General features: G+C 45.4%; 2 protein-coding genes and 2 long non-coding RNA genes across 5 annotated transcripts in view; 3 read left to right on the plus strand and 1 right to left on the minus strand.

The window, feature by feature from the left end:
* The first annotated feature begins 14,618 nt into the window (after positions 1–14,618).
* Positions 14,619–33,582, plus strand: LOC121019372 (uncharacterized). Its single transcript, XR_005785555.1, has 3 exons — positions 14,619–14,718; positions 27,886–28,090; positions 33,478–33,582. It is a non-coding gene; the product is annotated as an uncharacterized LOC121019372 (long non-coding RNA).
* On the minus strand, positions 33,091–35,981 carry CHP2 (calcineurin like EF-hand protein 2). The gene is made up of 7 exons (XM_040458750.1): positions 35,788–35,981; positions 35,289–35,361; positions 35,111–35,191; positions 34,856–34,986; positions 34,609–34,670; positions 33,520–33,642; positions 33,091–33,322 (listed from the first exon to the last, which is right to left on the minus strand). Exons 1-7 carry the CDS (start codon positions 35,852–35,854, stop codon positions 33,269–33,271), a joined length of 591 nt encoding a protein of 196 aa, XP_040314684.1. The 5' UTR covers positions 35,855–35,981; the 3' UTR covers positions 33,091–33,268.
* Positions 35,982–36,071: 90 nt separating this feature from the next.
* On the plus strand, positions 36,072–58,357 carry LOC121019371 (uncharacterized). 2 transcript variants are annotated; one of them, XR_005785553.1, is made up of 4 exons: positions 36,072–36,192; positions 37,514–37,797; positions 56,986–57,135; positions 58,047–58,357. It is a non-coding gene; the product is annotated as an uncharacterized LOC121019371 (long non-coding RNA). The 2 variants fall into 2 exon arrangements; XR_005785554.1 differs by lacking the exons at positions 56,986–57,135; positions 58,047–58,357 and adding an exon at positions 38,875–39,503.
* Positions 58,358–62,314: 3,957 nt separating this feature from the next.
* ERN2 (endoplasmic reticulum to nucleus signaling 2) overlaps positions 62,315–71,123 on the plus strand; it is a 17,906-nt gene continuing 9,097 nt past the window's right edge. The window contains exons 1-8 of the mRNA XM_040458754.1: positions 62,315–62,500; positions 64,175–64,280; positions 64,655–64,688; positions 64,922–64,994; positions 68,457–68,529; positions 68,671–68,778; positions 69,076–69,177; positions 70,132–70,396. Of these exons, the coding sequence (XP_040314688.1) occupies positions 62,405–62,500; positions 64,175–64,280; positions 64,655–64,688; positions 64,922–64,994; positions 68,457–68,529; positions 68,671–68,778; positions 69,076–69,177; positions 70,132–70,396 (857 nt within the window). The 5' untranslated portion in view covers positions 62,315–62,404. The remainder of the gene's footprint in view (positions 62,501–64,174; positions 64,281–64,654; positions 64,689–64,921; positions 64,995–68,456; positions 68,530–68,670; positions 68,779–69,075; positions 69,178–70,131; positions 70,397–71,123) is intronic.

A 71,123-nucleotide genomic window follows, 5' to 3' on the forward strand; every position in this document is an offset into this window, starting at 1 on the left:
TCTGTCCCTAAACACTTGTATTGAGAGAAGATGAGGGACAGAATCCATTTTCCCAACCTTGGTTTTCCATCTTGATAAGCAGGCAACTGGCCAAGCAACCTTGATGTTCCCAACCATTTCAAGTCTAAATCTTCTCCTAACAAACTACTTCTGTAGTTCTTGTTACTTGAGGTCATAAATGTCTTTATTGTTGAGAGCTAAGGGGAACATCCTGTTCTTCTCTTGGTAGTTTTTCTAATTCTGAAGCGTTTTGGTCCCTCCTTCAACTCCTGCTACTTTTTCCCTTCTTCTTGCCTCTTGCCCGGAAATGGTTTTCCCAAGTGTAGTCCCTCTTAGCACCCTCAAATGGGAGATCTCGCTAGGGATAATTCCTAATTCTGTGTCCTTGGGGCCAGGGAGAACACAAATGCCTTGTCCCACTCCATGCTCCCTTTCCACCCTGCATTTCTGGCTCCCATCTGTTATTTTGAACACATTGCACTTTGTAAGTGCTCATTACCCAAAACTCAAGTTCCAGTTTCCTCCATTCTCCTTCAAGAATCATCTTCTGAGATATTGGAGTAGGGTCTTAAGACCTTATTAAAAGGATGGAAAGATAGACTGGTACCTACAGACTAAGAGAAAATATTTGTAAACCACATATCCAATAAAGGACTAGTATCCACAATATATAAAGAACTCTTACAACTCAATAGCAAAAAAAGCAAACAAACAAACAAACACCAATCCAATCAGAAAATGAGCAAAAGATATGGAGATATTTTATATGAAGAGAATATATAGATGGCAAATAAGCACATGAAAAGATGTTTAATATCATCAGCCATGAGGGAAATGCAAATTAAAATCACAGTGAGATATCACCTCACACCTGTGAGAAAGACTAAATAAAAAATAGTGACAACACCAAATGTTGGCAAGGATGTGAAGAAATATACATTGCTAATGAGAATGCAAAATGTTACAGCCATTCTGGAAACAGTTTGCTGTTTCTTTTTTTTGTTTTTAATTTTTTTTATTTTATTTTTTATTTTTTTTTTTTGAGAGAGAGAGACCAAGCATGAGCAGGAGAGGAGCAGAGAGAGAGGGAGACACAGAGTCCGAAGCAGGCTTCAGGCTCTGAGCTGTCAGCACAGAGCCCAACCTGGGGCTCGGACTCACGAACCATGAGATTATGACCTGAGCCAAGTCAGATGCTTAACCGACTGAGCCACCCAGGTGCCCTAACAGTTTGCAGTTTCTTAAGAAACTAAATATGCACCAGCTATATGACCCCAGCCATTGCACTTTTGGGCATTCATCCTAGAGAAATGACCATTTATGTTCACACAGAAATCTCCACACAAATGTTTACCATAGCTTTATTCATCTTAGTCAAAAACTGGAAACAACACAAATGTCTTTCACTAGATAAATGGCTAAATAGACTCTGGAACACCCATACCATGGAATACTATTCAGCAATAAAAAAGAATGAATTATTGATACAGGCAACAGTCTCCAAAAAATGATGCTGAGGGGTAAAAACAGCCAGGCCCCAAAGGTCACATACTACATGACTCCATTTATATAACATTCTTAAATTGATAAAATTATAGAAACAGAGAAGAGATTAGTTGTTGCTCAGAATTGAGGGGGAGTGGGGGAAGATGAGAGTAAAGTAGTTGTGGCTATAAAAAGGCAACGTGAAAGGTCTGTGTGGTGATGGGAATGTTTCTGTATCTTGACCATAGCTTTCAATATTGTGGTTGTGATATTATACAATAGTGTTGCAAGGAGCTGTAATTGGGAGAAACTCGATAAATAGTACTTGGGATCTCCCTAAATTTTTTCTTACAACTGCATATAGATCTACAAAATCTTAAAATAAAAAGCTTACTTTCTTTATGAAGGAGAATTACAACATGTAAAGGGGAAAAAATGACATTGTTAAATATTACTCACCTTATGGCTAATACTTGTGTACTACTTACTATGGGTGATGTACTGGCCATAGGTACTGCTAGGTACTTTACATTATAATTTTTTAATATCTATTTATTTTGAGAGAGAAAGCAGAGGAGGGGCAGAGATAGAGAGAGGGAGAAAGAATCCCAAGCAGGCTCTGTGCTGTCAGCACAGAGCTCAGTGTGGGGCTCGAACTCATGAACCGTGAGATCCTGACCTGAGCCGAAATCAAGAGTCAGACGCTTAACCATCTGAGCCACCCAGGCGCCCCTTTTATTTGTTTATTTTTAAGTAGGCTTCACACCCACCCAGCAAGGAGCACAACATGGAACTCGAACTCACAACCCTGAGATCAAGCCCTGAGCTGGGATCGAGAGTTGGACACAACTGACTGAGCCATCTAGGTACTTCAAATTATTAATTTCACTTTCTTTTTTTTAAATTTTTTTTTAATGTTTATTTATTTTTGAGACAGAGAGAGACAGAGCATGAACGGGGGAGGGGCAGAGACAGAGGGAGACACAGAATCGGAAGCAGGCTCCAGGCTCCGAGCCATCAGCCCAGAGCCCGACGCGGGGCTCGAACTCACGGACTGCAAGATCGTGACCTGAGCCGAAGTCAGACGCTTAACCGACTGAGCCACCCAGGCGCCCCTTAATTTCACTTTCTTAAATCCTATAAAGTAGTACTATTATGCTCTTTTTTTATAGGTTAGGACACTGGTGCTAAGCAATTTGCCCAAGGTGACATGGCTAGTAGGAGGTGGGTGTGGAATTAGAACACAGGCACTCTGATTCTACAGTCCTTGGTTTTAGTCACTATGCTGTGTGCAAAGCCAGGCCACTCACAGGGCCCTCTTCCTAGAGAAACACTCTAGTTTCCAGCCTTGCTATTCTGGCCTCAGCCTCTCCCTTCCTCAGTGCCTCCTTTCTTGGCCTCCAGGGTGTATGTCTCCATCTCTCTTTTTAGGGAATGTTCAGCATCAAGAAACAGAGCCTGCCAATTCATCTTACGTTAAACTCTGAGGAATTGTTATTATCTCCCATAATAAAATGAAGCAGCTTCAGAGGTGGTTGAGTCAGCAGCTCAATTATATCAGTGAAGCCCAGCTTCTTTTTGCTTTTCCGTTCTGCCATGCTTGACCTATCAGCCTCTTCATGGCCACAAGATGGCTGCCCAAGCACCAGGCAGCACTTTTACACAACAGTATCCAGAGACAGTGGAGGGGTTGTTTCTTCCCTCTTTTTCTCGTTTCGATTGACAAGAAAAACCTTTGCCAGAACCCCCAGCACACTCTCCACTTGTGTCTCCTTGGTCAGAATTTCTAAGGTCATGCATAAGCCAATCATTAAGCAAGGGGAACAAGAAAACAAGGTTGGTTTAGACCAACTATGCCACTTCTCAGGGGTAGAGACTACCTTCCCTGAAGAACATGACCACATGGAAGACAGAAGGTAACTAGAAGAAAAAAAAAGGGGGGGGGGGGAGAGGAAATGCTCACATGCTCATTGCCTAGCAAAACCGATGTTTGTCTCACACAACACACGGACATGGACCTCATCTTGGGATTCATCCTTGTCTTTTCACGAGCACAATCTCCTGAAGACCAGCCTTGCAGATCAGAAACGAGACCGTCTAGCTCAGCAGTTCTCAAACATTCATGTGCCCAAAGAGGAGAGTGCAAGAAAAGCAGCTCTATGGGAAGCTGGAACTTGATACTAAATCTGCTTCATTCTAACACCTGGGCTCTTCTTAACCACTGTGCTATTAAGCTCCTACTGTGTGCCAGGTATTGGACAATGCCTAGAGTGGGGGTCAAGCCTGAGAATTTTCCCTTTCCAGGGTCCACATGACTTGTTCCATCTCTCTCCAGTACAAGTTATACTCGGCTACCAGTTTCCATTCCTTCTAGGCAAAGGTCTGCTCTAGAAATTCTCATCGAGGGATCCTGGCCCCATTGTGTGTTTCCATTCTGTCCTCAACTCATCAAGATTCCTCACTTTCCATGAAAAAAAGGGTGTGTGTATGTGTGTGTGTGATAAACAGATTCTCTCCCAACTCCTTCCATGACCAGTTTTGTGTTCCAACCCACTTTGGACCACAGTTTTTCCATAGTGATGTCCTGACCTGAGAGTTTCTACTGTCCTTCCAGCTTTGACATCCTGAAACCTGGGAACACAGAAGGGCTGCAGGTGGGCATGAGAAAAAGAGGAGGAAAGGAGATTATAGCTAAGCTTGGGGAGCATTGCCTTTCTCTGGGGAGAAAGGTGGCTGATCATTGATGCTGCTGGATCTCATCAAACACGGGAGCTCTCTTAGAATGCTTATTTGAATCTAGGAAACTAATGAGCAGTTGCCAAAGCCACCTTTCTGCTAATGGTTGCACGTTGTATTCCAGCTAATGAGCCTTGATTGGCACCACATTCAAATGCAAATCTGGGTCTTTGTTTCTTACAAATACCTTTTTTTTTTTTTTTCTTTAAAATGCAAGCCCTGGGAGACTGGGAGTTTCAACTTGATTGCAAATCTAAAATGAGGCTTGGGGACTTTATTCCTTTAATTGCTACCCCAGATCTGCCTGCTCACCCTATTTTCCCAGAGTCATCAAAAATGTTCTTTTGGAGTAGACCTTGCATCTAAAAGAGAGAGTACGGGGCGCCTGGGTGGCTCAGTCGGTTAAGCGTCCGACTTCAGCCAGGTCGCGATCTCGCGGTCCGTGAGTTCGAGCCCCGCGTGGGGCTCTGGGCTGATGGCTCAGAGCCTGGAGCCTGTTTCCGATTCTGTGTCTCCCTCTCTCTCTGCCCCTCCCCCGTTCATGCTCTGTCTCTCTCTGTCCCAAAAATAAATTAAAAAACGTTGAAAAAAATTAAAAAAATAAAAATAAAATAAAAGAGAGAGTAGGCTCAAAACTGGATAGAAGTTGGTGCAGGTTCTAACCTAGTACGATCGGGGCATCTGGGTGGCTCAAGAGTTGGTTAAGTGTCCAACTCTTGATTTTGGCTCAGATCATGATCTCACAGTTTGTGGGTTCAAGCCCTGCATTGGTCTCCGAGGTGACAGTGCAGAACCTGCTTGGGATTCTCTCTCTCTCTCTGTCTCTCCCCTGCTCGTTCACCCGTGTACATGCGAGCGCGCCCTCTCTCTCTCTCTCTCTCTCTCAAAATAAATTAATAAACTTAAAAAAAAAAAAAAAACCTAGTAAGAGGCAGTAGCGTCTGCACCAGTATTGTGAAAAGATGCCCTCCCTTGTCCATCCTCTGTGAATCTCAAGACCTGACTATCTCGTACCTTCTGAGTCTGACAGTTTCTCATCCTACTCTTAATAGCCATTGTTAAAAAACAAAAATTCAACTGAAAAATCATGAACTGAGAAGCACCCAATCTAGCAGACAGAAAGGGGCTCTGAAGAGCTATATAGGCAAGAGACTGTATAGGCAGAAGGGAGCAGGAACCATGCAAAATGCAGATTGGTTATTGCAAGGTTACTTTCCTTCTAGGGGAGGGAAGAGGTCTGTCAGGTAGATGACCTATCTATCAAATGCTGCTCTGACAACTCCTGACTGGCTGGTTTAAGATTCCATTTCTGGGAGAGTCAAAACTGTATTTCAGAGAGGTCTTGGTGTGGTGATATGGGCTTAGCATACACGACTCCACTTTAGGTCTGTTGTCTTATCTTTAACACAATTGTGTCAACAAGTTACCTTACCATGCCTTGTTGAAAATGTACTTCAGAGAACAACTATTCCCCTGACTGTACTTCTCCTGAACAAAGAGGATCTAGCTCAGACACAGTGGGTGTTTAATGATTGCCTGTTGGGCTAATACATTTATGTGCAGCAAGATAGCCCATTTCTGCCACCGTCTTTTAGTCTTTCCATCTATTTCTGACATTCCCAAGATTAGTCCGAGGGTACAGCATCCAGTGCAATAGCTGACCTATGAGTCAGGTTCATGAGGATTATTTTCTTCAGAGATGGAGAGGTTGTTAAGCCCAGCTGACTAGATAGGCTCCCACCAGTCCCTATGGCTGAGTTGCCCCTGGCCGAGACTGCTGAAGTGAGCACCTCTCTCTCCTCTCCTGAGTTGTTGCACTGGGACACAGTGGCTCAGGTCTGAGTAAGGAGGCAGTACACATGGCATAGGACTTAAAGCATGGACTTTGCCACCCCTTGTCCTGGATTTGAGACTGAGCTCTGCCCAATAGCAGCTGTGTGACCAAGTTCCTTAGCTTCTCCAAGCATCTGTTTCTTCATTAGTAAAATGGGGGTGATAAGAGAATGCAGTGGGTTGTTTGCAAGATGGCTCCCATAATTCTCTTCCACTCCATATCCATAGCTTGAGCATGTCACTTCCATACATAATCTGGTTTTAGCCATGTGACTTGCTTTGACCAATGGGACATTAGCAAATGTGATACAGGCAGAGACTGAAGATGTATTTGCATATTAGGGCTTATTCTCTGGCTGCTGAGAACCTTCCCACTACTATGTTGAATAAGTATGGGCTAGCTGATGAGAAACATGTGGCAGTCACTCCAGTTGACTTTGGGCCAGTTGCCAGACATATGGGTCAAGCTATCCTAGATCAGCTCCAGCCAAGCCACCCCAAATCAGATAAACTCCCAGCTGTTAAAAAAACAAAAACAAAAAAACAGGGGCATCTGGGTGGCTCAGTTGGTTAAGCATCCAACTCCTAATCTTGGCTCAGGTCATGATCTCACAGTTCATGAGATCGAGCCCTGCACTGGGTTCTGTGCTGACAGTGCAAATCCTGTTGGGATTATCTCTCCTTCTATCTCTGTCCCATCCTCTCCTTCTCTCTCTGTCTCTCTCTCTCTGTCTCTCTCTCTCTCTCAAAATAAATAAATAAGCATTTTTTTAAAGACTCAAAAAAAACACCAAAATCAACTGAGTAAATGTCAACTGTATTGGCTTTATTCAGTGATTCGTGCATCAGCAGGTAGAAAAGAGTCCTGAATAGTTGTACAAAATAAAATAAAAGACTTACAGGCAGAAGGAACAAGGGCAAGAAAGTTATATGTACAAAAAATGGATTGGTTGTAGCAAAGTCACTTTCCTTTAGGGGAGGGCAGGAGTCTATCAGGCAGATTACCTAACTAGTGCTAACCAGGTAATTCCTAATTAACTGGTTTAAAATTCCACTTCTAGGGGGCGCCTGGGTGGGTCAGTCGGTTAAGCGGACGACTTCAGCTCAGGTCATGATCTCGTGGTACGTGAGGGCTGTGAGTTCGAGCCCCACGTCGGGCTCTGTGCTGATAGCTCAGAGCCTGGAGCCTGTTTCAGATTCTGTGTCTCCCTCTCTCTGACCCTCCCCTGTTCATGCTCTGTCTCTCTCTGTCTCAAAAATAAATAAATGTTTAAAAATAAATAAATAAATAAATAAATAAATAAATAAAATTCCACTTCTGGGAGAGCCAAAATGATAATTAAGTTTCAATTTGGTAATGTGGGACTTACCACAAGAGACACTGCATTTGGGGCCTGTTGTCTTATGTTTAATGCAGCAAAACCATAGAACTATAAGAACTAACAAATGTGTGTTACTTTAAGACATGACGTTTGGGGGAAGTCTGTTATGCAGCAAAAGCTGACTAATACACGTAGTCTTACTCCTAGGGATATGTGAGCCTAAAATGCATATGCATTTAAAGTGCTTCAACCAGTGCCTGACACATAATAAGCATGAAATCAATATTGGTTGCATCATCTGATCTGTGAAGGCAGGATACTTAAAAGCTCCTGGCGGCAATCTCCACTGTGATAGAGAGGGTGTGGGAGGAAAGTCTGCTTTATTTAGTCAACACATAGGGTCTGACCTGGTTCTCACCCACAGGGAGGCTTTTCCAGAGCCTGCAAAATTACCACCAATCACTGCTGATCTGCATGGATTGTGAGTACCTCATTCCAGTTCCATCTTGGTGAGTCACATCTACTGCAAAATCAGCCAGTGGGAAGGGGGCAGGCCCTTTTACTCTGATGCCACCAATGAAAACCTGCCACTGCCTATCCCTGACCCAATGAGAAACACCCCACTCGCCCACCCAGATGGTCTGATGAGCGCCCTTCCCCACTCACTAGTCAGCAGGTCTGGGGAAAATCTTGGCAGAATGGATTCACATTTGGAATATTCCTTCTCATGCCCAAATGTCAATGCCTCTGAGCCTCTGACTTGCACCCCGTTCCTATGTCCAAAGAGCACCTCATGTGTACTCACATACCAGTTTTCCACTGCAGTCTTGAAGCACAAAAGTTCCTTCTCTCTTTGGCCTCAGATTGAGGCACAGGACACCACATAAAGGAAGAACTGTCTGAGAGTGTCCCTTGTGAGACGGGTGTACTGGTATTGAGTACCAGCTCCCCAGATTCACAAAGCTTCCAGGAGAGGTGAACTCTGCACAGAACCAGCTACACCCCATCACTACACCATGGCAACCCTGTTTGTTTTCCCGACAATCAGCAGGGTTCTCATAAAAGCAGTTCTGCATATTCCTAAAGCCAAACACTGGAAATAACCCACACGTCCTTCAACAGTAGAGTGGGTTAAAAAAAAAAAAGGTGTGGTTGATTCACACAATGGAATGGAATGCCATAGAGTAGTGAAAATGCACAAACACTTCACATAATAACGTGTATGAATGTCACAAACATAAAGTTAAGTGAAAGACAGAGCTAGAACAAACAATCCTAAAATTTGTATGGAACCAGAAGAGACCCCGAATAGCCAAAGTAATGTTAAAAAAGAAAACCAAAGTTGGGGTGATCACAATTCCAGACTTCAAGATGTATTACAAAGCTGTAACCATCAAGACAGTATGGTACTGGCACAAGAACAGACACATAGATCAATGGAACAGAATAGAGAACCCCACAAACATATGGCCAACTAATCTTCAACAAAACAGGCAAGAGTATCCAATGGAAAAAAGACAGTCTCTTCAGCAAATGGTGTTGGGAAAACTGGACAGCAACATGCAGAAAAAGTATTTTCTTACACAAAAATAAATTCAAAATGGATGAAAGACTTAATGAAAGACAGGAACCTATCAAAATCCTTGAGGAGAAAGCAGGCAAAAACCTTTTTGACCTTGACCCCAGCAACTTTTTACCAGACATGTCTCCAGAGGCAAGGGAAACAAAAGCAAAAATGAATTACTGGGACCTCGTCAAGACAAAAAGCTTTTGCACAGCAAAGGAAACAACCAACAAAGTTAAAAGACAACCAATGGAATAGGAGAAGATATTTGCAAATGACATATTGGATAAAGGGTTAGTATCCACAATCTATAAACAACTTATCAAATCAACACCCAAAAAACAAATAATCCAGTGAAGAAATGGGCAAAAGACATGAATAGACATTTTTCCAAAGAAGACATCCACATGGCTAACAGACACATGAAAAGATGCTCAACACCACTCATCATCAGGGAAATACAAATCAAAACCACAATGAGACACCACCTCACACCTGTCAGAATGGCTCACATTAACAACTCAGGAAACAACATGTTGGAGAGGATGTGGAGAAATGGGAACCCTTTTGCACTGTTGGTGGGGATGCAAATTGGTGCAACCACTCTGGGGAACTGTATGGAGGTTCCTCAAAAAATTAAAAGTAGAACTACCCTACAACCCAGCAATTGCACTACAAGGTATTTATCCAAAAGATGCAAAAATGCTAATTCAAAAGGGCACATGCACCCCAGTATTTATAGTAGCACTATCAACAATAGCCAATTATGGACAGAGCCCAAATGTCCATTGACTGATGAATGGATAAAGAAGATGTCGTATGTATACACACGCACACACACACACACACACACACACACTACACACTACACACACACACAATGGAATATTACTCAAAGATCAAAAATGAGCTCTTGCCATTTGCAACAACATGGATGGAACTAGAATGTATTATGCTAAGCGAAATAGTCAGAAAAAGACAAGTATATGATTTCACTCGTGGAATTTAAGAAACAAAAGAGATGAACAGAGGGGAAGGGAAGGAAAAATAAGATAAAAACAAAAGGAGGTAAAACATAAGACACTTAAATACAGAGAACAAACTGAGGGTTGTTGGAGGGGAGGCGGGTTGGGGGATGGTCTAGATGGGTGATGGGCATTAAGGAGGGCACTTGCTGGGATGAGCACTGGTTGTTATTTATATGTAGGTGGTGAACCACTAAATTCCACTCCTGAAACCATTACTACATTATGTGTTAACTAACCTGGATTTAAATTAAAACATTAAATTAAATTTAACCATTAAAAAAAAGAATGCCAGAAATTAAAACAAAGGAAAACAACTATCCACTATATTACTACCATAACAAAGTATCTCTTTCCTTTATATTCTTTCTCAGCCCTTTATATAAATACAACCATAATTTATGCAGAGTTGTGACCACAGCATGGACACAATTTTATACTGGGCATTTCACATTATATGGTAAGCATGTCTATGATGCTGCATTTCTATGGTGCTGCAATTATGATTATAAATGCATGCAGTAAAAATTTTAGCAGCTTCTTATACAATTAAATCTTTACCGATCACAAAAAAAAAGGTTAAGTGAAAGAAAATGCTCCAAAAAAAAGTATTTTGAATAAATCTACATAAAGCTGAAAAAGAAGCGAAATCAGGGACAATAGACACAAACTGAAAAAAAACAAAAAGCAATCTAAATGTCTATCAGCCAGAGAATGGATACATTAATTAATTAATTAATTAATTAAAAATAAAAGGGGTGTCTGGGTGGCTCAATTGGTTAAGCATCTGACTTTGGCTCAGGTCATGATCTCGTGGTCCATGGGTTCGAGCCCCCACTTGGGCTCTGTGCTGGCCACTCAGATCCTGGAGACTGCTTCTGATTCTATGTCTCCCTCTCCCTCTTTGCCCCTCCCCCACCCACACTCTGTCTCTCTCTCTCTCAAAAATAAACAAGCAAAATCAAATGACATGGTCCAGAGATACATTCTAAGGTGATACATGTATGAAGAAAAGCAATAGAGTGATTACCGAAAACTCAGGAACATGGTTCCTTTTGCGGGGCAGGGACGAAAGGGTTTTGAAAGTGAAGGCCCATCGAGGGGGGTCCTGGGGGGCTGGTCATATTCTGTCTTTTCATCTGCGTGGTGGTTACTTATGTAAGTGTTTGCTTTATAGTAGTTTCTTATGCTGTCCCCTTGTTTTGTGGATTTTTCTCTATACGTGTTATATACCCCACTCATTGCAAAAAAAGATTTTAAAAAACAATTCCTGTAATTTAATTCAATTTATTTATTTATTTATTTTAAATTTTAGACAGAGAGAGCATGAACAGGGGAGGGGCAAAGGGGGGGGAGAGAGAGAGAGAGAGAGAGAGAGAGAGAGAGAGAGGGAGAGAGAGAATCCCAAGCAGGCTCCACACTCAGCATGGAGCCCAACGCAGGGCTCAGTCCCCCAACCCTGGAGTCATGACCTGAGCCGAAATCAAGAGTCGAATGAGTCAGACACTCAACCGACTGAGCCACCTGAATGCCCCTTACAAAACAGTTCGATAGCACCTGCCCTTTACTCCTAACGACAAAGGCTCCAACCTATTCCAAGGGGTCCGGCAGGCACAGATGCCATGACATCCTTCACTCATGTCTATCACTCCTGCTTCCCCGTGCTGCCTCAGACCCGGCTCCTCATACCCTCTTCCCATGCCAGCTATACAATAACAGCCCCATGGCCATCCATGCGTGGAAATGGATATTGGTAATAATGGTGATTGGGGTCAATGGTGTTTATTTCTGCAACAAGGTCTGAGCTCCTTTTCAGCCAATCAGAATGCCAGTGATAGCAGTGGCAGCAGTAATAATTGGACTGGTAGTCTTCTGCATGTGTACTGACTCTGACTGGAACAAGGTTAGAATTTGCTAGTATATCCTAAATTTGATTTCCAATCACACTTGGTTCCTGTTCAGTTTTAACTTGGCACATATTTCAATAGCAGGTATGGGTTTGCAAGTCTGAAGAAGGGAAGATATATTCTGTGCTCCATCAACCAGAGCCATGAAAAACACCAACCTTTAGAGGAGAGGCAGATGAGAGAAGCCCCCTATAGGGAAACGAAAGGGAGCAGCCAGAAAGTGGTCCCCAGGAAGCCTAAGAGAAGTGAAGTTTCAATAATTGTGGTCATGTTCGAATCCTGCCAAGTCATACAAGATACAGTTGGAATCAGTCCAAATCCTAGAGCTGTGATTTCCTTCATCTGCCATTTTTTGAATAAATTATGCACATTTGTACTAAAAACCCATTAGTCTGAATTGCATTTTGGAAAATAGTTCTGGAAGAATGAACACAAAACTTCTCACAGTGGTTATCTCTGGGGACCAGGATGAGTCGATTGAAGAAAGGGCTCTCCCCTTTTTCCTATACATGCTCCTGAATTGTTTTAAATTTTTAAAAGAAGCATTAATGCATTTGAAATTTTAAATGAAGATTATAAATTAAAATAGCTACACATTAACTAATACTAGCATAATGTTGGACTAAGCGACCAGTAGCCCCTGGCAATGGAAGGGGAAAAGAATCAGCTGGGCACTGTTGATGGCAGATGGGGGATCCGGCAGGCTGAGGACCCAGGATGGACAGAGTGTTATGAACAGGTGGTGGGAAGTGACTTGGCCCAGTAACTGCAAAGGAGGTGTGGTCTTCACGCGGGTGGAAATACAACAGCAAGAGCAATGCACCATCAAGAGTTTTCAGGGGGCTCCTCCGGTGCAGATGGTCTCATAAAGATGGGCAGGAAATATAGGCAAAGAGAAATAGGGACACTATTTGAATTCTCACTGGCACCTGAGGTCCAGGGCTTGGGATACACTTGTGTTGAGCTCACCTTGGGGTGCCTTCTCCAAGAGGCAATGGGAAATAAGGAGGAAGCTGCTCCTCACCTACCTACACCCACCCCCAGGCAAGACACATAGGTCCAAGAAAGAACCCAGAGCAGTTAACAAAGGTTTAATTTAGCCAATCTGTATAAAATTGACCTGCCTTCAGAAGTCTACATAGTGCCCTTTTCATCACCTCCTAATAAGCCTCGATTGTATCTTTTGTTTTGTTTTTCAGTCTCTGCTAACTTGGCTGGCAGATTGTGATATAGGTAACATTTCATATCAATTGCTTGCTTGCTCAGGTCCTTGAGGGGGAGATTGTAACTTTCATCTTTGCATCCCAGGCAGGTCATTGGACCTAGAATTAATGAATAAAAGTGCTGTGGCATTGTTGTTTTCTTTATATTAAAATAATATAAAGAGTTAAACATTTTATCCATAGGTATAAGTACAGTAAAATTTTGTGAATACTTGACCCATAGTAATGCAAATTCAGGTGTGATTTCCAGTTGGCTACCATCATCAGAAAAGGTTAACCCAGGATATCTCGTTAATACTGCAATACACAACCTTGCATTTTGTACAGTTGAATTGCTGGACCAATTTACAGCATAGTGGAGAAGTTACAATGTAGTCAGACTTCCTAGTGTGAGATGCTTCAGCTAGGGGGCGTGTCTAAATGAGGGGTCTAATAGAATAAGCACAAAAGAAAATAGAAATTTTCACCTTAAAAGTAAAACTGTCAGTTGGGGTGATTGGGTGGCTCAGTCAGTTAAGTGTCCAACTTCAGCTCAGGTCATGATCTCATGGTTCATGAGTTCAAGCCCCATGTCAGGCTCAGAGCCTGGAGCCTGCTTCAGATTGTGTGTTGCCTTCTCTCTCTACACCTCCAGTGATCATTCTCTCTCTCTCTCTTTCTCCCACTCTTTCTCTCTCAAAAATAAATAAACATTAAAAATTTTTTAAAAACCTGTCAGTTATTTTACCAGCAAAAATGGGCTAATTTGGGGATAACAGGGAATGACAACTATGGACATAGAAGCCACAGCAAAACCACAGGAGGCCCAACAAGCCAAGAAGAGGAGCATTATTTTATGGAGGAGGAGGAAGTTGGCAGGGGTTCTTTTAGAAGAAATTCCATTGGAGAATTTCTCCAAAGCAAGAGCTCAAGGTGAAGTCTTTTCTCATTTGCTGAGTCGCATCTCTTATAGGATATGCAATGTGCAGCTTTTCTTTAGTGGGTCTATAATTGACAGTTCTTCTCTTGGGGTCTATAATGGACAATTCTCCCTATGATTGACATTAAGTGGTATGGCTCTTCCTTCTAGCCTCTTGACTGCAATGAGGTTTCCCTTTACATTTTTCACAGTGTCTTCTCCGTCACATCAACCTGTGGTCAGTGGGCCAAAGCGACCTGCCACCGTGTAAATAAAGTTTTATTGGTATACATCAGTGCTCATCCATTTACATTTTATTTTTTTTTTAATGTTTTTTATTTATTTTTGACAGAGGGGGACAGAGCATGAAAGGGACAGAGAGAAAGGGAGACAGAATTCGAAGCAGGCTTCAGGCTCTGAGCTGTCAGCACAGAACCTGACGCAGGGCTTGAACTCATGAACCATGAGATCATGACCTGAGCTGAAGTTGGAACATCCATTTATATTTTGTCTGTAGAGGCTTTTGCACCACAGTGGCAGAGTTGCGCAATTGTGATAGAAACCTTATAGCCCATAAAGCCATACGTATTTACTATCTATTTCTTTACAGATACAGCTTGCTGACTGCTGTTCTAGACGCTCCTCCAGAAGCAGCCTACAGTACTAACCCATCTGAGCAGGAGTGACATCAGTGGGGTAAGGAAGCTTCACAATAACTGTATGAGGTAGGCACTATCATTATCCCCACTTTACAGATGAGGAAACTGAGGCCTAGAGAGGTTAAACAGATTTCCCAGAGTCACAGAGTTGAACCCAGGGAGTCTGGCTCTAGAATCTGCATGCTTAATCACCAGCTGCAATGCCTCCTAATAATTCTCAGAAAGAGAAAACAAAAGCAAAACACCCAATTGCCAGAGGAGAGAAGTGTGGGGGGGGATGGACAAAATGGGTGAAGAGGAGTGGGAGAGACAGGCTTCCAATTATGGAATGAATAAGTCATGGGGATGAACGGTATAGCATAGGGAATACAGTCAATGGTTTCATAATAATGGATGGTGACAGATGGTAGCTGCACTTGTGAACATAGCATAACCTATAGACTTATTGAATATCTATCTTGTACACCTGAAACTAATTTAACATTGTATATCAACTATACTTCAATTAAAAAAAAACCCAGCCACATGCAAAGATTCATATTTTTCAACAGCAACATAGGAAGCTAGGAGGAAAATGAAGCAATGCCTTCAAATTTTTGAGTGAAAAAAATATTTTCATCCTAAAATTCTAGACCCTGATATCTTATAATCAAGTATAAGAACAGAATGGACATGATCAATGATGTAAGCCCTCAAAATGTTTTTCACTAACGTACTCCTTGTTAAGGATTCAACAAGACAGCATGCTCTACCCAAATGAGAAATTAAAATTACAAAGAGAAAAACAGGAGTCCAGGAAACAGTGGAACTAGGAAAAAAGGAAAGCAAATTCCTAGGATAGAAGGAAATCCACAGTTTGAAGCAGACCTAGGGAGAGCCTGTTCAGGCTGAAGCAAGAAGACAGGGAGCCTCCCGGGTGGGAGGTTGTATTAGTTAGCTATTGCTGCGTAACAAACGAATGTAAAAGTTAACTCAAAACAACAAACATTCATCATCTTACACAGTTTCTAAGGGTCAAAATTCAGGGAGCTGCTTCTGGTTAAGGGTCTTCCATAAAGTTGTACTCAAACTGGGGCTGTAGCCATCTGAAGGTTTTACAGGGACCAAAGGACATGTTCATTCACCTGGCTGCTGGTGACAGCCTTCAGTTACTTTGCATGGGGGGCCCTCTCTATATGACTTTTTAAAATACTCAGAACAATATGCTGCACACCTGAAATGACCATAACTTTGTATGTCAATTATACTTCAATAACAATAAATTAAAAAGTGCTCAGAACAGTGCCTGGCATATATTAATCGCAATATAAGTGTTTGATAAATAAAGTAAATAAACTTTCCCAGGGACACTGAGCCAGTAAGTGGTGGAATGGGATTTGAATCATCTAGAACTGTTGCTCTTAACCACTCCCTATGAAACCCATGGCAGTAAAAAAGGTGTAATTTGGGGGCTACTGGGTGGCTCAGTTGGTTAAGCGTCTGACCCTTGATTTCAGTTCAGGTCATGATCTCACAGTTTGTGGGTTTGAGCCCCATGTCAGGCTCTGCACTGATGGCATGGAGCCTGCTTGGATTCTCTCTCCCTCTGTTTCCTGCTGGTGCACACACACACTCTCTCCCTCTCTCTTCTCTCAAAATAAATAAATAAGCATAAAAAGTGATAATAAAGGTGTAGTCTAGAAAGCAAAAATCTCCCATTCCCTTCCCTGACCTCCATTCCCACTGCTCACAAGTGATTAGCGTCAACAGTCTCTGGGTGTTCTCCATAAAAGTATCTACATGTATCTTACACTTTTTCAAATGGCCATTTTTAGAGGCTCAAAAAATAATAATGACTCAATGTGCAGTCTGTACCAGACTCTCTGTTATGGGTGTAAAGAATGTATCTAGAGGATTGAACAGTGTTTCTGTATGCACTGAAGGACTTATGTTCTCAACTGTGGGACAGAAACCAGTATAATTCTTGGCACCAAGAGAATCCCAATCACCCTCTTTGGTGTTATCACCTTTAACTAACGCCCAGAGCATGATGCTTAAAACATGAAAATTTAGGAGATTGCACCAAAGTGACACATTAAAGATACAAATGGCTTGTTTTATATTGCTGACACATGTTGGTTAGGGATAACTGGCCCAGAAGCAGGTTCAGAAAAAAAATTTTTTTGATGCACTGGATTTACACGGTACGAATAAACTATTTCTAGGTGCTTCAGTATGCGGCTTCAAGGAGGAGGGGGATGAAGGTGCAAACTTTGGAAACTCAAGGGAAATATATTTTTCTATAATTGGTGTCGTATCAAAATGGAATTGTGTTCAGCTTCTACTAAGAGATCCAATTAGCATGGATTAAACAATGTAGGGTTTATTCTCTGGTGAAAAAGGCTGGAATTGGTGTGGCACCTTCACAAAGTTATTTGGGATCCAGGCTCCTTCTCTGATGCTTAGCATGTAACTTTGAACCTCAAGGTCAAGGTCATTCATGTTCACATTATGGCATCTGGAGCTCATGTCCTAAGCAGATGAGAGGGATGTCCCCACTGAATATCCCTCTTTAAGGAGTTTTTTTTTTTTTTTTTAATTTATTTATTTTCTTTGAGGGAGAGAAAGAGAGAAAGAGGGAGGGGACACCAGGGAGGGGGGGGAGGGGCGGGGGGGTGGGGAGAGAGAATCCCAAGCAGGCTTCACACTGTCAGCACACAGCCCGATGTGGGGCTCAAACTCATGAACAGTGACATCGTGACCTGAGCTGATGTTGGACGCTTAACGAACCGAGCCACCCAGGCCCCCCTCTTTAAAGAGTTTTAAAGACCTGCTTGTAGCTCACTGGCCATCCTTTGCTGCTAAAGGAAACTTAGCTGGGCACCCTGCCACTCCAAATAAAATCAGCTTTCTGTGATTAAAGAAAGGGAGAATGGATGGGCTATAATAGGCATCTAGCAGTCTCTGCAACGGGGACTCTCTCCAAGAAAAGATACTACTTTGCTTAAGTAGGCACAAAACTCTTCATTTTCCCAAACTTATGGCCTCCCTAGAATCTCTCAGCTCTATAAATGGCACCATTCTCCAACCAGACGTTGAAGCCAAAAGCCTATGAACCATCTCTGATTCTTCTTTTACCTTACTACCCTGTTCAAACCATGAGCCTGTTTTGTTGACTCTCCCCTCAAAATATGTCCCATGCCACATCGGGCCCTGTGCTGACAGCTCAGAGCCTGGAGCCTGCTTCTGATTCTGTGTCTCCCTCTCTCTCTCTGCCCCTCCCACACTTGTCCTCTCTCTCTCAAAAATAAATAAACATTTAAAAAATTAAAAATATATGTCCCATGCCTTTCTCTTTTTTTTTTTTAAGTGATCCTTATACCCAACATGGGACTCAAACTCATGGCCCAGACTTCAGGAGTCACATGTTCTATCGACTGAGCCTGTCAGGCACCCCTGTCCCATGCCTTTCTCAATCTAACTGCCACTGTCCCTTCCTACTCAAAGTCACCCTTCTTCCTACCTGGTCTTCCTGCTTCCACTCTTTTCTTCTTCTTTTTTTTTTTTTTTAGTGGCAGTTCTCTAGGATTCCCCAGACCTGAGGAATCATATTCTCTCTAGAGAAGACCTGAGAAGCTGCATTTTAAATAAACCCTTAGGTAATTATGATGATGACAATGATGCTTATGATTGGGACTATTATTATGGTGGTGATGGTGGTAAGATACATGTAACATACAGCTTACCATCTTAACCATTTTTTAAGGTTTTTTAAGTTCATTTATTTTTGAGAGAGAGAGAGAGCACACATAAGGGGCAGGGGCAGAGAGAAATAGGGAAAGAGAGAATCCCAAGGGGGCTCCACACTGTCAGCACAGAGCCTGACTCAGGGCTCAATCTCATGAACCGTGAGAACTATGAGATCATGACCTGAGCTGAGATCAAGAGTCAGACGCTGAACCAACTGAGCCGCCCAGGTGCCCCATTTTAACCATTTAAAGTTTACAATTCAGTGGCATTATATGCATTTGCAATGTTGTGTAACCATCACTAGTATCTAGTTTCAGAACTTATCCATAACCCCAGATGGAAACCTCACATCCATTAAGAGTCAAAACCCGTTCCCTCCTGCCACCAGCCACAGCTCTGTTTCCCTGTCCGCATGCATTTACCTATTCTGGACATTTCATATAAGGAATTATACAATCCGTGGCCTTGTCCGTGTGGCTCCTTTCACCCAGCATAGTATTTTCAAGATTCGTCCATGTTGTAGCACATATCCATACCTCATGCCTTTGAAGTCGGGAGGCCAGAAGGGGAAGCTTTCACGTTAAACCACAAGCCATCAATCACAGGAAGAACTGTCCATTTCCGACCCCAACAGAACAACCCTCCCTAGGAAACAATCAGTCCCCAAAAGGGAAAGATGGACACTGCATTTCCCATGAGAAATCAACCACTGCTGCAACTCAGCCAGTGAGAAACTATCGTCACCCGGAACTTCTTTGGAGAAAACTCCAAGGAACCTTCCTTCAGAACAACCCCTCCTAACTTCCTCCACCTTCTCCATAAAAATAAATTCCTCAGCTCTGTTTGTTGGACTAGCCTATGTTTTTGCTGTAGCTTGCTTGTCCCAAATTGTAATTCTCTCCTCTTCCCAAATAAGCCCACTTTTTGCCCGTAAAATAAACTTTTATTTTTTAAGGATTTGTTTGTTTAAATAATCTCCACATCCAACATGGGGCTCAAACTCATGACCTAGAGATCAAGAGTCACACGCTCTACTGAATGAGCCCCCATAAACTTTTATTGTTAAGTTCAGTGTGACCTATGATTGGAATTACTGGGTCATATTGTGATTCTGTTTAAAGTATTGAGGAAGTACAAAACCCACCTCCACTCTGCTCCCTTATAATCCATTCTCTACACAGCAATCAAAGTGACGAATTTAAAATTTACAACACATGGGGCATCAGTCAGTTGGGCATCTGGCTTCGGTTCAAGTCATGATCTCATGGTTCGTGAGTTCGAGCCCTGTGCCGGGCTCTGTGCTGACAGCTCAGAGATTCTGTGTCTCCCTCTCTCTCTCTCTCTGCCCCTCTCTTTCTCTCTCTCTCTCTCTCTCTCTCTCTCTCTCTCTCTCTCTCTCAAATAAACATTTAAAAATTTTAAAAAAGATAAATAAAATAAAATTTGCAACATATCATACTTCAGCTCCACTTAAAACTCTCCAATGGAGAATGCATAGACTGGCCTATGCAATATGGCCCCCACCTCTTTCCATAGATCTCTTAATTCTGTCTCCTCACTGACTGAACATTTTCTGTTCCCACCTCAGGACCTTTGTACTTGCTTTGCTTTCTAGCTGGAATGTTCTTCCTCCTGACCATCCCCTGGCCAACTTGCTCTCAGACTTCAGGCCCCACCTCCAACATCACTTCCTTGGAAAGGCCTTCATCAACCATCTTATCTAAATGAACCCCACCCAGCCTCAATCACTGCCTATAAAATCACTGTGTTTTACTTTCTTTACAGCACTTATCTGTACTGGAATTAGCTTGTTTTTGTATATTTGCTTTTGGTATTGTCCACCAAAATAGGAGCTCCATGAGAGTGGACTTGTCTTGATAATCTATCTATGTAACACCTGTTTGGCATGTCAGAGTGTAAATGAACATTAGTAGTTAAGTAAGTAATCAATTGCCTCTCAGGGAATCTAAAAATATTGTTCAGAGTCAGGAAAGAGATTGGTGGGGGGTTTTGATAAGAAGTTAAGATTTCAGTATTACACAGCTTGTGTGAGTTATCTTTGTGCTGTGAAATGACCAGCAGATCTCTTAAGTATTGTAGGGGACAACAACTTTTCCTTTCTTCACTTCTAGGTTCTTTGGCTGATCTAATAGTTGACATGAGACAGATTAACAGGAGAAAAACAAATTTAATTTTGTACACACGAGAGATCATACAAACATGAGACTCAAAGAAATGACCAAAACAGGCAGCTTGATACCTTTCAGACAAAGAAATAATAAGTTTGTAAATAATTGACAACACAAAGCAGTTTGGGCTCAGGGACACCAAATTAATGAAGAAATAATAATGGTTGTTTCTACAGCCTTCTCAGCCTTGAATTCCTCATCTCTTCTGAATGCAGGGAGGTCACTGTCCATGAGGGGAATTTACTTCTTGCTTTCAGGGGGACAGGGCAGGGTCAGAGTGTCCATCTGGCACTGGCTGTTTCTTAAATAATTTTAATTCAAAATAACCAATATACCAAAGTGGCATCTTTTGGGGCAAGCTATCCTGAACCCCATCAATGTCCAACTAGTATACACTGAAGTGTAATTATGAGAATTCATATATAAACTTGGAAGAAAATCCGGGAGAATGTTTAATTAAAAGAAACACCTCTGTGACTGGAAACCAACAACTGCCCAACAGAGAGAGTGGCTAAATGTTTAAGAGCAAGAACCACATAGGGCCACGTGGGTGGCTCAGTGGGTTAAGTGGCCAACTCTTGGTTTCGGCTCAGGTCATGATCTCATGGTTCCCAAGATGGAGTCCTGCATCGAACTCTCTGCTTGGGATTCTCTGTCTCCCTCTCTCTGTGTCCTTCCCTCTCTACCTGCCTCTCTCTCTCTCTCTCAAAATAAGTAAATAAACATTTTAAAAAAGAGCAAGAACCACAGATTTTACCACTTAGTAGATACATGACCTTGAAAATAGTACTTCACATCCATGTTCCATTAATAAAAATACCTAACTTGGGCACCTGGGTGGCTCAATCAGCTGGGTGTCTGACTTTGGCTCAGGTCATGAGCTCAGGGTTTGTGAGTTCAAGCCCCACATCAGGCTCTGTGCTGACAGCTCAGAGCCTGGAGCCTGCTTTGGATTCTGTGTCTCCCTTTCTCTCTGCCCCTCCTTTGCTTGCCCTCTGTCTATCTCTCTCTCTCTTTCAAAAATAAATAAACATCAAAAAAATTTTTGTTTTAAAAACCTAACTCATAGGTTTAGTGTAAGAATGAAATGACCTGATGCTTGTGGAGGGCTTAGTCCAATAAGAAGTAGCCATAATTATTATGCCTTTATAGTTATAATTCAGTAAAAATATAAAAATACTGTAGTTCAAAGCAATGTACCTATTCGAAGAGTTTGGCCATCATTTAAAAAGAAATTTAAAAATGTGTATTATGCCCATGGGATATGTGGGCACCATTCAAATCCTGCGACAAAATTAGTGAGCATCTACTCTGCACCAAGGCTCAGAAATATTGGCATGGTTCCTGCCCCTAAGGAGACCACACCCTTAGGTGAAGCCCATCAAAAAGAGGCCATTCTAAAACAATATGATGAATGCTGATATGATAACCCTTTTGGTTGGCACCACTCCAAGAAGCTTCTAGTAGTTCCAAACACTCATACCCATAAGAAGCTATTTCCTGGGAAGTTGAGTTTTTAGAAACACTATGGTAGACATTACTATTTGTCCCCCAAATCCATTCTCTTCTTCTTCCTAAGAAAAAAAAAAATTGAACTTTTGGCTGTGCACTTGACCATCCAGAATAAAGACTACATTTCCTGGCCCCTCTGGAATCTAAGGAGACTGAGTTCTGGCCAGTGGATTTGAGGGAAAGCAATATATGCAACTTTCAAGCAGTGCACTGCAGTGGAAGGTGTGCACCCTGCCTCTTCACCTCCCCTCTTCCCACTGGCTGGAATGAAGACACAGTGGTGCGCCATCTTGGACCATAGAGAGGGAAGCTTTTAGGAATGGCAGAGCGACAATGCAGAAGGAGTCTGACCTCCTAACCAGCATCCAGAGCAGAGCTGTCATGTTAATTTCAACGTGTATGTGGGAGGGAAATAGACATCAATTTTGTTGGAGCCATTGTTATTTTGTCCTCTGTTACCTGCAGACAAATCTATTTCTGAAATAATCTACGGCATTCCTGGCCCCACCTCTGCAACTTATATTGTAGGAAGTCTATGGTGAAGCCCAGGTATATATTTTATTTAAGCTTCCCGGATAATTTATTTTAATGTTCAGACAGTTTGGGGAACTATAGAGTTGCAAATGGCTCAACGAAGCACTACCAGGAAAGGTCTTGAATGGTAAGTAGGAACTAACCAGGCAAAGACTGAGGGGAAAGACAGTCCAAGTAAAGAGGAAAGCCTGAGTCAGTGAGCAACCACATGGTGCCAGCGAGGAATACCCTCAGGGGTTTAGCATTCCTGGAGCACGGAACAATAAACACGCAGGACTATGGGATGGAGCTAGAAGGCTGCAGACATAATCTGTATCACAGAGGGCCCGGGACGCTACCAAAATGGTTACCCCTCACAAATTGTGGGAAACCATTTCAGAGTTTAAAGGAGAGGAGTTGACCCAATTAGACTTTTGTTTTTGTTTTAACAGTTTAACATCTTAGAACACTTGTCTTATTTTTTTTAATTTTTTAAAATATTTATTCATTTTTGAGAGAGAGAGAAACAGAGCATGAACAGGGGAAGGGGCAGAGAGAGAGGGAGACACAGAATCCGAATAAGGCTCTGGGCTCTGAGCTGTCAGCACACAGCCCGACGCAAGGCTCAAACCTATGAACCATGAAATCATGACCTGAGCCGAAATCGGACTCTTAAACAACTAAGCCACCCAGGCCCCAGAACACTTGTCTTTACATGTTAATATAGATCGTTACAGACAGGGTCATGCTACACATATTGTCTTTCAATGACAGTGAGTATTCATCCACAACATCATTTTAAACAGATAAATACCATCTCATTTTATGAATATATCAGATTATTTTTAACCAATCCCATTGTGGTGATTTCATCTGCTTTAATTTAGCTGAGCTAGGACTACATTTCTAAGAATTCCCTTCCCTATGGTCTGGGTTACAGCTGGCCGTGAGCAAAATGTGTGCAAGGTTTGGCAACTGGAAGCAAAGAAGCAGCCATTTTTATGGTCTGTAGGTTGGCATACAGCCCTCTTGCCAGTCACACACGGGGAAGCTGATCTGCTGGTTCATCTCATTGGCGTGGGCCCCCAGCCATGCCTCCAACTGCCCCAACAACTGTGGGTGTCTTTCTGCTTCTCCACACCCTGGGTCATGTGCACAATGGGTGCCAGCTTCTCCTGCCAGTTACCCACATCATCAAAGTTGGAGGTAGTAACAGATGCATGTTCCAGTCTGTCCTTGTATGTCCCATGCTGTCCTCATGCGCTCCTGCTCATCTTTGCATTTCCCCGCTTCATAGGTATTTTTCCTTCCTAGCTGGTGACGCTGCTGACTTTCACGCACAACACCAGATTCCAAAAAGCCACCCGCTAGCATACTGGTTACGTTACCACCGATTCCCCGCTCCCACAATAAATCTCTTATTCCAAGGGTGCCTGGGTGGCTCAGTTGGTTAAGCAGCAGACTCTTGATTCCAGCTCCGGTCATGATCTCCTGGTTCATGAGATCTAGCCCCAAGTCAAGCTCCATGCTGATAATGCATGGAGCCTGCTTGGGATTATCTCTCTCCCTCTCTGCCCCTCCCCTGCTTGCTCCTGCGTGCCTGAGCACTCTCTGTCTCTGTCTCTCAAAATAAATAAATAAACATTTAACTGACTGAGCCACCCGGGTGCCCCTGGTAGGTCAAATTATTTACTTAGGATAAATTCCTAGGAATGGGAGTTCTGGATCAAAGAGTGTGGCCATTTTTAAGGCTTTTAAGTTATGAAACCAAATGTGATCCTTAGAAGAATAATGATTTCAGTGAGAATTTAAGCAGCATTGAGTCTGGACATTTTTACATGCCTTGGGGTATTTCTTTTTAAAAATTTCTTGTTCATATCCTTGCCTGCATGATACTCATCTTTTTCTAATGGATTTGCAAGAGCTATTTATATGTAAAAGATCTTAACCCTCTGTCTGATATACATAATGCAAATAATTCTCCAGTCCGTCCTTTGCCTTTATATTTTTCAGTGTGCTTTGGAGATACAGAAATGTTAAATTTTTATATAGCTAACACTATTAATACTTTCCTTGGTGATTATTCTTAGAAAAGCCTTGGGCATCTTAAGATTATATTAGTACTCATTTATATCCTTTTTCTAAGCCATTTTTATTTCATTCTATGATGTGATTTGGTAATCTCATATATAAACATGTGAAATTATATTGTACTGGGAGTGTGTGTTTGTATATATTTCTACTTTCTTTTTTTGTCCCATTGATCTTTCTGTAACAGTATCCCAACTGTTTTGATTATTTTGGTTTCATGATAAATATTAACTATTTAACCTTTATTTTTTTATTTAAAATTTTTAATGTTTCTTTATGAGAGAGAGAGAGAGAGAGAGAGAGAGAGAGAGAGAATGAATGAACAGGGGAGGGGCAGAGTGAGAGAGGGACACAGAATCCAAAGCAGGCTCCAGGCTCTGAGCTGTCAGAGCCCAACGTGGGGCTCAAACCCACAAGCCAAGAGATCATGACCTGCGCTGAAATTGGAGGCTTAACCAACTGAACCACTCAGGCGCCCCTATTTAACCTATATGTTAAGCAACTATAAGTTAAATAGTTATCATATGCTAATATGTGAAAACAAAATAATGAAAATACAGTTATGTTAAATAGTTAACCATTAGTCATGTTAAATAGTTATGTTTAGGGGCACCTGGGTGGCTCAGTCGGTTAAGCCTACCACTTTGGCTCAGGTCACCATCTCGTGATTCGTGGGTTTGAGCCTCACATCAGGCTCTGTGCTGACCACTCAGAGCCTGAAGCCTGCTTTGGATTCTGTGTCTCCCTCTGTCTCTGCCCCTCCTCTGCTCATGCTCTGTCTCTCTCAAAAATAAATACACATTAAAAAATAGTTATGTTTAATAGTTAACATAACTGTGTTTTCATTATTTTGGTTTCATGATAAATATTAACTATTTAACATAACTATGTTTTAATAATTTGTGTTTCATGGCGGTATGCCCAGACAGCGGTCCCCCGTTTCTGTCTCTTGCTTCAACAGTGTTTGGAGGGAACAGACCCTGGGACACCCCTTCTACCAGCCTGCAACCACTCTCCATTTTTTCCAGTCACAACCTTCAGAGCCATCTTCTCGGCCACCCTCTGTCTCCGGGACCAGCCAACGCCCTATTCTGAGCTGAGCATCTTATTACAGATCAACCACGAGCTCCCACATTCATCAGAATTATTCCACCGAGGTGTAAGCCGCGTCAACTGGCTGGTGGACACGCACTTGTGAGCCTCCTACTCCAACTTCTCTCTGGGCTTCTGTTTCCACCACCAGGGCCTGGCTCTCTGCCTCCTGATTTGGCAAGGAGCGCAAGGCTCTCTAAAAGATGCATAACATGCGAGAGGCCTCGCCCTCTTCCCGGGCATTCAGGAGCCCTCGCAGGATGAGTGGGGTAAAGCCCTGGACACCAGGGAGGCCGCCCTGGTTCTGGAGAAGAACCTGAAGCAGGCACGTTTGGATCTGCCAGCGCACACCCCCTGCTCTGTGACTTCCTGAAGACCCACTTCCTGGATAAGGAGGTGAAACTCACCAAGGAGATGTCACTTCCGCAGGCTGGCTGGCCCCCAAGTTGATCTAGAAGGACTAGGAGCCCGCAGCCTTTGAGGGCCCCTCTGGCACCCCTCTGGTGCTGGGGCTTGTGCCTAAGCCTCTCCCTGCAGCCACTAGACGGTTTTTCAGCCGCCCTGGCGCCCTGGACCAAAATGGAAACAACAAAGCTTTCTGCAGAAAAAATAATAATAGTAATTGTTTCATGCCAAATGTGAATTGCTAAGGTGAGACTCATCTTAAAATTCACTTTTTATTATTTTTTTCCTTTTCAAGTTTTTATTGAAATTCTAGTTAACATACAGTGTAATATTAGTTTCAGGTGTAGAATTTAGTGATTCAACACTTCTATACATCACCCAGCGCTCATCACAGGAAGAGCCCTCCTTAATCCCCATCACCTATTTTACCCATCCCCTCAACCACCTCCCAGAACTCATTAAAAAAAATTTTTTGGAATGCTTATTTAATTTTTTTTTTTTTTTGAGAAAGAGAGAGAGAGAGTTTGCACGAGCAGGGGAGGGGTAGAGAGAGAGGTTGAGAGAGAGAATCCCAAGCAGGCTCACCCGTGTCAGCACAGAGCTGGAAGCTGGAGAATTAAAAGCCAATTTCCTGAGGAATCAGAAGAGAAAGATCTTGGCTCCTTGACAAAATTGTTGAACCACTCAACAATCTGAGACTGCCAACCACTCAAAACATCTTGTCGCGTGACATAATTGTCTTAATTGTTTCATCCACGGTCAATTGGTAATTCTGTTATTTGTAGCAAAAAGAACCCCCTAACTCTTATATAGTTATTTGTTGATTCTGCCTGCCCAGCATGTGGCCCTCTTCTGGCAACTGCATTCTGATTTTCCTTTAGGGAATACACACACACACACACACACACACATACACTGCAATTGGTCCAAGTGAGTTCGCAGTCTCCAGTTCCTGGGGTGAGCACGTGACCAAGTCTGGCTAACTAGAGTGGCCCACCCACCTACCTACAGTGAGTAGGCTGAGATTCCCTTCTGAGACATTGGGCAGGACTGCCTGGGAAGAGAAGCTCTCTTTTCATTGGGGTTCCTGCTTAGGAATTAAACCAACACCGGAAAAAGAGGTGAGGAATGGAAAGACTAGTTTCCGATGATATATATCTTTGAGCTTTTGAGACTCTCCTTTGTCTGGTTTATCTTTGGACATTTCTTTCAGTTATATGAACCAACAAATTCCTATTCTTTCATAAACCGGTTAACAATGGGAAGAATCCTGACTGATACGGACCATAGTCCTCGTTCACAGACAGGGCCAAAGGGCCTCAGCTGAAGTGTTGGGGGAAGGGCAGCCAGCTACCAGAAGGACAAAGCAAGACAATTCCAAGAGGTAGCTGCTAACATCTGTTTCATAGATAATAGAAGGTGAGGCCCTGAAGGGCAAAGCGACTTACCCAAGGTTGTACAATGAGTAATTAGAAGCATGCAGATTCTATCTCAGGCCTAATAAAACTCCCAAACTGAAGTCTTGTTCAACTGAGCCATACTGATTCACAGGGTAGGTCTATAACCAGAAATCAAGCCTGTATATTGCCTCTCAAACATCAAGAGAGTTTTATTGCTGTTGGCTGGGTGGGGCTGAGGACAACCCAGAGTTTCCTTGTATTTGAGAGTCAAGTTCATGGTTCTTCTCTTAACTATTTTCCAGATCAGTTAAGAAGAGGCAATGGCAGCCATAATTAGGTCTATGCAACATCACTACTGAGGTCCTTCTCCTTGCCGTCCTCCCCAGGGCTCCCTACACCCTGTCTCAGGTTCCGTCACCTTGGCAAGGAAAGGAGCTTCCCTCCATAACTTCCATCTTTTCTTCAGGACATGCAAATGGCTATGTACATGGATCCAGAAAATTCCAGGTCAGCTGAAGCCCTTCAAAGTAGCCCTGGTGGAACAAGCTAGGACAGCTCCAGTGGCTGTGCCACACCCCTCTGGGAGGCCCCTCTCAAGTGAGGCTCCCAAGCACACGTCTAGGACCCTGCCAGCAGAAAGCCATTGCTCACAACATCTCCAGCTCTTTATCATAACACCTTGCTGCTTTTCCCTGGATCCAATCTAGTCAGTGGACTCCATCTCCACAGCCAACCTCTACCAAGTCCAATCTGACCAGCAGCCGGCCTGAGGGCAGGGTGTCTAGCCCACTGGCGGCTGCCTCTTCATAGAGCCCCTCAGCCAGTGGTTCCACAGGGTGGGGAACACACAACTCATGTACCCAGGATGATTTTTGAGAGGAAGCTTGCAGCTTTAAATAGCATCACTGAATCACACGGTGAGAAGGCCATTTCCCTCTCAATTATTTTTCCGTCTTTCAGATCAAGGAAGAGAAGCTCTGTTTGTTGTCGATTTGTTTTTATAACTCTTCAGCATGTGCTAATCTCTTTCTGACATTTTTGGGGGGTTCTTTGTATCTACTGCCTTTGTACAGTTATTTTACTTATGGCAATTGGTGCTGGTGTCTAATTTATGGCAGTGATGTTTTACTTTTTTTACTTTTATTTTTTTAAGTCTATTTATTTATTTGGAGAGAGAGAGTGTGTGTGTGTGTGGGCAGAGGAAGGGCAGGGAGAGAGAATCCCAGGCAAGATCAGCACTGCCAGCATGGAGCCTGAAGCGAGGTTCGAACCCATGAACTGTGAGATCACGGCCTGAGCTGAAGTCAAATTCGGATGCTTAGCTGACGGAGCCACCCAGGCGCCCCAAATGTATCCATTTTAAATGAATCTGTTCAAAGGCAAATAATAGGTGAATAATGACAGAGACTAGGTACTGTATGGCAACAATAATGAGGGTGGGAAACAAATCACTTAAATTCAGCAACTGCTGCTGAGAGCCCAGGGGCTCCCCACAGGGGTCCCTAGCCTCCCCTCTCCACTTCAATGAACATATCCACAGGCAACTCCGTCAGAGTGGTTATCAAGACAGGAAGGTAACCTTGTGCTACCCCAGCCAGACGGACATCCCCCTTCCTTCCCACATGACAAAAGTCTCCAACCTCCTGAGCGTGTGCTGGGTCAGGAGGCTTTCTTGCTAATCTGCTCTTCCATCCACCAAAATAGGGAGGAGAGTCCTGGGGATCCCCTAGTACTGGATCCTCCAGGAACCCTTCGTAGGTCAGTAGCACTGACCATCAGCACAGAGCACGTGTGGGCAGGAATGGCTGGGAGACCTTCCTGGGAGGCCTTCCCAGGGGGACACAGAATCCAAAGCACCTCGAGATCATGACCCGTGCCAGTCAGACGCTTAACCAACCAAGCCACCCAGGCACCCCTGGATGTTGGAGAACTTTTTATAGAGAGCTGTCACTAGGAGTCTGGCCAGAAGCTTTAGTGTTTCTAAAGTTTGGTCCTTCAAACTCCATCAGAATCACGTACTAAAAATATAGATCTCCCTATGGACTCAGGACCTCTCAATGGGGCCTAAGGGTCTAAACTTTTTAATCAGATATTTACCATCAGGAAAATTTGAGAAACTATACTGGCAAAAAGACCAGTTATAAAGAAAGATATCTTGGGGTGCCTGGGTGGCTCAGTTGGTTAAGTGGCCAACTTCAGCTCAGGTCGTGATCTCATGGTTTGTGAGTTTGAGCCCCATGTCAGGCTCTATGCTGACAGCTCAGAGCCTGGAGCCTGCTTTGGGTTCTGTGTCTCCCTCTCTCTCTACCCTTCCCCTGCTTGCACTTTGTCTCTCTCTTTCTCTCAAAAATAAATAAACATTAAAAAAAAAGAGAGAGAAAGATACCTTGGGGTGCCTGGTGGCTCAGTCGGTTAAGTGAATGACTCTTGACTTTGGCTCAGGTCGTGATCTCCAGTTCATGGGATTGAGCCCCATGTTAGGCTCTGCACTGACAGCACACAGACTGCTTGGGATTCTCTCTCTCTCCTCTCTCTCTGACCCTCCCCTGCTTGTGCTCATTCGCTCTCTCTCTCTCTCTCTCTCTCTCAAAATAAGTAAATATACTTAAAAAAAAAAAAGTATACCTCTCCCCCTTCCATATCCCTTTTCCCTCTGCTCACCCCATTTTCCCTCTATTTCTCTATTTCTTTTAAGTTTAAAATAAAGTGTGCCCTGAGTGCCTACAACCACAGTGTGAATGTGTGTTATGGATGGTCTTGGACATCCTCAGTTGGGTTTCCCCAGAAATGCCCTGTAGATTGGAGGGCAAATTGTTTATCTGTGAGAGAATCCAGGAAGCAGTGGACAAAGAGTGGGGATGAGACCAGAGGAAAGGAGACAATACAGGGTTCTTTAACAAGCAGCCCCACGCTGTGGGTAACCGGGCTCAAACCTGCTAGAGGATTTCAAGAGTGAAAAGAACATGTCTCTAAACTGTCCAGCCTCACCGGTGGATAAACTGGGTATTTATCTGCCATTCTCTACCTGTCATTGGTTGAGAGCCACTCCTAGGGCCATTAACTCCCCAGCACTTCAACTTGCCCTCACACAAGCTAAGTACATGCCTGTGCCAGACAAAGTCCATGAGCAGAGTATCATCTGTGCTTGTAGGAAGAAGCCATTGGGCTTCCTCAAAAAATTAAAAAATAAAGCTACCATAGGATCCACCAACCCCACTTTTGGGTATGTATCCAAAGGAAATGAAATCACTATCTCGAAGAGATAAGTGGACTCCCATGTTCAATGCAGGATTATTAGCAACCCAAATGTCCATTGACATAGATAAGTGGATAAAGAAAATGTAACATACGCACACAATGGAATATTATTTGGTCCCAAAAAAGAAAGACATTCTATCATTCGTGACAATGTGGATGAGCCTAGAGGGTATTACGCTCAGTGAAACAAGTGAATCACAGAAAGAAATACCATACGATTCCTCTCATATGAGGCATCTCAGAGTCAAAAGCTTAGAAGTAGACAATAGAATGGTCATCATCAAGGGGTGGGCAAGGAGCAGGAGACAAGCTGTTGTTCAACAGGTATAAAGTTACAGTTATCCAAGATGAGTAAAGTCCCAGAGATCTTCCATACAGCACTGTGCCTATAGGTAACGATATGGTGTTATACAATTCAAAACTTGTTAAGCCGGTAGATTTCATGTTAAGTGTTCTAACCACACTACACACACACACACACACACACACACACACACACACACCACAAGTGATACAAGGAAATTTTGCAGATGATGGATGTTTATTATCTTGATTGTGGTGATAGTAATTTGAGTGTATACCTATGTCCAAATTCATCAAATTGTATACATTAATTTTGTGCGGTTTTTTGTACACCAAGTACAATTCAATAAAGCTGATGTAAAAATAGAAGCCACTAACATGTTCCGTAATGGTGAAAGCCGAGCAGGTGGTGTGCTGATAAATGTTTAACAGTGGGCTCTCCTCAGCAGAAAAGCACTGACCTGTTGCATTTGCCAATGTCCATGCTGTAAATATCCCCACTACAGCCAATTCAAGCTACCAATGTGATGTTACTGAAAGCAGAGTTGGAAGCCATACGCATGGTTGACTCTCATGTGTTGATACAAGACAAGTCCAGCACAGCCCTGGAAGGAGATATGGGCAGGGCACCAATAGCATCTCCTATAGGTACAGCCAGAGTGCTTTGCTATAGCATAGAATCTCACAGGTGGTTTTTTTTTTTTTATTTTGTTTGTTTTTTTAGAGAGAGAGAGAGAGAGAGCAGGAGAGAGGAGCATATGGGAAGAAAGAGAATCTTAAGTTGACTCCATGCTCAGCATGGAGCCCAGTGCAGGGCTCCATCCCATGACCCTGGGGTCATGACCTGAGTCAAAATCAGGACTGGTATGCTCAACCAAGTGAGCCACCCAGGCACCCCAGAATCTCACAGTTTTATGTGATTTTTGTACTCTATTCTGTGATATATCAGTATTGGAACTTGTCATGAAAAAATGGAATTCTTCTCCAAATCTGCATAATTTCACGCCCCAGGAAGGTATGTGTTGTTCATTACATTTACACCATCTCTTCCCCCACCTGCCTGCCACCAACACACTGGCATGCACCCACGGAATCAGTGAAAACCCATTTAAAAAGTAGACTTCAAGAATCCCTCCATTGGGTCAACCTAACAGTAATGGACATCTCTTGTTTTGCCTGACTGGCATCATCCCCCCTTCTTCTGATCATGACACTTCATTTTCCTTTAAGCAACTACTCCTTACCTCACCCTGAGTCTACAGGCTTTATTTTCTGGCTTTAGCAGTTAGCCCATGACACAGGCCAGGCCAGTTCGAGCACTCCATTTCCCTGGCATTAGGGACAAGAATGCACGTAGGCCAATGACACTCTGCTTAGAATTACTGAAAAAGGAAATCCCTTCCCACTGGATTACTAGGCCAGTAGGATGGGAGCCTGGAGCTGCTGGTGGCCATCCTCCCCCATGAGGAAAGAGGCCCCTGAGAATAAAGCCAACACTAAAGCTGATTGAAAAATTAATAACTGAGTCCTGATAGCATGACAGAAGCCCTTTGACACTAACTGTGCCTGAAGACACCTCCAGACTTTTCCAGTATTCTGAAGATACTTTCAAACCTTTTAATTACGTGAGTCCATAAAATCCCTTTTTTAAATTTTTTTTTTCAACGTTTATTTATTTTTGGGACAGAGAGAGACAGAGCATGAACGGGGGAGGGGCAGAGAGAGGGAGACACAGAATCAGAAACAGGCTCCAGGCTCTGAGCCATCAGCCCAGAGCCCGACGCGGGGCTTGAACTCACAGACCGTGAGATCGTGACCTGGCTGAAGTCGGACGCTTAACCGACTGCACCACCCAGGCGCCCCTAAAATCCCTTTTTTAATTAACTCACGTTAAATTGGGTTTTCAGTGGCTTGCAACCACAAGATCACTGGCTGATTCACAAATCTGACATCAAATGAGCTAGACTTTATTCGGTACACACGCTTCCAGCTTGCCTTCCTTGGCCCCAAAGAGAGTTTAGCTTAGACACAAGAATAGTTTATTGGGGCCCTGCCTCTACAGGGGCTGAAGACAAATCCCGGGCTGAACTGGTCTGTGTAAGGCAGCCAAAGGCACAAAGGGGGTCACTTCAGGATCCGTATGCTCATTTTCTGTTCGATGTCCATCTTCTCCAAGGACTGTGGGGGGAGTGGGGGGGATGGGTGGTGGTCAAGAGCCCAGTCCTCTAGGCTTTCAACTCCCTCTCCCATCCCCAAAGCTACACCCTTCCTTGGCTACCCCTCTCCTTCTGCCCACCTCTTCTAACTGCCTTTTCCATTTGCATCTGTCCCAGGGACTCCTGACATCCACTCCCCAGGCCTGAGGGTATTGTGACCTTGGTGAACTCCAGGAAGGACACAGCCCCATCTCCATCTTCATCCGCTTCCTGCACCGTGCGATCAGCGATGCTCTCCAACTGCTCTTCTGTCACCTGCACCCCAACCATCAGTCGGAGGACCTGGGAGGTGCGGAGGGCACGAGAGGAGTCAGCCCCATCCCTCAAACCTTGCCCGCATCATCCCAAATGTTACTACCAATTTTGTAATCTTCCCCTCATCCATTTCTTCACTCCGTACCATCTCTCCCCAGTAATTTCCCCTACTGCTTCTCCACTCAAACCCCGACCTGTCCCTCACTATCCCACACTCACCTCAGTAGTATACCCAAACTCATCACCCAACCCCAAGCCTTAGAACCCAACCTCCTCCCATCCCCCACCACAACCTCCCACTATTCTCCCTTCTACCCACCCACCCCCTCACAACATCTATTCCAGAGTTTCTGAATCTCAGCACTGTTGACATTTGGGGCCAGTTAACTCCTTGCTGTGGGGGGAAATGGGGGCTATCCTGTGTATTGAAAGATGTTTAGCAGCATTTTTGACCTCTACCCACTAGATGGCAGTAGTGCTGCCCCGCCCCCGGGTGTGACGACCAAAAATATCTCTAGATATTGCCAAGGTCACTCAAAAGGCAAGATCGCCCCCATTCAAGAACCACTGATCTACTGGGTCGTCTGGGTGGCTCAGCTGGGGTTAAGCCACGGACTCTTAGTCTGGGCTCAAGTCATGATCTCATGGTTGGTGAGATCAAGCCCTGCCTTGAGCTCTGCTCTGACAGTGCGAAGCCTGCTTGGGACTCTCTCTTTCTCTCTTTCTGCCCCTACTCCAATCACACTTGTGCATGCGGGCTCTCTCTCTCTCTCTCTCTCAAAATAAATAAATAAATAAACTTTTAAAAAGAACCACTGATCTATTTCCAACCTCAGACCCAACTCTTCCCCATCCCATTTCCACAGACCTCACCCAATCCCTGTTTCTCACTCAATACCCCAGTCATCTGCACCGCCCCCCTCCCCCCGCAACCTTTCCCTTCGACCACCCACGCTCCACACATCACGTCTCTGGTCCTTGCGTCCTTCCAACCTGTAGCATCTCGTGCCGGGAGATCTTTCCGTCCCGGTCCAGGTCATAGAGCTGAAATGCGACTGGAAGAGAATGCAGGAGGGAAAAGGTAGGTGGGTCTTCCCCTGGTTCTCTTCCAGCAGGTCACCCTAGAGGAGGAGGGGAGGTCCTCTATGGGCGCGCTAAGAGAGGGAGGTGCCTGGGGCCTCTTACCGGTGCGGTATACCAAGGGTCTCACTTGGGGAGAGGTGGGTCCCCACAAACTCACAGCGAAGTTTGTTCATTCTGCTGTTGAGGGGTTCAGGTTCCTTGGGGTCTCGAATTCCTGGGTCCTCATCATCGATGGGGCGAAAATGAGCCAGGACTCTGACAAAGCCTGGGAAATCCAGACGCAGATTCCTGGGGTGGGGGAGATGCAGTGGTCGCTTTGGCCCTCCCTCTGTCCTCTGTCTTCTTTAGTGCCCCCCCCCAACACACACACCAAGTTTTTCCCTCCATCTCCCCACCCCCAGCGAGGCCTCACCCATCAGGGAAGAAGCTGTCTATAATGCGTTCTCCCAGGGGGTTCACGGCCAGAGCCCCAATCTGCTGCAGATCCATGCGGCTGTCGAGTCAAAGTCGGAGGGGTAGACGGAGGGTTAAAGAGAGGAAGGGGCTCAGAGAGGCGGACGTGGCGGGTCCTAAGGCCAGCGCCCCCTCACCTCAGGTAGCCCTTCTTGTTCCTGTCCAGTGCCCGAAACCGGTGGTAGAGGCGGAGCAGACTGGCCTGCGAGACTGCGGGACGGAAGGCGGAAGGGTGACGCGGCCGCGGGCGCTCGGGACCCGCCGCTGGACCCTCCCCGGGCGGCCCTGGGCCGTGGGCGGGAAACCGGGATTCGCCGGAGGGGACGCTCGCCGGGGACCCCGGGCCGCGCGGCCGGGCTGCAGGGGGCGTGACGACGCCCGGAGCAGTGTCCCCGCGCTCCCGCCGGAGACCCGAGGAGCCGACGCCAGCCGCCTCCCTCCTGTTCCCCTCTCCGCCCCCCCCCCACCCCACACCCCTGTCGGACTCGAGGACACCTGGCCGCCAAGCCCGGGGCCCGGACGCGCCCCAGACCTGGACCCCGGGAGCCCGCGCCTGCGATCCCGGGCGCCCTCCGGGCCCGCCCCATCTCCCCGGATCCCCCGCATCCCCGGGTCGGAGCCCCGCGCCCCGCTCACAGCCGGTCTCCCGCCGGATGCTGTCCGCGTCGGGGATGCGCGCGGCGTGGGAGCCGAGGGAGCCCATGGCTGTGCCTGCTGAGCCGCCCGGCCCCGCGCGCTAGCCTCCCGCTCCCGGGCGCGGCCGCCCCCGTGGCCCCAGGGCCGAAGGGCGCAGGCCTGGCGCGGAGCCAGGCTCGGGAACCCCCGCGTGCCTCGCCTCCCACCCGCGACCCGGGCGAACAGAAAACAATGCCTGGGGTGGCGGGGTCAGAGGGGCGGCGCGAACAACGGGGCGTTTCATCCCGAGGTGGTGAGGTCGCCAGGGCCCCGCCTGCCCCACGCCCGCCAGGCCAGCTTTGCGTTCTCACGCCGCGGGACACGCGACGCGAGTCCCCCGGGCAGGGCCCCCACTCTCAGCTCCCGGTGAGTAAGGCTGGGGGTTCCGACCTTATCATCCACAGACAGAATCCACGTCCTTCTGGGAAGGGGGCCGGGGGGTGGGGAGGGGAGCTGGACCCATTTGTCCCAGTCCCAGCTAGGGGCCCCTTCCCTGGGCAGGAGGGCCGGGCAGAAGAGACATTGAAGGACCCCCGAAGAAGAGTGGAGTGGGAAGGGTCCTGAGCGGATGAGGGGAGCTGGTTTGAGTGGGAAGATCACTGGATGTGGAAGGACTGGATGGGGGCCTCAGCTATGCGGTTAACCCTGGACAAGCCAGTGTGACTGCGTTGCACCTCTTCTGTTCTGTCGACACAGCGTAATTGTTGATGCTTAATGGAGTCACTGCTTAAAAATCAGGAGCTTTAACCAGAAATCCAGTTCCCAGCTTCTGAGAAATCAAGTTTAAGAAGCCACTAGACCCCCTTACCTTGGCTGTACCTGGAGCACAGGTCCCATGTGTAATTGGGGCATCTCAGCCTGTCCACTGGGCACAGTCCCCACCTGGCTTGGTTCACGTCCTCATGTATCCCGTGGTGCCCCTGGTAGAAGTTCCAGGCTGGAAGGCCTTGGACCTCGGCCAGCCCTCAAACACCATGGGAATCCACAGTCCAGTGAGGAGGTTACAAACATCACCGTGACCAAGCTTAATGTAATAATCATGGTAACAACAACAAAGGCTCTCTTTTTTCTAGTACTCACCATGAGCCAAGCACTTTGTGAAACACAGTGTACATGATAAGCTCACACTCCTAAAAGCACCTGCTAGACTGCCTGCTTCCCGCTTTTACACAATGGAGGCTGCCAGGGGGGTGGTTATGAACTATTTGTAAATCATGTGTCCTCGGCAGGGCACATATCCCCCCAAAGGGGCAAAAAATCCTATTCTTTTTATGTATAAAACACAAATGTACATATAGTGCATAAATAGATATATAGTGTATCTGTGGTATTAAAATTTCATAGCATTAAAATTTCACGATTAGGAAAAATAGTCTAAAAATGCTCCTTAAGTGAGGGCAGTAGTGAACAAAAGGTTGAGAAACTCAGCTGTAAAAGAATGGGCCCCACAGGTGTCCAGGTTTAAATCTATCATTTTCCCATCTTCCCCCATCATAATCACACATTTACACAATTTCCAAGAGGAAAAAATATATAAGCCATTTATTATAAGGGTTCAAGTTCATAGCCACCCTGGAGAGAGAGAAGCTGGAAAAATAGTGAATCTCTAGTCAAAGCCTCCGTGCCTCTGCTTGGATCAGCTCGGCCTTGAAGATATTGATCTAAGAAGTGCTTACTTCTCTTTCAGATACCCCAAGGACTGAACAACTGGCATAAGGAAGGCCTGATTCCCTTCCAGATGTCCCCCAAGGACTGAAGCGTTCGGGAAACCACACTGCTCCCTAATGAAGCCCAGCAACCCCTCCTGTCCACAGCTGTGAGTGAGGCTGTGCGTGCAGTTCGGGTTAGGTCCTGAACCCAGGAGGGGCTGAGAGTCCCTGGGATCTGCAATAATCAACTCAGGCCAGTGTGGGATGTTGATCTTGGAAAGAGCTTCTCCAGCCTTAATCTCTGAGTCAGCGCTCCCCTAAGGTAAGTTAGGCCAGAGAGTAATTAACAACTCCCATCCACACACTATCATCACAAGCCTAGAGGAAAACACTATATGCTAGGACCCGTTCGTGCTTCATGCACATGAGTAGAGTTTAAATCAACTGCACCGTATACCTGGCAACATCTTTTGAGGGGGAGCACTTAAAGGGGAGATGGTGGGGTGCCCGGCTGGCTCAGTTGGTGGAGCATGTGACTCTTGATCTTGGGGTTGTGAGTTTGAGCCCCACGTTGGGTATAGAGATTACTTAAAAAATAAAATCTTAAAAAAATAAAATTAAAGGAGAGATGCTCTGGGGAGAATTTCATCTGCAGAATTGTAGGGCAAAAGCAGCCATAGACTTTACTTGAGCAAATAGACCTGTGTTCTTTAAAAAAAATTTTTTTTAATGTTTATTCATTTTTGAGAGAGAGACAGAGCATTAGCAGGGGAGGGGCAGAGAGAGAGAGGGAGGGAGACACAGAATCTGAAGCAGGCTCCAGGCTCTGAGCTGTCAGCACAGGGTCTGATGTGAGGCTTGAACTCACGAACCTCAAGATCGTGACCTGCGCTGAAGTCAGACACTTAACTGACTGAGCCAACCAGGCACCCTAGACCTGTCTGTGTTCTAATAAAACTTCACTTATGGACACTAAAATTTGAAACTCATATAATTTCCTTGGGGCACAAAGCATTATTCTTTTCTTTCCAGCCATCTAAAAATGTGAAAACCAGGCACCTGGGTGGCTCAGTCCCTTGGACATCCGACTCCAGTTCAGGGCATGATCTCGTGGTTTGTGAGTTTGAGCCCCACATCAGGCTCTCTGCTGTCAGTGCAGAGCCTGCTTTGGAGCCTCTGTCTCCTTCTCTCTCCCCTACACCTCCCCTGCTCATACTGTCTCTCTCAAAAATACATACGCATTAAAATTTTTTTAATAAAACAAACCAAAAAAAAACCCAAAAATGTGAAAACTATTCTTAGCTTGTGGGCCATACAGAAACCGGCCTCTGTCTGGGATTGACCCACAAGGCCATTGTTTGCTAATCCGCTCTAGATTATAATTCTGCATTCTCCACAGATCTGCTTCACTAAAAGACCAATATGCTTTCTCTTCAGAGCTCTCCAGGAAAAGGAGAATTGGGCACAATGACTAGCATAAACAAGAACCCAGTGGGGCATATTGTCTGGAGGATCTTGAAGCCAATGGATGGCAATGGGAAGAACTGGCTTTAACTCACCAGTACCAAGCCATCATTCTCGCAGACCTTGGGACAAGTTTGTCCATCTGGGGAGGGAATCTCAGAACTAAAGCCACACTGGTTTTCGGGCGAGTAGGCTGAAGAATCGAGTTTGGGAAGGGGTATGACGTAGTACAATTCTGGAGAGCTTGACATCAGGAGTCATTACAGGATGGTGTAAGAGTAATCTGGCTGAGACAGCAGTGTCTCTCTTGGGTATATAGAAATGAAAATCTATATTCACAGAAAACCAAAAGAGGGAAACAGCTGATGAATGGATAAAACATGGTGTATCCACACAATGGTTTACAACTCAGCAATGAAAAGAAAGGAAGTATCAGTACATGCTATAACATGGATGAACGTTGGAAACAAGCTAAGTGAGAAAAGCTAAACGCAAAGGACCACATGCTGTATGATTCCATTTATATGTAACATTAAGAATAGGCAAATCCATAGAGAAAGTAGATTGGTGGTTCCATGGGGGGGGGGGGGCGGGGCGGTCCACGGGGGAGAGGCTAGTGGGAGATGGGGAGTGACCGATAGAAGGTAGAGGACATCTTGTTGGGGTGGGTGATGAAAAGTTTTAAAACTGATGGCAGTGATGGTCTCACAACTCTGAATAAACTAAAAAACACTCAATAGTATACTTCACATGGATAGATTATGTAGTATGTGAATTAATACCCCAGTAAAGTTGCTATTAAAAAAAAGAATTAGAGCACCTGGGTGGCTCAGTTGATTAAGTGTCAGGCTCTAGACTTCAGCTCAGGTCATGGTCTCACTGTTTGTGAAATCGACCCCCTTGTCGGACTCTGTGTGCTGACAGTGAGGAACCTGCTCGGGATTCTCCTTCTCCCTCTCTCTCTGCCCTTCCCTCGCTCTTACTGCTCTCTCGCTCTCTGTCTCAAAATAAATAAACTTAAAAAAAAAAAAAAAGAATTTAAGAGAATGTCCTTCCCCTCAGCCTCTCAGACTGGGAAAGGATTCTGTCTCTCTGTCTCTCTGTCTCTCTCAATTTCACACACACGCTCACACACACACCCCTCCCTATCTGCCTTTTTGCATCTGTGAAGGGAGAGCCACACAGATTTCTCTTTGTGTCCTACTCAGATGGCCTTAACCTGTCCCCAGCTGCTGTGAGTACCAGCTCATAACTCATGATGCCCCCTTTCCTGAAAACTGCCCTTACTCAGAAAAAAGCCATGCCTCCTGAGAGGTTATAGACACACACTCCAGAGGCCAAGTTCAGCCATTGGCACACAGCCCCACCACCCCTTTGCCTCAAGGTGGAATTTGCTTTGTGCTGAATTTGTGCTCCGGAGCTGCTTTTTTTTTTTTTTTTTTTTTTTTTTTGTAGGATCAGAAAGAAGCTGGCCTTCAGCTGAGACCACATTCTCCTTTTTTTTTTTTTTTTAATGTTTATTTTTGAGAGAGAGAGACAGAACACGAGCAGGGGAGGGGCAGAGAGAGGGAGACACAGAATCCAAAGCAGGCTCCAGGCTCTGAGCTGTCAGCACAGAGCCCTACACAGGACTCGAACACACTGACCACAAGATCATGACCTGAGTCAAAGTCGGACACTTAACCTGAGCTGCCCAGGTGCCCCAGCTGAGACCATAGTCTTGTCTTGACTTTTATTCTCTGCCCTATTCTGCTTCCCTCACTTTCTTAACGAATCACACAAACAGGAATCCCTGTCTCTGGTTCTGCCTCCGGGGAACGGGGCTAAGACAGGAAACTTATGGAACAGAGAAGTGAGCAGGGCAAGGGGGAGGTACGACTGGAGGAGAGAGAGAGACAATGGAGAGGGTAGATGATGTCTTCAGTCGACAGGCAGATACAGGATGTGGTGTCCCCAGAGCGGGGGCAACTTCCTGCACCTCTGAGCTCAGGCTGTATGGAACCCAGCCGGGAGGTGTGGCTCGGAGCTAGGCTGAGGCCATTCTCCCCGTCTCTCCACTGAACCCCATAGTCTTCGGGCACCCCAAGGGTTGGAGGCAACTGGGGCAACACTGGCATTCCTGGACAATAATGAGGCTTCTCCTGATAGCCCCTGTCCTGCAATCATTCCTAGCGGCAACCAGTGTTGCCCCCTCCTTCACATGAATCACCCAGAGTTGCTTAGACACATATATGTATATACATGGGGGTGCCTCGTAAGAGAAAGGAATCTGTCTCAGAGCCTTTCCCAGCAGACTTCCCCTTAGTTCTCATTTGCTGAGGTTTCAACACATGCTCATATAAAAACAAACAAACAACAACACAGCGACACCCCCAGGAAAGGAAACGTGTGACCTGGCCACACATTGGAATCACCTGGTATTTTTTTTAATGCCAGATGCCAGGGGCCCAACCTCAGGCTATTTAAATCAGAGTTCAAGGGTCTAGAGTCAGTGAAAAACTACAGCAAATCTAAAAACTAGTGCTGGGTCATCTCCTATGGGGAGGTGGGGAGGAAGGAGGTGAGGAGCAGGAAGGAAAGGAACAAGTGGGTGGGGCCAATGAGAGGGCAGGGAGAAGAGGCCACTGTGTCTCCGGGGTTTAATCAACAATTCCCCCACACAAGCTCTGTTCCTCCTACTGGTTCACGTGAGCAATAGTTACTGCGCAGGCCAGTCCCGGACGAGAGGGTCAGAGCCGAGAACGAAACAAACACGGTCCCAGCCTTGTGCTTTTTCACTTCATGTCACGCCACTGACGTTCGGGCGTGTCGTGGCAGGTCCTTGAAATTCATGGTGTGGGCTGCTGTCGGTACTCACGGTGTGATTATAGCACAGTTGATTCATCCGCTCTCCCCCCGAGGGGCATCCGGATTTCGGGTCTGGAAAGCAATGCTGATACCAACCACTCTGTCCATTGTTCAGGAGTTTTTCCTGGGTAGGAGTTTTTCCTGGTGCAGAAAGAGTGAAACCACTCCGTCACAGAACATGTGAATATTTAACCCGAGGAGATACAGCCTAACTGTGTTTCAGTAGACTGTATTCCCTGCACTTCTGTGTATGATTTTATGCTTCCGTCACCAATGTATAAGCGGCCCATATATTTATAATCCAAGTGCTCAGGATTTGTGGAATGGCATTAAATAAGTAAAGAAAAGGAGTATTAGTGTCAGGATCAGAGGAATCTCATGGAAACAGAGAGTAGGCAGCTACCTGGCTCCCTCTGGGGGCAGACCATCCTCCACCTCTGCTTTTCTCTTTCTGGGTATTCCTCTCTCCTTCTGCAGGTGAGCATCCTCTAAAAGGCTCCCGGTGCCTGTCTGCTCCCTAATTTAGACTTGCCGTTGACTGTGTGTTCCACGGCACCAGCTCTGGCCTGGATCTCACGGTATCTCATAGTTCCAGGGCTTCCCGAAGTCTCCTTCCATCAATTCAGATTTTAAGGTGAATAGATCTATTGACATCGCTGGGGTCAGGCATGCATTCCTGGTCCATTCTGAGGCCAAGGAGTCTTGGTCACTTTGAGGCAAACATGACTTCCTAGGTCCACACCTTTTGCGGGGACTCTAAGAGCTATTCCAAAGTAGGAATTACAGGTGAGGCATGCATCCCCAAAGCATTTTTCACGCCAACTTTGCTCTCCCTAAATCAGAAGAGGCCACAGCAGACATACATAGCCACTTGGCCTCATGCAGATAAACTAGCAATTCCTCCCTTGGCACTGGAAGGCATGAAGCAAAGAATTTAGCATACTGTCTCATCCTACCGTGTAATTCTTACATGGTAAGAGTTAAGGCAAACAGACACTGTCATCCAGGACAATAGACCACTTGTAGGCAAGAAATTGAGTTCTTAAGTCAATATGTAATTCAAAAAGCAAGTGCAGGGAAAGTTATCCATTAACCACGAAACACAGTATATGTGGCTTTGTATCTACAAACTTGCATGGTAACCAATACATCTAACTGAATAACTTATGTCAGATAATGAGATCATGAAAGAAAAATCTCTGTACACCCTTTGACAGATGCTCTACCTTATCTCCTGACAACAGAATTCAAACTATTAGTTTTCCTCATTTCTGGGTATGTAATTGGAGTCAAAACAGTTAAAACACAGGTCTGATACAAGCAGTGGGTCAAAATCTAAACACTTGTAAACATCTCCGTTCTCATGGAAAGCTCAAGAAAACTACAGAAGCCAGGCGGTTTGCATGTTTCGGGCCTTGAGATACTAGTTAATGATGTTATGAAATCCTCACAATTAGCAAGACTTTTAAAAATAAGCATCCAATTGAACTGTAGTCTTATGAAGACAAATGCCACTTAAAACTACACGCAGATACTATTTTTTATTTTTGAGATTGGAAAAAATCCAAAAGTTGGGTAAACACTGTGGATACTATAGAGAAATAGGCATACTCATCCATTATGAGAGGGTGTGTTAATTGGCCTAACCCCTGCAGAGGTCACACAGGCACCATCTATCAACATTATAAATGTGTATACCCTGGCCCAGCAGTTCATCTCCTAAGAATTCATGTTACAGAGACACTTGGGCGCTTGTAAAATGGCATGGAGGTAAGGTTATTTGATGCAGCGTTTTTTTCCAGCAAAACCCTGGAAACCACCCAAGTGTCCATCGGGTTAAATAAAGTACCAAGCCATGAAACACAGTAAAGCTATAAAAAAAATTTGTAAATTAAAAAAAGGAACACTTCCTACAAAGTGATATGGACAGGTCGCCAAGATATATCAAATGAAAAAAGTAAAGCACAGCACAGTGTGTATCAGTGTGAAAAAACATGCGATCTTTTCTGTAAGAAGTTGAGAGAACAAAAAAAAAAATATGTACAGATATATATTCATATTTGCATAAATACACCTTGAAGATACCTAAGAAACCAATAGAAGTAGTTGCCTGGAAGGTGGGAGGGCACAGTACAACTTGGGTGGGTGGGTCACAGCAGGTGAAGGGGAAATTTCACTTTATACTTTTTCATCTGGTTAGGTTTTGTGTTTTTTTTTTTAAATAGTATATTTATTTTTAAAGTTTATTTATTTATTTTGAGAGAGAAAGAAAACACAAGCAGGTGACTGGCAGAGAGAGAGGGAGAAAGAACCCCAAGCAGGCCCCACACTGTCAGCATGGAGCCTGACACAGGGCTCAAACCCATGGACGACGAGATCATAACCTGAGCTGAAACCAAGAGTTAGACTCTTAACCGACTGAGCCACTCAGGCGCCCCTAATTTTATTGACTTTTTTACTTATTTATTTTTGTTTTTAAATTTACATTCAAGTTAGTTAGCATATAGTGCACAATGATTTCAGGAGTAGATTCCTTAATGCCCCTTACCCATTTACCCCATCCCCACCACCACAACCTCTCCAGCAACCCTCTGTTTATCCTCTATATTTACGAGCCTCTTATGTTTTGTCTCCTTCCTGTTTTTATATTATTTTGGCTTCCCTTCCCTTATGTTAATCTATTCTGTGTCTTAAATCCCTCATATGAGTGAAGTCATATGATGTTTGTCTTTCTCTAACTAATTTCCCTTAGCATAATACCCTCTAGTTCCATTCACATAGTTCCAAATGGCAACATTTCTTTCTTTTTGATTGCCAAGCAATACTCCATTGTATATATATACCACATCTTCTTTATCCATTCATCCATCAATGGACATTTGGGCTGTTTCCATACTTTGGCTATTGTCGATAGTGTTGCTATAAACATTGGATGCATGTGCCCCTTCTAAACAGCACACCTGTATCCCATGGATAAATGCCTAGTAGTGCAATTGTTGGGTCGTAAAGTACTTCTATTTTTAATTTTTTGAGAAACCTCCATACTGTTTTTCCAGAGTGGCTGCACCAGTTTGCATTCTCAACAGCAGTGCAAAAGAGATCCACTTTCTCCGCAACCTTGCCAACATCTGTTGTTGCCTGAATTGTTTGTGTTAACCATTGTGACAGGTGTGAGGTGGTATCCCATTGTGGTTTTGATTTGTATTTCCCAGATGATGAGTGACGTCAAGCATTTTTTCATGTGTCTATTGGCCATCTGGATGCTCAGACATGTTCAGTAAGAAGTTTCTGTGGCCACGACCAAAGAGGTTTTTGCCTGCTTTCTCCTCTAGGATTTTGACGGCTTCCTGTCTTACATTTAGGTCTTTCATCCATGTTGAGTTTATTTTGGTGTCTAGTGTAAGAAACTGGTCCAGGTTCATTTCTGCATGTCGCCATCCAGTTTTCCCAGCACCACTTGCTGAAGAGACTGTCTTTATTCCACTAGATATTCTTTCCTGCTTTGTCAAAGATTAGTTGGCCATCTGTTTGTGGGTCCCTTTCTGGGTTCTCTATTCTGTTCCATTGATCTGAGCGTCTGTTCTTGTGCCAGTACCATACTGTCCTGATGATTACAACTTTGTAGTACAGCTTGAAGTCTGGGATGCGATGCCTCCTGCTTTGGTTTTCTTTTTCAAGATTACTTTGGCTATTCGGGGTCTTTTCTGGTTCCATACAAATTGTAGGATTGTTTGTTCTAGCTCTATGAAGAATTTTGCTGCTATTTTGATAGGGATTGCATTGAATACGTAGATTGCTTTGGGTAGTATTGACATTTTAACAATATTTGTTCTTCCTATCCAGGAACATGGAATCTTTTTCCATTTTTTTGTGTCTTCTTCAATTTCTTTCATAAGCTTTCTATACTTTTCAGTGTATAGATTTTTCACCTCTTCGGTTAGATGTCTTCCTAGGTATTTTATGGTTTTTGGTGCAACTGTAAATGGGATCGATTCCTTGATTTCTTTCTGTTGCTTCATTGTTGGTGTATAGGAATGCATCCGATTTCTGTGCATTGATTTCATATCCTGCGACTGCTGAGTTCATGAATCAGTTCTAGCAGGTTTTTTTGGTGGAATCTTTTGAGTTTTCCACATAGAGTATCATGTCAAATGCAAAGGGTGAAAGTTTGACCTCCTCCTGGCCAATTTGGATGCCTTTTATTTCTTTGTGTTGTCTGATTGCTGAGGCTAAGACTTCCAATACTATGTTGAATAACAGTGGCGAGAGTGGATATCCCTGTCTTGTTCCTGACCTTAGGGGGAAACCTCTCAGTTTTTCCCACTAAGGATGATTTTAGAATTGGGCCTTTCATATATGGCTTTTATGATCTAGAGGTGTCATCCTTCTATCCATACTTTCTTGAGGGTTTTTATCAAGAAAGGATGCTGTATTTTGTCAAATGCTTTCTCTGCATCTATTGAGAGGATCATATGGCTCTTGTCCTTTCTTGTACTGATGTGATGAATCACGTTAATTGTTTCTCAGATATTGAACCAGCCCTGCATCCCAGATATAAATCCCACTTGGTTGTAGTGAATATTTTTTTTAATGTATTGTTGGATCCGGTTGGCTAATATCTTATTGAGGATTTTTGCATCCATGTTCATCAAGGAAATTGGTCTATAGTTCTCCTTTTTAGTGGGGTCAATGTCTGGTTTTGGAATCAAGGTAATGCTGGCTTCATAAAAAGAGTTTGGAAGTTTTCCTTCCATTTCTATGTTTTGGAACAGCTTCAAGAGAATAGGTGTTAACTCTTCTTTAAATGTTTGGTAGAATTACCCTGGAAAGCCATCTGGCCCTGGACTCTTGTTTTTTGGGAGTTTTTTAGTTACTAATTTGATTTCTATACTGGTTATGGGTCTGTTCAAATTTTCTATTTCTTCCTGCTTCAGTTTTGGTAGTGTATATGTTTCTAGGAATTTGCCCATTTCTTCCAGATTGCCCATTTTATTGGCATATATTTGCTCATAATATTCTCTTATTATTGTTTTTGTTTCTAGTGTGTTGGTTGCGATCTCTCCTGTTTCATTCTTGATTTTATTTATTTGGGTCCTTTCCTTTTTCTTTTTGATCCAACTGGCTAGGGGCTTGTCAATTTTGTTAATTCTTTCAAAGAACCAGCTTCTGGTTTCATTGATCTGTTCTCCTGGGGTTTTTTTGTTGTTGTTTCAATAGCATTAATTTCTACTCTAATCTTTATTATTTCCTGTCTTCTGCTGGTTTGGGGTTTTATTTACTGTTCTTTTTCCAGCTCTTTAAGGTGTAAGGTTAGGTTGTGTATCTGAAATCTCTCTTCCTTCTTTAGGAAGGCCTGGATTGCCATATACTTTCCTCTTATGACCGCCTTTGCTGTGTCCCAGAGGTTTTGGGTTGTGGTGTTATCATTTTCATTGGTTTCCATGTACTGTTTAATTTCCTCCTTAACTGTTTGGTTAGCCCATTCATTCTTTAGTAGGATGTTCTTTAGTCTCTGTTACCTTTCCAAATTTTTTCTTGTGGTTGATTTCAAGTTTCATAGCGTTGTGGTCTGAAAATATGCACGGTATGATCTTGATCTTTTTGTACTTGTTGAGGGGTGATTTGTGTCCCAGTAAGTGGTCTATTCTGGAGAATGTTCCATGTGCATTGGAGAAGAATATATATTCCGCTGCTTTTGGATGATCTGTTAAGTCCATCTGGTCCAGTGTGTCATTCAAAGCCATTGTTTCCTTGTTGATTTTCTGATTAGATGATCTGTCCATTGCTGTAAGTGGGGTGTTGAAGTCCCCCACTACTCTGGTATTATTATCAATTAGTTTCTTTATGTTGTGATTAATCAATTTATATATTTGGGTGCTCTCACATTTGGCGCATAAATGTTTACAGTTGTTAGGTCTTCTTGGTGGATACACCCCTTGATTATGATATAATGCCCTTCTGCATCTTTTGATACAGTCTTTATTTTAAAGTCTAGGTTGTCTGATATAATTATGGCTACTCCGGCTCTCTTTTGTTGACCAGTAGCCCTATAGATAGTTCTCCATCCCCTTCCTTTCAAACTGAAGTTGTCTTTAGATCTAAAGTGGGTCTCTTGTAAAGAACACATAGATGGACCTTGTTTTCTTATCCATTCTGTTGCCCTATGTCTTTTGATTGGAGCATTGAGTCCATTGACATTTCAAGTAAGTACTGAAAGATATGAATTTATTGCCATTATGTTGCTTGTAGACTTGGAGTTTCTGGTGGTGTTCTCTGGGCCTTTCTCGTCTTTGTTGCTTTAGGTCTTTATTGTTTTTTTCATCTTTTCTCCCCTCAGAGAGTCCCCCTTAAAATTTCTTGCAAGACTGGTTTAGTTGTCACAAACTCCTTTCATTTTTGTTTGTCTGGGAAACTTTTTATGTTTCCTTCTCTTTTGAGTGACAGCCTTGCTGGATAGAGAATTCTTGGCTGCATTCAGCACATTGAATATATCCTGCCACTCCTTTCTGGCCTGCCAAGTTTCTGTGAAGAGGTCTGCTGCAAACCTGATCTGTCTTCCCTTGTTGGTTAAGGACTTTTTTTCCCTCACTGCTTTCATGATTCTTTCCTTGTCTGAGTATTTTGTGAATTTGACTATGATATACCTTGTTGATGGTCGGTTTTTGCTGAATCTAATGGGGGTCCTCTGTGCTTCCTGAAGTTTGATGTCTGTGTCTTTCCCCAGGTTAGGAAAGTTCTCCGCTATGATTTGCTCACATAGCCCTCTACCCCTTTTTCTCTCTCTTCATCTTCTGGGACCCCTATGATTCTGATGCTGTTCCTTTTTAATGAGTCACTGATTTCTCTAATTCTTAAATTGTGCTCTTTTGCCTTAGTCTCCCTATTTTTTCTGCTTCATTATTCTCTGTAAGTTTGTCCTCTGTATCACTGATTCTCTGCTCTGCCTCACCCATCCTAGCAGCCATGGCATCCATTCGAGATTGTAGCTCCGTTATAACATTTTGTATTTCATCCTGACTAGCTTTTGTTTCTTTTATATCTGCAGGAAGGGATTCTAATCTATTTTTGACTACAACTGTATTCTTATTATCATGATTCTAAATTCTGGTTTAGACATATTGCTTGTATCTGTGTTGGTCAAGTCCCTGGCTGTCGTTTCTTCCTGATCTTCCTTTTGGATGAATTCCTTAATTTCATCATTTTCAAGTGAGAAAAGGAATTAATGAGGTTAAAAAAATTAAAATTAAAAAATATATTAAAATTTAAAAATTAAAAACAAACACACAAAAAAAATCAAATAAATGATGCTAGATCCTAGATGTGTTTTGGTCTGGGTGTTGAAAGGGGCATGATAGATTAGAGAAAAAAGGGGAAAGAAGAAAAAAAAGGAAATTGTTTGAAAATGTGAGTAAATGAATACACTGAAATAGAATAAAATGAAATGATGGAAGTAAAATAGGATTTGAAAAAAATTTACACATGCATAAAAAATATAGTAGAAAAAAAATTAAAGAAAAATATTTTGAATAAAAATTGAAAGTAAAAATATTTTTTCTTTCTGTATTCAAGAAAAAGAAATGAAAAAGAGAAAAAGGAAAAAAAAGAAAATTTAATAGATGGACCAGCAAACAGAGTGAAATACGATTGAAATTACTTCGTTTTCCCTAGAAGTCAAACTGTGAAGCGCTCTACAGTCCATAAACTAAGCAGGCGGAGAGACTTGTGTTCCTGAAGAGCGAGGTTGGCCCAGTTGGCAGGGCTTAGTGTAATGGCTCTTTTCTCCCCTAGATGGCGCTGCTTAGCTTACTGGGGTGGATGGTTGGAGCACCTGTAGGTGCATATGCGCATGCGCGGGAGCAGTGAAAATGGCGTCACCCAGCCACCCAGTCTCCAGTGTCAGAACTCTGTTCTCCCCGATCAGCAATCGCACACCCGTCCTTTGTTTTCGGCTTCCCACTCCCTGCTTTTATACCATCTGTGACCAAGCCCCAGGCAGAATCTCCCTCCAGAGTTATCTCAGATGCAGCTGTGTTTCCCAACCCCTCACTTCTGAGGAACTGTGGCTTTGACCCGTTCTGCCCCTCTGTGGAGGGTCTCACCAAGCAATGGCCAGGTGCCAGCTGCACCCAGGAACGTTTACAGGAAGGTGTGCTGCTGCCGAGGCCCAGAGACTGCGGCCGGGTGCGAGCCCGCCCCAGAGAAAGTTCATGCAATTGTGTAGCAGCAGCGGTTTAGGAATTATGGAAGATCACAACACGCGTCTGGCACCAGGCTTCGTCCTCAACATCCTTGTTCCAGCACCAGCGAATGTGGTTGTTCTCCAGGGTCTGCTGGGGCCTTGCCTTTGGGGGATCCACACAGCCTCTACCAGGTGTCCTCTCAGCAGGGGAACCGCTTCTCCCCATGTGGCCCAAAGACCCCCGGACTCTACTCTGCCCCTGGGGATTCACCCTTCCCACCAGAGCACCACCAGGTATCGATCTGAGGAGTTTCAGACTCTGCCCTCCCCTGTTTATAGAGTCTTAATGGAACTTAAACCCTCTCCTTTCTCCTTTCTCCCTTTTTAGTTCAGTCCCTGCAGCTTTTTCCACTTTTCTACTTTCTCTCCAGCTGCTTTGGGTGGGGGTGCTTTTCCCACACTCTTCCCCCACCCTCCATCTCCATCCTCTCTCTGCATGTTAAAACAGCTCCCTGTTTTCTGAGGCTTCTCTCTCCCCCAGTTCACCTTACAGCACTGCGTACCTGCTGAGTTCTGTGGTTCAGGTTGTGCAGATTGTTGTGTTAATCCTCAGATCAGTTTTCTAGGTGTGCAGGATGGTTTAGTGTTGATCTGGCTGTATTCCATGTATGCGAGATGCAAAAAAACTTCCATGCTGTTCTGCCATCTTGCCTCCTCCTTTTATTTATTCTTTTCAAGTAATCTCTATACACAATGTGGAGCTTGAACTCATAACTCCAGGATCCAGAGTCACACACTCCACCAACTGAGCCAGCCAGGCACCCCTCATCTGGTTAGGTTTTAGACCATGTGAATTTATTCCCTATTCAAAAATTGAATTATAATAATTGTTTAGTTCAGTGTAAAAGAAAATAAAGTCTAACATCCAGAATATAAAGCCAAAGCTCCTCAGTCTGAGAGTAGAAAGCATTTTATTAACAAAATCTGATTTTAAAAGTATATGTCAACCCTAATGCTTTTCATCCATGACTATCTATGGGTATCATATCAAAATAATTATGCTGACTAAAAGGAGCCAGACTCCCCACCCCCCAAAAAGGTACATCTCATCTGATGCCACTTTCATAAAACTCCACAAAATGCAAGCTAATCTATAGTGACAGAAAGCAGCTCGGTGGTTGGTGGGGGTGGGGGTGGGGCAGGAAGTGTGGGAAGAAGCAATTACAAAGGGGTACTAGGAAGCTTTTGTGCATGCTGGATATGTTCACTGTCTTGATTGCATGATGGTTTTATAGGCGTAAACGCATGTCAAAATGTATTAAATTGTGTACTTTTTTAATATGTGCAGTTCATGGTTGATCACACCTCAACAACGCATTTTTTAAAGTTAATGTCACCATTTCCTCTATTTTTTAAATGATTTTTTGACCTTTATTTATTTTTGAGAGACAGAGCATGAGCAGGGGAGGGGCAGAGAGAGAGAGAGAGGGAGACACAGAATCTAAAGCAGGTCCAGGCTCTGAGCTGTCAGCACAGAGCCCAACACGGGGCTGGAACCCACAAACCTCGGAGATTATAAACTGATCTCCCGAAATTAGGCGCTTAACCGACTGAGCCATCCAGGTGCCCCTCCTCAGTTGTTGTTGTTGTTTTTTAATGTTATTTAGTTTTGAGAAAGAAGGAGAGAGAGACACAAGTGGGGAAGAGGGAAAGAGAGAGGGACACAAAGGGTCCCAAGCAGGCTCTGCACTGACAGCAGAGAACCCAAGGTGGGGTGCAAACCCACAAACTGCGAGATCATGATCTGAGCCAGATTCAGACGCTTGACCAACTGAGCCACCCAGGTGCCCCACTATCTCCTCAATTTTTAATTTCAATTTGTTATAGTTTTTAACAAATATATCTATTATTCAGGACGGGAATTATGTATGTAATTTATCAATAGTTCTACATACAGTTGAGGGTGAGTGTTCAAAAATTTTCTGGCTGAGAGAGGCGTGTAATCACAAGTGAATGGGAAAGATTGGTTGAAGCCAGTACAATGCCACATATTTAACTGCTGCACTCTGCTGCCCCCTGCTGTAAGTAGGTTTTATAGCCACCCTTACCTTCGTGCTCAGGATTTTTTTTCTTTTTTTTTTTTTACGTTTATTTCTTTATTTTGAGAGAGAGAGTGCGCGCGTGAGCGAGCGGGGGAGGGGCAGAGAGAGAGGGAGAGAGAACCCCAAGCAGGCTCCACACTGTCAGTACAGAGCCCAATGCGGGACTCGAACTCACAAACTGTGAGATCAAGACCTGAGCAGAAACCAAGAGTGGGTCACTTAACTGACTGAGCCACACAGGCGCCCCTCAAGCTCCGGATTTTAATGATGAGGAAGGATGACTCCAGAGGCAAATGACTGGAATCCATCTAAAAACAAACTCTTCTAAACCACACACGTGCACACACACACATACTCACACACACACACACACACACACACACACACACTACCCATACATACACATACATGCATGCATCTACCACACACTCAAACGTGCGCACACACTTAAACACACTCAAACACACACACACCCATGTACACACTCACATGCATACACACACACACGTACACACCAGGAAGCAGCTCCAGATCTTTTTACTACTACACCCGCCTCAACGGAGACCAGAAGAACCATTCAAAGCCACCAATGAGAAAAAAACAAAGGCAAAGTGATGAGGCCAAAGCTGGAACTTCAAAACCTTTTCATGGGGAAGATGTGGGTGGAAAGGGGTCTTGGACTCCCCTACAGGCCGGCATTCCCCTGCATCCTTTCTCACGGTAACGGAAACACTGAAAACCAAGCCTCTTGTCATCCATCCAGTGGACATGAACACTTAACTATAAGAACTCTCGTGGACGTGGTCCAAGAACTACTTACCAGTGAGCTCTAAGAGAAGCCCACACTCAGGTAAGGACCTGACAGGTGCCTCTTCACAGTCGTTTCCAAAGGCTTCCAAGATGGGTGAGCCCATGGCTTCCATCTAGGTTTGGTTTGGGGGGAAATTAACTTTTCTTTTCCAATGTTCTTATATTTTATGAAGAAAATGAAACCAAACTACTATATGTGAGACCCATCACTCTTTTACCATAAAGGCACACAGATCCGTAGGTCGACTTCTCTGCTTGTTTTTAACCTTTTACATAAATATAACCAGCCGGGTCCTGGTAAACTTTTGACAACCAGCTTTCCAAATGCGGTTCTGAAGTGCACATTGGTTGATATTTTTTAATTTACATTAACAACAGGGAAGTGAAAAATAACACAGTAAAGACGTATTTTGGAACTTCACTCATTCTTCCATGATGTGAACACTGTCTTTGCCAAACCAGATCACAGGTTTCCAAGACTGGAAGAATGTCTCCCTGACTTCTTTTATAGCATTCCCAGACACAAAACACTTTTAAATGTAATCTGCATTATTAGCATTCCCTTCACTTTCTTCAAGCTAGGCAATCAACAACACGATAAATCAAGCCCCACTTTGCAGCATCTGCTGGCTCCCATGGTGTAAATTCTGCCACTACGACCGATTTCAAGCTGCTGATGTCATGTCACCCAGGGTGCAGGAGCAACCATTACATTGGACTTGCATCGTGCAGAGACCATGGATGTGAATCATCGCAAGAGCGGAGAGAAGTGATTAAAGTCACTTCCTAAAATCATTAGGAAGTGATGAGTTTTGAGTCCTTATTACATCTGCCTTAAATGTAATGTATTTAATTGTGGGTTTATGTAATTCAATTTTTGATGATGGTCGTGATGAACTGGCGCTCACAAAATTCTGGGAAATGTAACAATGGGCTCTCGTGAACCACTCCAGCACACCGATGAAATATACATGAAGAAGCGTTCTACAGAAGTGCCTGGGTGGTTCAGTAGGTTAAGCGTGGGACTTTGGCTGATGTCATGATCTAGCAGTTCATGAGTTCAAGCCCCGCGTTGGGCTCTGTGCTGACAGCTTGGGGCCTGGAGCCTGCTTCGGATTCTGTGTCTCCCCCTCTCTCTGCCTCTCTCTGTCTCCCCCTCTCAAATAGAAATAAACATTAAAAATTTTAAAAAAAAAGAAGAAAAGAAAGAAAGAAATGCCCTACAATCAGCACCCACAGTGAGAAACACAACATAACCAGATCCCCTCAAGCAGACCTCGAGGTTCCTCGCTGTCACTAGTCTCTTTTCCTCCGCTCCCTTGGTGGGTAGCCAATCCCCTGACTTCAACAGCACGGATTACTGTGCCTCTTTGCAGGTCATACAAATGGAATCACAAACCTGCAGTTTGAAGTGCTACCGATAGAGGCCTCTCCTGAGGCAAAGGCGGAAGGCTCCCACAGGACTGGGGAAATGTTCCTCCCAAATCCGGTTCTGGGAGCTTACTCGCCTCTCTCTCTCTCTCCGCTGTAAGCCGTGGGTTACTCGTGCCAGGGTGGGAGAAGATAGAGAAATAACCGAGCACGCTAGCTGAGCATGAGTGAGTCCCCAGAGGAGATCTGGGGCCACAAGTTTCCCAGGGGAAATCGGGGAACCAAATTTGGGCAGAGGAATCCCAGCGGGGGCTTTGACCTCAAACCCTAGTGTGGTCTGCCTGGGAGCTAGCTGGGCGATGAGCAATGAGGCCTGCTTCTGCCCAGACCATAACAGGCGCGGCTGTCCCCGTGACTCCTTTATCCAGACAAGGTGAACCCCCTGAAAAACACATCAAGGGAAACATAGAGGAAAGTACAACACAGAGGTTACGTTCTGGGACTCAGAGCTACATAGGTTTCAATCACTGCCTCTTCACTTACTAGTTTTGTAAACTCGGGCAAATACCTTAACTTCTCTGAAACTTTGCTTATCTATAGAATGGGAACAATAAAACTCTCCTTGCCAGTAGGTTAATGGATTAAGTAAGATCATATATGCGAAGCAAGAAGTCATGTATATTGTTACCAGTGATTATCTTTATACTCAGGGGATGAGGGGAGGACTTCTATTTTGCTGAGATGTTACAGGCTGAACTGACAGCATATGGAAATATGGGGATTAACACTGCTCGGCATAGTATATAAACAGCTACTTTGCTTGGGCAAGGACTTATATGCACATGAATGCATACACACCTCACATATATACATTGACTTTTTCATAAATAGAATAGACAGGGGCGCCTGGGCGGCGCAGTCGGTTAAGCGTCCGACTTCAGCCAGGTCACGATCTCGCGGCCCGTGAGTTCGAGCCCCGCGTCAGGCTCTGGGCTGATGGCTCAGAGCCTGGAGCCTGTTTCCGATTCTGTGTCTCCCTCTCTCTCTGCCCCTCCCCCGTTCATGCTCTGTCTCTCTCTGTCCCAAAAATAAATAAACGTTGAAAAAAAAATTTTTTAATAGAATAGACAAATGATTTGGGGGGGAGAAGCTTTTACATTTTTTCCTTTTTGCCACTTTTACCCATTGGTTAGTATAATATACAGATATACATGCTTCAGCCTATCATAGAGTCTTTGTCAACAAACCAATATATTGCATTCTGTAGTTCTGTCCATGCTTGTATAAAATAATTTACATACACACACACAGACACACACACGGTTTTACAGAAATAGGTTCCTATAATGCTGTTTTCTGTATCTTGCTATTCTTAATATAACATAAAAATCTTTCCAAATTAACAAATATACTCTATTATTTTTAGTGGCTGCATATCACCCTAATGGGTGGATGTTCTATAATTAGGTCAGCCGTTTCTCAGTTGGAGGGTCCGTGCTTTGTTTCTACTTGCTTGCACAGAGCACAATGCTGCAATAAACATCCTTACACCTTTACCATTATAAGCCTTTTAAGATATATGTCTCGATGTATTTTTTAATACAAAATATTTTATCTTGGGGGCGCCTGGGTGGCTCAGGCAGTTAAGCGTCTGACTTTGGCTCAGATCATGATCTTACAGTTCATGAGTTAAAGTCCCACATCCAGCTCTCTGCTGTGAGCATTGAACCCACTTCGGATCCTCTGTCCCCCTCTCTTTCTCTGCCCCTCCCCTGTTCATTCTCTGTCTCTTTCTCGGAATAAATAAACTTAAAAAAAATTTTTATTTCCATGGGGAAGATCCCCCAGAGAGGGTTTTCCAGGCCAAGGTGGTCATGCATTTTTTATTCTTTAATTTACTTTTTTATTTTTTTAATGTTTGTTAAACATTAAGAGAGAGAGAGAGTGCGCGCGCGCGCGGGGGAGGGGCAGAGAGAGAGGGAGACACAATCCAAAGCAGGCTCCAGGCTCTGAGCTGTCAGCACAGAACCCCATGTGGGGCTTGAACCCACGAATCATGAGAGATTGTGACCTGAGCTGAAGTCAGATGCTCAACAGACTGAACCACCCAGGCGCCCCTGCATTTTTTATTCTAAATAGTTTTCAGATTGCATTCACAAAAGTCCGAAAAGATTTCCATTTCCACCAGCCCCATGTGAGAGTATGCTTGTTCCCAGGTCCCTGGCAGTAATAGGCTTAGCCTTCTTTTTTAAATTTGTTTAGGCTTTTTACGTCTTTTTATTACGGGCATTTTCAAACATCTCGAAAAAAAAATAGAACAATATAGTGAACCCCCAAATACTCACAACCCAGCTTTGGCAATTATCAACGTTTTGCCATTACGTTGCCTTCTTTTTAATTTTTGCAAATTTATGGGCATAAAGTGATATACGTGTTACTTTTTAAAAATCGCATTTTTGCATTTCTCTGACTGCTCATGATTTTGAGCACATTTTCACATGTTTGCAGTTGATCTTCTGTGAGTTTCTATTCATATAGTCTTTGCATAATTTTTGGTTGTTTGTCTTTTTCTTGCCAATTTATAGGAGCGGTTTGTAGTATATATGTTAATCCTTGTTGTCTTCTGTCTTGCCAATATTTTTCTAATCTGATGTTTGTTTATGGTATCTTTTGTCCTCCTAAAGTTTTTCATTTTTTATATATTTCAAATACATCTGTGTCTTTTTCTCTTTTATAGTTCCATATTTTCTTTACTGCGTAAGAAACTACCCTCTACCACCAGCAGCGCCAAATGTAAGCTGGTACAACCACTTTGGAAAATTACTCAGCAAAATCCACGGAAGCCGAACATACATACATCCCTATGATCTAGCAGGTCTGCTCGCAAGTAAGTAGCCAACAGAAATACAAAGATACGGTCCTCAAGAGATAAGTGCGAGAATATTCACAGCACTCCATGATAGCCAAAACTGGTAGGAAAAACACCTAATGCCCGCCAAGGGCAATTACCAGTAATTATATGAGTTACTATTCATATAATAGTAATAGTGGTAATTACCACATTAGTAATTGTGGTAATTCATGCAATTAATGCATTTTTTAATTGAAAAAAGAGCCAGACATAGAAGAGAACATACAGTATGATTCCATTTGTATAAATATCAAAAATCAGCACAACTAATTTCTGGTGTTGTAAGTCAGGATAGAGGTTACTCTTAGAATGTGTCACAAGCGACCTTGTGGCATTGCTGGTCATGTTCCGTTTCTTGATCTGTGTACAGGTTAAATAGATGAGTTCACTGTGTAGCCTATGATTTGTATGCTTTTCTGTAAGTTTGATGTATTTTAATAAGAAATTGACAAGATGCACACAAAAGCCTGCACATAAGTGTGTTTATATCAGCTTTATTCATAACTGCCGAGATTCAGAAGTAATCAAGATGTCCTTCAATAGGTAAATGGATAAATAAACTGTGTTACATCAGACGAAAGAATACTATTCAGTGCTAAAAAGAAAGAAGCTGTCAAGCCATGAAAAGACATGGCAGAACCCTAAAGGCAAATAGTAGTTGAAAGAAACCCATCTGAAAAGGCCACAAACTCTATAATGATCCCAACTACAGCAGAGCCTTGGATTGCGGGTAACTTGAGTGTTCCACAGGATGAGCAAACATTTCTAATACATTTTAACTTGATAAACGAGTGATGTCTTGCAGTCAAGTAGTATGTGACGCTGAACATCACATGATCACAACTGAGCCAATGGTTCTCTCACTCTCTCTCTCTTTTTCACTGCAGGATTGTGGGTGATCATCTCCCATGCTCGGATGCTCGGTCTCAGGCAGAAATCAGTGATGTTTCGGAACGTTGGAACGTGCCCACAACGGACACTACTGTATTTTTGGTCACTTCAAAGCACCTATGGACAGTCCTTTGCTTTTTCATACAAGAGTAAGCTTAGGAATGCTTTGCTTCATTCCAGGTCATTAGATAGGTTCCTTTGTAAAGTTGCACAAAACGAAAAAGATTCCATTGAGCCAACAGATAGCAGTGATTCTCTTAGTGATATGAAAATTGTCCTACACAGTAACCCTCCTCTCTCTTGTCTCCCTCACACCAGCCATGAAGGTGTTCAAAGGTATGTGTGGGTTAATTTGTTTATTTTTCTTTATATTTTGTATTTTCTCTATTATTTTGTATTATATTACAGCTTTGTAATTATTTTTATATGAATATTTTTAGGTTGTGGAACAAATAATCTGAGTTTCCATTATTTCTTATGGGGAAATTCACTTTGATCTACAAGTGCTTTGGATTACAAGCATGTTTCCAGAACAAACTATGCTCACAAACCAAGGTTTTACTGTACATAACATTCTGGAAAGGGCAAAAACATGGACACAGTAAAAACATCGGTGGTTACCAGGGATTAAAGAGGAGGGAGGGATGAAGAGGCAGAGCACAGAGGATTCTGAGGACAGTGAAAATGCCTTGTATTATATTCTAATGGTGGATGTATACATTTGTCCGAACTCATAGAATGTACCTACCGCTCATGAGTGGACCCTAACGTAAACTGCGGACCTTGGGTGCCAATGATGCGTCCAGGTAGGTTCATCAGTTGTAACAAAGGTACAGGGGAGGACATTGATAACAGGAGTAACTTATGAATGTGAGGGGGCAGGGAATATATAGGAAATCTCCGGACTTTCCACTCAGTCTTGCTATAAATCTAAAACTGCTGTAAAAAATAAAGTCTATGGTTAAAAAAAGAGAGAAAGGTAACAGATGGTAGCTGCATTTGTGGTGAGCATAGCATAATGTAGGGAGCTGTTGAATCACTGTGTGGTAAACCTAACACTAATGGAACATGGTGTGTCGGCCATACTTCAAGTTTTAAGAAGGCAAATACAAGAGGCAGAGAGAGGGAGAGAGGGAGAGAGGGAGAGAGAGAGAGAGAGAGAGAGAGAGAGAGAGAGACATAAAGATTTACTTGCTTCCTGATGGATAGATAATTATACCAAGGCACTTAATACATTTTCCATTGAATTAAATATCATCTTTGTCATTTATTAAATTCTCACTTACAATGATATATATGGATTCTCTATTTGATCCAACCAGTATATGTATCTACTTGTCAATCCCCATGGTAAAATTATATTGATATTGTAGTTTAACAGTATATTCTGATATCTGGTAACATAAGTCCCCTTCCCATTACTCTTCATTTTCACACTTTTCTCGACTATTCTCAAGCATTTATTCTTGCATATGATCTTTATGTTAGCCAAGTTTTTTAAAGTCCAGAGTTAATAGAATTTCATTATACTTATAACTGGTTAGGAGAAAATTGACGTTTTAATTACATGAAATCTTCCCACCCAGGGTCACAGCTTTCAATTTGTTCGCATTTCGTTTTATATCCTTCATAAGACTTTATCAGTTTCTTCATAGATGTCCTGTGCCTTTCTAGTTAAATTCATTTCTAAGCATTTTCTTTTTATTGCTATTATGCTGGGAATATTTTCCCCGTCACTATTTCTGTTTTCTCCACTCTTTTGCTAGAATGGAGAAAGGCTATTGGTTTATGTCTATTTGTCCAAGAGCGGAGCATTTAAGAGCACAAATTGAGGTATGGAGAAGAGACGTTAACTTTACTTCGTATAACTCCATTTACCGTTTTATTTTAAGCTCCTTTTGTGCCAGGTGGAAGCAATTCAGCCCCGTCTGGTTTTTCCCAGCTTTTGTCCAGGGCGGGTTAAGTTCCATGGAGTTTGCATAATGCCAGGAGGCAAGAGGACTGAGTCCTTGACATCATCGGTCCTAGCTGGCATCTCTTGAGATGCCGTTGGGTCCTGTCTCTCGTCCTTACCAGTCTCTGCTGCAGTTGTTCCTCTTTCGTTCTGAGGAGGCTCTCTCTCTCCCTCACTTCTCTCTCTCCCACTCCCCCTCAGGCATCTGGAAAATATTCCCCCACCTCCACGTCACACTAACCCCTCCCAACCCCCGCGGCCCAGACCCAGCATAGAGCATCTCCAGGCCCACTGCTTCTCCAGTCTCCAGACACCCCCTCTGCTCTTGATCCCACAAAGCTACGCGGGGTCCTGTCCTTGGGTGAGGGCGATGCAGAAGCTTCCTCTCTGAGCCCAGGGGCGGGGCGGGGGGGGGGCACTTTTCTACTTTTCCACCCTCATTATTTATTCTCTCAGGGCTAGGTTCACGCCCTGAGGTATTCAAGCACTCAAAAGCTAAAAGAAGCTTCCTTTTCTCTCTTTCTTCCCTTCACTGAGGCGATAAATTCAGAGCAACTCCGCCTGAATAGAAGGGCTGTCAGGGAAAATGAAGTTCTGGACGGCAAAACATTGTTAATATTTCAACATCGTAGCCCATTAAAACATACAGGCGTAGGGAAAAAGAACAATACTGGAGAAAATACAACAGAATGTTAACAGAGATGCTCTGTTTCCAGGAGGTGAAACCATGAATGAATTTTGTTTTATTTCTATTTCTCTGGATTTTATAAAGGTTCTACAATGTGTGTTATTCATATCATCACACACATAAAAAATGATTTATGTGAGTTCATTTGTAGGTTGCCTATGCAAATCGGGTTGATTTGCATGAGAAATGACTATGAATCCAAGCATAATTGACAGACACAATGTACGTTCCAAGGAAATGTACAGCCGTATGAAACATAAAGCATGAAGGAGGCTTCATTCACACCCTCAGTAGCTTGGGTTGGTTTCTAGAGCGACAAGCAATCGCTCGTGCTATGAAGTTAGGACCACTTGCCAACTGGGAGCCTTGGAACAGTTAAGCCTGAAGGGGTAACCAAGCAAACCACGGACTTTATGATGTACACGTTTCAAAAAGAGGCCTTTCGCCACGAGGCAGTTGGGTTTTTTAAGGCTGTAGTTGATGAAAACATGATTAGAGGGTGCCTTAGATCAGGGAGGTTCTTAAAAACAGAGCCTGAGGCAGGGATTCTTGCTCAGTGATGGGATGAACTCTCTGAGAGACGGGGGAGGGAGTGAAGCATGAGAAACTCCGCAGCACAAATTGTACCAGAGGTGGCTTCACCTTGAGGCGAAAGGGCCAGTCCCCGCCCCGTGTCAGTCAGTCATGGGCAGGAGGGCACGGGATGCTCCAGTCAACCAAGGGCAATTTTGTGGAGACACAGGCACCTGTGAGCCCTCAGCAGCCCATCCTTGGAGCAGCGGAAGGATGGGGTTCCAGCCAGGCACGATTTAGTTGGTAGTTGTAGGTAATCGTGAGCTGATTGCAGCGTGGGCCGGGGCCATGTGCGGGAGTAGGTGACACTGGAGACACCAGTGGTGGCGGCATCCTTGGGGTGGAGAGGAAGGCTATGGGCCAGCTAGCTAAGAACTCTTCAGTGGCTGTGGGGGCTGTGACCAAGAAGGCCAGGGATGACAGAGAGGAAGAGGCAGAGGGAGAGGCGGAGCCAGGCTGTCTGATGGTCAGATCAGCAGTGATTTTTACCCAAGGAAGAAGGAGAAATGCACGAGCCCAAACTTGACAACCCATTGGACCCCTGCAGGCCCTGGCTGACCAAGTCGGGAGGTCTGCCTACAACAAGGACTGTAACCACCCCAGCAAGGGGTGCCCTGAGGCCGTACTGTCTGATATCCAAGGCGGGGAAGCGTGGAAGTTCTACAAAGACAGGTACCTTATCTGTCCTGCTTACCAGGCGGCATAATGAGTGAATATTTACTGAAAGAATGAGTCCATCAGTTCACCCATATTTCATCACCTCTCAGTGGAGGCCCCTAGCATAGTAACAGCACGAGCTTTGAGGGGAGACGCCTGAGTCTGAATTCCAGCGTGAGCCTCAGCTTTTCCATCGGGAGTGCGGTGAAGATTGAATGAGCTGATAACGAAGGGTGTAGAGCGCTTGGTACAGCACTTGGCCGGTGGGAAAGTCCACGAATGGCCTCCGCAGGTAACCTCCCCGAGCCATCTCTAGCAGGGTGACTGGGGGGTGAGTGTGATCGGAAGGGCGGGGGAAGGAGCGGGACGCGGGCTGAGGTTGCGCCCCAGCCTCTGTGTACCCAAGTGGCCCAGCCCTGGGCGGAGTCTCCTCCGGGCCAGGCGGGGCCGTGCTGTCCCCTGGAGGCACTGAGGGACCGGCTATGGCGAGTGGGGCCCAGGGATGCGGCCGTTGGCCCCCGCTCCACCTCGGGCTCCTGCTCCAGCTCGCCGCGCTACTCCGGACGCCGGGGCTCCAGGTGAGAAGTGGGGCGACCGCAGAGTCTCCCAGGTCAGGGGCGGGGGGAGGGGTTGGCGCACAGCGGAGCAACAGGGGCCGCCTTGCCCTCCTCCGGGTCCAGGTGGCTCCAAGTTGGACCCTGCCAGGAAAAACCTCCTAGCTGTGGGGGGTTGCCTTTGCCCCCGCGAACACCTGATTGGAGAGATGTGCCAGCGTGGAAAGGCGCTGGTGGAGGGAACAGCCGCCCCTCCTGCAGCAAGGGGGTGCAGGTGGAGAGAATAGCCTGGGGGCGGGGAAGGGGGTGCGGGGGCGGGGGGGGGGATGTTGCTTGGCCTCCTAAAAGTCCTGGGATGCGGGCTGGGACGTGGATCAACTTAAGGGTCCTCTGTCTAGAAATGCGCCCACATACCCAGTTTTACAAATTCAGGCGACTCACAGTCGTTCTCCCAAACCACGACTGGACCCTGGGCTCAGAACCTCTGGGATAAATAAGTAGGAGGTGTGGGAATCGGGTCCAGTCCCCCTAGGGGGTAAGAGTCCCGTTTTACAGAAATGCCTGGAGTGGGCAAAGGCACCCAGGCTAGAATCCACTCGTCGGGCCTGAAGCCCCCAGGACCACTAACTGGATCAAGCAGGTGGCTGTTCGAGCCATTCCACTGTCCTGCTTCCAGCTCTGGGTCCACCCTTGGTTGCCAAGCAGGAATGTGAGCCGGGTGTGGCCGCAACAGGTCTCTCCAGAAAATTTAGAAAGACTGGAAATGAGACAAATTAGAAATTCAGATTTTTAAAAGTGAAACCTCTCCAATTTTAAAAATTGGTCGCTAATTAAAAACACATTTGTAAACACATTGATGGTCAAGCCACTCAGCTGTGGGCAATCAGCCTGCAGCTTCTTCTCAGAGCGCAAAGCAGGCTGGGAGAAGAGAGGGGCCAAGAGGCTGTTTGCTACCCCTCCACCAAGACCGTTGGCTCAGCTCCAAACCTGAGGGTCCTGGAGCAGGATGTGGCGTTTGCAAGGGTGCGGCGGGGCCACCCGGATGTTAGGGTTCCTGCTAGGAGCTCAGCCTCACCCTGTTTGCTCAAGGAGGGGCTAAAGCAGGTGAGTTAGCCCAGTGGAGGCCAGATGCGAGGGCAGCTCTGGCCCTCCCTCCCTTGGCCACCCTGAGCCTTGGTCCAGAGGACCCCTGGAGCCTGGCACCAGAAGCAGCTGGGCCGGTTGGGGGGGGTCACCCCAAGAAAAGCCACAGTGTGGCAAAGGAGGAAAAGGTTGCAGGTATCAGAGAGATGCCAGCAGCCGTTCCGCGTGCTTTTAAGCTAATTACCTAACCGGCATGAGCCTCAGTCTCCCCGGCGCTGGGGAGAATAGCACCCATCTCGTAGGGAGACTGTGAAGTCCTTTCGTAAAGCCCTTCCGTCTTCTTTGGAAAACCAGGAAGAATTGAGGGGTGGGGAAGAGGACAGATTTTAGACACTGTGGAAGCCACCTCCCCCCCCCTCCCGCCAGTTCCCACTGTAACCCCTCTCTAGGGTCAAGGAGATCAATGGGGGCAGCCAGCAGCTTCCCCAGTCCTGCTTCCTTCTTTGTCTGCCCCCGCCCCCCACGAGAAGGGGAGTCACAGCCAGCCTTGCATGCAGTGAGGACAAGGGGTGCCCCCAGGCTCCTCAGAGAAGGTGACTTTGTTTCCCACTTCAGGTCCAGAGCCTCAGGCCGGAGAGCCTCCTGCTAGTGTCCACCCTGGATGGAAGTCTCCACGCACTGAGCAAGCAGACGGGGGACTTGAAGTGGACGCTGAAGGATGGTGAGCAAGGGGCAGTCACTCTTCCTTCCTTGGACCCTGAGTTGGGGGCTGGGGGGGGGGTCACCGTGCATGGAAGATAAGTGTCTGGGGTCTAGGCTCCAACAAGCCAGTCTCTGCAGGCAGCTGCACCACTTCCCAGCTGCGTGGCCTTGGGAAAGTCACTTCGCCCCTCCGAGCCTCAATGTCCTTACCTGTAAAATGGGGCCAAGGGTAATGACCCTACTTCACAGAGTTCTCGGGAGGATTAAATTACATGCATGTCAAGTGAGTGGCTCAGTGCCTGGCCCACAGTAAGCACCCCGTGAATTTGAGCTGTGCTTGTCAGCGGGCGGTATGGAGGGGGTTACTCATATTTCATGTCCCTGTGCCCACAGATCCCATCCTCCAAGGGCCAATGTATGTCACCGAGTAAGTGAACCTGCGGTCTTTAAAGGAGGGGGCATCGGGAGATGGGGAGGCCACAGTTGTCTGGAGGGGGTTCGGCGGGCCGGGGGTAGGGGCACGTTGGAAGGAAGGGAAGAGGTTTGGATCTGGAGCTGTGTGGCGCCTCCTACTAGCTGGGGAAGATGGCGGCAAAGGGGGCCTTCAGGAAACCAGGGGGCATGAGCCTAACCCTCCCCCTGTTCCTCTCTGCCCCACAGGACAGCCTTTCTCTCAGACCCAGCCGATGGCAGCCTATACGTCTTGGGGACCCAGAAACAGCAGGGATTGATGGTGTGTTTCCTACAGTGCTTGGGACGGGAGAGGGCCTGGGCTTCCGTTAGCCAGAGCAGGGGGTGCCGAATGGTCAGCGTCTGTGTGTCCTGCAGAGGCTCTGGGTGCATTATGGGAAGGCTGTCCGGAGGGACCTGCTGAAAGGGGGTGGTGTGGTGGTTCGAGCCGTCTACAGAGCAGGCTGTCGGGCCTCTGAGGGTGTCCCAGGGGCTTCTCCAGGACTGTGGGGGCTTCAAGGGGGGAAATGACGCATCATTTAGTTTTGCCAAGTGAATAGTTACCCCAAAACCCAATGGCTGAAAATGCCAGCCACTTATTTACCCCACAATTCGGGGGGTGGCACTTCAGGCCGGACTGAGCGGGTGGTCTTGACTAAGCTCGCTCAAGCCTCTGTGGCCGCCTCCTGGTCCGCTGGATGGTTGTCGTGCCGACGGTTGATGGTTGGCTGGCTTTTGAGAGGGGCCGCTGGGCCACGTGTCCCTCATCCTTGTCAGGTGAGCCTGGGCTTGTCCACGTGTTAGCAACAAGGGAGCCAAAGAGAAGGCCAGGCCTGTGCACAAGCACTTGCCCAACTATGCTTGTATCACATTCTCTGATGTCTCATTAGCCAAAGCAAGTCCAGTGGCCGAGCGCAGAGTCAAGCGGTGAAGAAATAGATTCCAGTTGTTTGGGGGAGTTGCTGAAAAGTCTCAAAGGGGCGTGCACAGAGGGGAGAAGAGGAACTTGTGGCCGTTTCGGCTGCCTTCTACATCAGGACGCCTATGGGGGCTGTGGAACGCGACTCTGGATTTGTCACCAGGAATGGGGTGGAATGTGCTGTGTCAGAACGTTGTGCCATAGGAAGGCTGCCAGAAAGGTCTCAAGTACGTGTAGGAAGCTGAGTTGACAAGCGATGTTAGCACGGAAGTCAGGCGAGGTCCCAGCAGCAAACAGCACATTCCAACAGGTTCGCTCGAGGACGTGCTATTAAAGGATTGACCTACAAAGGTGCGGGCAGAGTGTGGGAAGCCACGGGGCCCCGTGCAGTATCCCGTGGCCCATAAAAGTGGGGGGCCGTTATCAGCCCTAAGCCCAGGGGGAGCGGGGACGTTGGCTCTTACGGTGTCCATGCAGGAGCGACACGTGTCTCTTCTCCGTTCCCATTGGCTAAAGCAAGTCACGGCCGTGTGTACTTTAAGCAGGAAAGGAAGGACAATCCCAGAAGAAGAACCAGAATGTTTGTGAGAAGTGTTCCTCATCCCCCAGCCAATCTTCCAACTCCAATTTAAAGTCCAAGCTCTTTCCCAGCCTGTGACCTTACAGCCAGCCGCCCTCACTTCCGGCCACTCTTCCTTTCTCTACCCCCGCCCTCCCAGGTTCGCTGGCCTTCTTGCTGTTCCTCTAATAAGCCGGTCGGTAGCTCTCCCTGCCCAGGGCCTCTACACCGGGGCCATCCCTCCACTCAGAGCTCTTCCTGCACGTGACCTTATGGCTCACCTCCTCGCTCGGCTTGGGTTCTCACTACCCTGGCCCGCTGCTCTGAAATAGCATCTCAAGGGGTGCCTGCGTGGTCGAGTGACCGACTTCCGCTCAGGTCATGATCTCGTAGTTGATGAGTTCGAGCCCCGCATCAGGCTCTCTGCTGTCAGCGCCTTGCCCACTCGGGGTTCTCTCTCTGCACTTCCCCTGCTCTCTCTCTAAAATAATAAACATTTAAGAAATCTTTAAAATAGCATCTCAAACCACTCTATCCCAGTTCAGTAAGTTGTTTTTTTTTTCTTTTTTTGTGGCATTTATCATTACTCGGTGTTACGTTATGTATTTTGTTGTTTATTATCTCTCCCTTCCACACGCCAGAGATGTAACTCTACGCAGGAAGGAACTTTGTCAGTCTCCGTTACTACTGGTCCTGGCACCTGGCTAATAATAGGTGCTCATTAAATCGTTGAATGAATGAATGAACTCTTTCCAGCGATCTTTCTTCAGTCCCCCACATTAGGTACTTCCACTTGTGCTCTCTTATCACAGCACGAGCTGTGCCTACCAATTACACGTTGTAATGACTCTCTTTGTTGTCGGTGCTGACTACGCCCCTGGGAAGCCCGGCTTCTCTTGCCCTCAGTCCCAGAGTGTGCTTCGAGTGGCTACAGTTCTGTATGTGGAGTTTGGGGATTTTTTTCATTTTGATACAATTTCCAGCATAAGAGAGAAAAATGCAGGGCGCCTGGGTGGCTCAATTGGTTTCAGCGTCTGACTCCTGATCTCTGCTCAGCTCATGATCTCACGTGAGTTTGAGCCCTTCATTGGGCTCTGCGCCGACAGTGTGGAGCTTGCTTGAGATTCTCTCTCTTTCTCTCTCTCTCCCCCTCCCCTGCGCTCGCTCTCTCTCTCTCAAAAAAAAAAAACTTAAAAAAAGAAAGAAATGGGGCACCTGGGTGGCTCAGTCGGTTAAGTGTCCACCTTTGGCTCAGGTCGTGATCTCATGGTTCGTGAGTCTGAGCCCCGTCTCGGGCTCTGTGCTGATAGCTCAGAGCCTGGAGCCTGCTTTGGGTTCTGTGTCTCCCTCTCTCTCCCTGCCCCTCCCCCACTTGTGCTTCTGTCTCTCAAAAATAAACAACATCAGAAAGAAAGAAAAATGCAAGAATAGTACAAAGAAATTCTTTATTCCCTTTATACAGATTCATCAATTTTTAACATCTTATTACCTTTGCTTTATCATTCTTCCTTAATGGATAGGTGATAGATAGACAAGGTATATACACACTTTCTTTTTTTAGATTAAAAAAAAATTAATCTCTACACCCAAGGTGGGGCTCGAACTTACAATCTTAAGATTGAGTCCCGTGCTCCACCACCTGAGCCAGCCAGGCGCCCCTATGCAATTTCTGTTTCTGAACTGTTTGTGAATGAGTTGCAGACCTGCCTCTTCACCCCTCAAGGGGGACTACATATTCCTAAGGATGAGTATAAATGATCAAAAGCAGGAAATTTAACGTGGATGTGATAGTATTATCCAATCCACAGTCCATGGTAGTTTTTCAAGTGTCCCATTGGTGTCCTTTATTGTTTTCCTCATCCAGAATCTGACCCAGGATCACCTGCTGTGTTTGGTCATCATGTCTCTTGGGTGTCCTTTAGTCTGGAACCGATCCTCAGCTTCTCTGAGGCCGTCCTGGCCCTTGAAGCCCTGAGGTCCCTGCAGCTGTTTAGAGGAGGATGTCAGGCCAGATCCATCAGGTGGCATCTCGGGAAGGAGTGGGGGATTTCCCCAGTTCAGGAGGCTGTGTAGCAAAGTGGTTAAGTGTGCTGGCTCCGGAAACGGATCACCTGGGTCTAAGGCCTGGCTCTGCTGTTTACCAGCGGTGTGACAATAGCCGAGTTACTTACCCTCTCTGGGAAAGGAAGATTCGAATAATTGTACCTAGTGAGTAGGTCGTATGTGTTTTTCCGCTCTTTCTCCTTCCCGGAAACTTTCCCTCTCAGAGGCTGCCGTTTACCATCCCTGAGCTGGTTCATGCCTCCCCGTGTCGCAGCTCTGATGGCGTCTTCTACACGGGTAAGCATCTCTCCAGCCTGCGGGTCCAGGTCTGGCAGGGACGGGGACCTAGTCACGGTGGGCCAGCTGGGCACAGGACAGCCAGGCTGCACAGCCTGTCCCAGGCCATCCTGAGGGCTGGCACGCCTTCCACCTCCACAGGCCGGAAGCAGGATGCCTGGTTTGTGGTGGACCCCGAGTCGGGAGAGACGCAGATGACGCTGACCACAGAAGGTCCCTCTACCCCCCGCCTCTACATCGGCCGAACACGTGAGTCAGGCCCCAGCTGCTCCCCAAGCTGTGGGCATCCGGCCCCCTCCTTTGTGCTGCCCAGGCCTGGCTGTTGCCTGTCCAAGTTGAATCCAGGCCAGTCAGTCAATCTTTAGTCAACAACCATTTCACTGAGTCTAAACAAGGAGCTGAGGACACAACAGTAACCCAAACATCCCGTGATGCTCACAGACTCTGGCCTCCAGGACGGGTGCCAGATGGTACTCCCTGGGGCTGGGGGCGGGTGAGGACTCTCACGTGGGTACCCCTGGTAACCCTGCTTCTGGGTACTCGCAGAGTACACGGTCACCATGCATGACCCCAAGTCCCCGGCCCTGCGCTGGAACACCACCTACCGCCGCTACTCGGCACCCCCCATGGATGGCTTGCCTGGGAAATGTGAGTGTCCCCTTTCTCTGGCTCCAACCTTGCAGCAAGGTCCCCAACTCAGGGGACTCTGAGTGGCATCCACGACCAAGCCCCACCACATTCTGAATGACACACCCTTGATGGGTGACCCTAAGTGAACCCCTTAACACCCAGCCTGACCCCCACTGAGCGATCCTTAACATCCTAGTTCCTCCTTATTCCCAATGAGCGGAGCCAGGTAACTCTGGGTGACTCCCTTTGTCCTGAGTGACCCAAGCAACCCTCAAACACTCTGAGGAGTCCCCACATGTCCTAACTGACCCCCAATGTTGAATGACCCCTGAGAGATGCCTCTAAGTGATCTCCCCCAAGATTAACCCCTCTCAGGTAATTCTGACCACTCCCTTGATATTATGACTGTCCTACCCAGTTGCCTGAGTGACCTTACAGGTGCCCCTAAGCTACTCCTTGTACCCTGACTTCATCGTTTTGCATGAGAACCCAAGCAAATACACATAAACATCACAACAGACACTCTCCCAGGGCCCCTAACTAACCCCTTCACACTCTAAATGGCTCCCAAGTGACCCACATACCTCTAGGCCACCCTGATTGACCTCTCCTGGGTGATATGTTATCAATCAGACTATGGCTGACTACCCCACATCCTAAGTGACCTCTCTCAAGTGACCTGGACTGATTCACACACCTTAAGTCACCTTTGGACGACCCTGACAGAGCCCTCCATTCTACACAGCTCTCCAATTGACCCTGACTAGTCCCCTGACCGATCAAAGCGACCCAGTGAAATGTGACTGACCTTCCCATGTCCTCATAAGCCTCCAGGTGATCTCACTTGGCCCCCACACATCTGAGTGGCCCTCCTGATGGCCTACCTCGGGCAGCTTCCCCACCCCAAGATGCTCTGAGATGCCTCACATCCAAGCTCCCTGGCCATATCTCCCCAGCTGTCTTTCTTGGCAGACATGAGCCACCTGGCATCCTGTGGGATGGGCCTGCTGCTAACCGTGGACCCAGGAAGTGGGGCGGTGCTGTGGACACAGGACTTGGGCATGCCCGTGATGGGAATCTACACCTGGTACCAGGACAGCCTGCGTCAGCTGCCCCATCTCACGCTGGCTCGGGACACCTTGCATTTCCTTGCTCTCCGCTGGGGCCACATCCGACTGCCTGCCTCAGGCACCCGGGACACGGCTACCTACTTCTCCGCCTTGGACACCCAGCTTCTGTAGGTGCCCATCCCTGGGACTGGGGAGGAGCCCTCTGGACAGGTGTGATGTTTGAGGATGACACACTTGTACAGCTGAACCAGCTGGTTCAAACTGGTTATTTACCAAACTGATTGATAAATAACCAGTGCCCAGTATCACCCCCCCACCCACCCACCCAAGTGCCCCCAGGACCTTCTGGATAGCCCTGCTATTCAGTGACTTCTGGGTACAATCTAGCCTAGAGGGGGCCTCCAGGTCTCCACTCCAGCGTACAGATGGAGACTGTTCTGCTTGGTAGGTGCAATGCCTTAATTGTTAAAGACTATTATTCTTACTTATAGTACCGAATACCCTAGAGTTCCCATCTTAGGAAATAAAGAGACAGACTGGTAAAATCAGGGGTTATCTATTAATTCAGTTCTTTACTCTTTCAGTTCATTACACAAATAATAATTGAGCACTTACTGTGTACCAATCACTTGTTAGACTCTGGAAGTATAATAATACTTCCAGTGTTCCCACCTATAGAAATCTGAGTCTAGTGGGGGAAACAAGTGTGTAAGAGGGCAATTATAATATGGTATGATAGAGAATAACAGAGGTATAGATTTGCCATAGGAATGTATAGGAAGGGTACCTAAATTGAGACCAGGGACAAGAGGCAGTCATGGAAAGCTTCCTGGAGGAAAGGACATATACATTGAAAACTGAAGGATGAATAGAAAATAAGAGAAAGAGCATTGC

Source organism: Herpailurus yagouaroundi, unplaced genomic scaffold, assembly GCF_014898765.1.
Source record: "Herpailurus yagouaroundi ecotype Mexico unplaced genomic scaffold, PumYag 222, whole genome shotgun sequence".
Taxonomy (NCBI): Eukaryota; Metazoa; Chordata; class Mammalia; order Carnivora; family Felidae; genus Herpailurus; species Herpailurus yagouaroundi.

What these genes read in the sequence shown, in the direction of transcription:
- CHP2 (XM_040458750.1), bottom strand. Translation starts at nt 35,854, where the DNA reads ATGGGCTCCCTCGGCTCCCACGCCGCGCGCATCCCCGACGCGGACAGC. An exon ending in GACAGCTTCTTCCCTGATGG is followed by an intron (nt 34,987 to 35,110) that starts GTGAGGCCTCGC and finishes CCCCCACCCCAG; the next exon opens with GAATCTGCGTCTGGATTTCC. An exon ending in CCCGGCACGAGATGCTACAG is followed by an intron (nt 33,643 to 34,608) that starts GTTGGAAGGACG and finishes CGCACCTCCCAG; the next exon opens with GTCCTCCGACTGATGGTTGG.